We start from the raw sequence: 72,089 nt of genomic DNA on the forward strand, positions 1-72,089 counted from the left end.
TAGGACAACTCGGTAGTAGGTTGGGTTAGCACAGTAATGGGTATGATCGGTTATTTATGTATTTATGATGTGGCTAGTATCTACAGGTGTTTCGTGGCAATGCTCCTGGATTTGGCAACCTGTGTGGCTTGGTGAAGTTAGAGAAATTCGGTTCAGATAGATTGGTTAGGTGCAAATGGATTTCAAAGTGTTCATGATGGGTTCTACCATGGTTTGAACCAGATAATTTCTACCGATGTACGGAGGGTGTTGTGTGTTATGGTTTCCTCCTAGAAAGAAGCAAGGAAGAGGTTTCTGACTAATAAGGTATGTAAATCGCTAGTGACTCAGAGTTGATAATGGAATTCTTATGCTTGTCACATGATGGCATAATAGATGTGGTGTGTTGTGCGGGAATAGGATTTACATGTACCAGGTCACACTTCAGTTTTGAAAGGAAGGACATAAATTCTTAGGCAACATGAACGGTTTTCGATGACTAGGTAAATGATATTACTATCTGGTATTGCTTGATGAGAGTGTACATTTGAGAAGGGGCAGTGTGTTTTGATTTATGGGTACTTTGCTGGTATTGCGGCACTCTCCTGGTTGATCGACTGTTGATATTCAAATTTTTGCGAGGTGGCACTGAAGAATTTTTTTTAAGTATTTCTCGTAGGTTGATTGTGTATGAGAGATGTGTTAGGCATTCGGGCGGAGGAGGTGGAATCAAATATGGTGATTCATGTGTTCTATAGAATTGGAGATTGGGAGTTCTGAGGAGCAGATTGTTTCATGGTTGTGGACTGTGAAGTTGTGGCCGGAACTATACAGATGATAGAAAGTATTTTGATTCCGTCATTGTGGACTTTCGGAGGTTGTTTATCTATTGGTGGCTGACCATAGTTGATTTGGGGCCCATTGGTAGGCCCAATTAGGATGTGTATTCTACACCGAGCCGGATTGATCTGCTCCATACTACTATTGTTGAAGGATGTGCCATTCGGTTGATGTGAAGCTTATTCATATTCTGAAATGATCTGTGAGTTACTCTTCTATGCTACGAGGAGTTGTGATTCATTGGTTATATGTACATATGGTGCGGTTCTATTGTGGCCTTATAACGGAATTTGAGCGAGAATAGTATTGGATATTGCTTGGTTGATGATGTATTGGTTATGTTCTTTCGAGTTTTATATGGCATGGTGTCGTTTGCTTCTCCGTGGTTATGGTAATGCACTTTGGGTACTTGATGTCGAATTGCGCATGGTTATTGATGTTAGCAGGGTGGTTTGAGGTGTTTCATATGGACCAGTATTTGGATAGGGTCGCGTATTGCAGCAGAGTTATGTGGAAATATGATCCCCCGCGTAAGATTCATGTGTTATGGTTCTGCGGTGTGTGATGGGTTTTTAGCATTGCGTCAGGGGGGTACTCATCGAGCTTGCGAAAAGGTTCTCCTGTTTAGGTCATTGTTACAATTGGGTGCATTTGGAATGTTGCTATCTGGTGCACGGATTGCACGGGTTGTGGCTTTAGATTGTATTGATGTGTCATGTCACTAGAGTGGTTGTGTTGGATGAGACGAGGTCATTAGGACTAGAATAGATGCTATCAAATTTTATTGTGGTATAATTGGGAGGATAATATCAGAAGTCAGCTTTGAAATTTGCTATAGTTCTTGTAGAAGGAACGGGAGCTCCATGACCTGTTGGTCTAATGAATGGTTATGAAATTCGGTATGTTTCTTTCATCATCGGCAGTGTACGAAGGTTTTAGAATGAGATTTTGTCTGATATGAGGTTTATTACCAGCACTAGTTGATTTGAGTCGGTACTGTGGTTTGAAATCATTGCTTCGAGCATTCGAGCAATGCGATATTTGAATTTGAGCATTTGAGTTATGGTTACGGCTTTTTGTACAGCTTGTTCAGACTTATACGGTATGTAGATGCTAACTTCTAATCTTATAAGAAATTTCGGATGTCGGAAAAATTTGATTTGAAGGCTTGTGGGCTAGGTTGAATTGAGGAATTTCAGTTATGTTGTGCTATTGGCCGTGTATGGGATATGGTGACGTGGGATCACCCCCGGGTATGTGCATGGGAAAGTTACACAACCATTTCTTGGCTTTTGGAACAACTCTCAGCACGTTCGAGGATGAACGTATGTTTAAGTGGGGGAGGATGTAACGACCCTCCCGGTCGTTTCGAGAGTTATAGCCCCATTTTCCCCATTTTTACTTCTTTTTGTGTTATTCAACTATATTATGTTATATCGGGTTAGTTGGTTCGGGTCTGGAAGGAACTCAGAGCAAAATGAGACACTTAGTCTCATAATTGAAAATTTTAAGTTAGAAAAGTGGACCGGATATAAACCTATGTGTAAATGACCTCGGATTTGAATTTTGATGATTCCAATAGTTCCGTATGGTGATTTTGGGCTTAGGAGCGTGTCTGGAATATTATTTGGAAGTCCGTAGAGGAATTAGGCTTGAAATGCCGAAAGTTTTATTTTTGAGAAGTTTGACCGGGGGGTTGACTTTTTGATATCGGAGTCGGAATCCGATTCTGAAAATTAGAATACCTCTATTGTGTTATTTAGGACTTGTGTGTAAAATTTGAGGTCAATCGGATGTGATTTGATAGGTTCCAGAGTTGTTTGTCGAAATTAGAAATTTCAAAGTTCATTAGGCTTGAATTGGGGTATAATTCATGGTTTTAGCGTTGTTTGAGGTGATTTGAGGATTCGACTAAGTTCGTATGATGTTTTAGGATTTGTTGGTATATTTGGTTGAGGTCCCGAGGGCCTCGGGTGAGTTTCGGATGGTTAACGGATCAAAAATTGAACTACAACAGTTGCTGCAATTTCCTTCTGCTGGAAATTTCTTCTGCCAGCGATCGAGCCCGGAATCGAGGGGCACGATCGAAGACATGATTGAGCCCAGAATCGAGGGGCACGATCAAAGACATGATCGAGCCCAGAATCGAGGGGCACGATCGAAGACATGATCGAACCCAGAATCAAGGGGCACGATCGAAGACATGATCGAGCCCAGAATTGAGGGCCACGATCGAAGATATGATCGAGCCCAGGGTCGAGGGTCACGGTAGAAGGCATGATCTAAGGCCTAGGACTGAGAATCAGGATAGAGGCCCAGGATCGAGGGCCAGGATCGAGGACCTCGATCGAAGACCGAGGATGTCTGGGCAGAACTATAAAAATAGGGACTTCGTCCCATTCGCTATTTTTAACAAATTGGAGCTTGAGGAGAGCCGGTTTTTGGTATATTTTCAAGGAAAACTTGAGGTAAGTCCCTTGTTATCATTTCTACTCCATAATATTAAATTATTATCGAATAATCCGACTAGATTACATGTTTTTTGAGGTGTAAATCGGAGATTGGAACTTAGAAATTTGAAAATAAGATTTATACATTTGAGGGTCGAGCTGAGGTCGGATTTTGGTAAAATTGGTATGGGTGGACTCGTGGTTGAAAGAGATTTCAGATTTTGTAACTTTTGTCGGGTTCCGAGACGGGGTCCCACAGGCGATTTTGAGCCAATTTCGGGTTTTGGTCTAAATTTGAAGCTTTTCTTGTGAAATTCATTCCATTAGCGTATATTGATGGTATTATACTAATTGTGAATAGAGTTGGAGCATATAGAGGCCGAATCTAGAGGCAAGAGCATTGCGAGGTTGAGATTTGACCGGTTTGAGGTAAGTAACGATTGTAAATCTAGTCCTGAGGGTATGAAACCCCGGATTTTTGTATCATTCTACTATTTTGAAGTGATGCACATGCGAGGTGACGGGCGTGTGGGCGTGCACTGTTGGGGATTTGTGACTTGGTCCGTCTCGTAGCAACTGTAAAGTTGCATACTTGTTGAAACCATTTGATACTCATATGTTTTAGAAAGAATTCCTGTAAATTGGGCTGAATGCCATGTTTGGGCCTAGCGCCAATGTTGTTTGGACCCTTATGGGCTGTTTCTTACCATCCTCTCATTGTTTTCGATTGAAAAATCTATGCTCAGTCATGTTTATCCTTGTTTACCGTATAACTCAGTTTTATGACTCTATTTTATGCATATAAATATTTTGGGCCGAATGCCCTGTTTTACTGAAATGCCCGAGTGGCTTGAAATATTTATGACTGAGTGCGGTCGAGGGCCTGATTTGTGAGGATGAGTGTGGATCGGGGCTGCCCGCCTGCAACATACTTTATTATTATCGCACGTGAGTTGTCCGTGCAGATTATAGCGCTTGGGATGAAGGATTCCCTCCGGAGTTTGTACACACCCCCAGTGAGCGCAGGTACCTACTGAGTACGAGTGCCGAGTGACGAGTGCTGAGTGATTGTGAGGTATGCCCGAGTAGCAAGAGTGATTGTGAGGTATGCCCGAGTGGAAAGAGTGATTGTGAGGTATGCCCGAGTGGCAAGAGTGATTGTGAGGTATGCCCGAGTGGCAAGAGTGATTGTGAGGTTTGCCCGAGGGGCTGTTTATGATTTCATCATTTTTACTCACATTTGATGAGCCTTTGTTTGAAAAATTATTGGAAAAATATCTTTAAATAATTTTTACTGGAATCGGGTTTAAACGAGACGATTTGATTCAAACACTGATTTTTAAGCATGTTGTACTTTACTGAGATTTCATGATATGAACGTTATATTCTTTATTGCTCGTCACTACTGCTCAGTCTTTATTTATTGTTGTTACTTACTGAGTTGGCGTACTCACGTTACTCCCTGCACCTTGTGTGCAGATTCAGGTGTAGCTGGACACGGTAGCGGTTATTGAGTGTTCTGGTTGCAGGTTTTCTCGGAGATAGTAAGGTAGCTGTTTGGCGATCGCAGCCCCTGCTCTTCTCCCTCTTATCTTCCTCTAGTTGTATTTAGCTATTTTCCAGGCTAAGTTAGCCTTGATATTGTTAGACAGATTATAGTAGATGCTCATGACTAGTGACACCCCGATGTCGGGCTTTTCTTTTCCGCAAATTCTGTTTTTTTCTTGATTTGAACTCTTTTAAATGGAGGTTTTATTTTAAATAACCTTGGAATTATCTTTGAAATGAAATATCGGTTTGTTTTGGAAATGAGTCGGCTTGCCTAGTTCCACGATAGGCACCATCACGTTAGGGTTAGTTTTGGGTCGTGACATTATGTTTTTTATGTTTTATATTTTCTCTGAATATTTAGGGGGGATATTGAGATGCACGAAATTTTAGTCATATCGTGAATATCCACTCTCTCCGGTGATGATCTTGGACTAAACGCAATATTTAGTCTTGGTATGTTTATCTTGGCTAACATTGATAAAATCGTACTAATAACTGACTTTGTAATTATTGTAAAATATTAGTTGTTGAAACTCATTTTGCTCACAAACTGCAGATCTATTCATGCCATCATTCCTTGTGTGGGATACAATTATGTGAAATTTCACAATATAAGTATCACGGGAGGGAAAAACGTAAATTCTAATTGTTCCATCCTATTTCTCGTACCGATTGATATGGGATACACGTGCAACACACGTGATTAAAAACTAGTTTTAAAATTAACTTGAAAGCTAATTAACTTTTAACATTCTCCTTTTCCCGTTGACATGACCAGATCTGGGTGAGAAGAAATTGGGTCAATTTTGAGTTCCCTTCGCAAAAAATTTTATATGAAAATAAGGCAAAATAATTTGTTTAGTATATAAAATATGTTGAATCTGCTCAACAAACAAGATTCCAGGCAGTGGTAAAGGTGGTTCTAGTTACTCCAAATACAAACTATGATATTTTGTCAATGTTTTTGATCATTTTGCACAAATTTCTCGCTCCGCCACTAATCACATTAAATATTAGGTAATACTATTTGTTTTTTCTCTCTACATTTAGCTTATGTATTAAGAGTTTAATTTCTTTCTCATAAACTCAGAGCCGCAACTAGCTCACAAATTCTATACCTTTCATGTCCTCTCTTATTTTCTCTTCTACTTTTTAACAAGGCAAAATGCCCTCGTGGTCACTTAAATTTATACCCGTTTGTTAATCCGGTAGACAGACTTACACCTTTTCCATTTGAGCACTCCAACTTGACATGAGAACCAATAAATACATCCAACCGAGCGTGTATATCAATTGCGATGACATGTAAAACACATCATATGCTAGACTATTAATTACTTGACATGTGTTATTTGGAGTCCATTACTCAAATGGTCACTCAACTATCCCAAATTATCCACTAAAATCACTTTTCTTTTTTTTGTAACAACAAAGTCACTTAACTATGCATATAGCACTCAGAAGGTCACTCAACTAGATTTTCCAAATTTTGGATTGTCAAATACCTATTTTACCCTTTAAATTATAAACATTTATCTTCTTTTTATTTTTTTTTTTAAATTTTTAATATTATGATTTTTTTCTTTTTAATTTATATTATGGACTTACCTATATAATAAATAAATTTTATTTATAAATTTAAAAATAAAAAGTATTTAAGCATATATAATGCTGGAATAACAAATTTATGAGCATAGTAAAAAAACAATAATTAGAATAATTTGTTAGTAATAATTTTAGTATTAACAACAAAAAATTAAAAAATTAATTAGAATAATTTGTTCGTAATAATTTTAGTATTAACAAAAAAAATTAAAAAAATTATTTACACAATTGAGAATGAAAGAAAATAAAGGTTGTAAAATATATATTCCATGCACGTAATATAAAAATAATTATTTAAATAAAGGTATTTTTATAATATACATTATATATGGTTGAAAATTATGCTCAATTATATTATTATTCCGTCATTATATGAGTTGAAAACTAATTTTTTATTTTTTATTTTATAAATAAAATATATTTATTCTATAGGTAAGTCCACAATGTAGATTAAAAAGAGGAAAAAAATATAATATTTAAAAAGTTAAAAAAAGAAGAAGATAATTTAGAGGGTAAAATAGGTATTTGACAATCAAAAATTTGGAAAATCTAGTTGAGTGACCTTCTGAGTGCTATAGGCATAGTTAAATGACTTTGTTGTTACAAACGAAAGAAAAGTGACTTTAGCCGATAATTTGAGATAGTTGAGTGACCATTTGAGTAATGGACTCTAGATTAGTTTCACGTGTGGTAACTGAACTTTTCACATGTGGTAAAGTCACGTGATTAGTAAGTTTAGTCACTCCACCCCACCCCACCCCAAATCAGTAAAAGAAGCTATTGCCGGAAAAAGCCTCCGACCAAAGCCCAAAATCCGAGAAACTCACAGACCATCGAAAAACTTGAGTTGGCCGGAGAACTTACGGGTAAATGTCTCTAATCCGCGACGAATAGTTCACTCTTGGTGCCTACCTACTCATTTTGTTAATTTTCAGCCACCATTTTCGCCCGAAACCCCTAACGCATTTGATTTCAACCATATTAATCACCATATCCGTCAAACCTCCTTCCCACCAAGCCCACTGGCATAGTTCAAACCATAAATAACCTAATTAAATATCCCCTGCCACAAAAATTTAAAGAAAGAAAAAGAAAAAGAAAAGAGCAATGACTAGATTGGATCGAACAATATGGATGCCCTAATCCGTTTCAAGAAAAGATTGATAATTAAAAGAAATGGAAAGGGGATGGGAGATGACATGGAATTGGACATTTGGGAGGACTGGATATGGAACTAAAGAAATGGGGATGAGAGAGGGGGCGAAGTGGGTGGGAGGAAGTGCGTTTTTTATTTTGTTTTGTTATCTTTTCATTAATTATATATTTTTTAATACTTTTTCTATCAAAGTATTACATTCACGCGCTTTTTGAGCGTGGTTTGCACACAATTTGGCCATGTCAGCTATGTTGCCTCCACATAGGCATGGTCAACGATCAAAGTGGTTTATTAGTTAACAAATATCGGAGTTGAAGTGTTCAAATGGAAATTATACAAGTTTGTATATCGGGTTGACAAACAGATACAAGTTTAAGTGGCTACGAGGCCGTTTTGCCTTTCAAGAAATTATTTTCTCTTACCGTTGGTACTTTACTAAAACTCCAAGGGGTCGTTTGGTATAAGGGATAAGTAAAAATAGTGTTGGGATAAAATTTTAATGCCACCTTATACCTTGTTTAGTTACCAAACCTGGGATAAGTTATCTCTGGATTAAATTTAGTACCGGGATAACTTATACCTTGTAGGGGGCGGGATAATTAGTGCTGGGAGTATTATCCTAGGACAAAATAATGAAATTCACAAAAATAGCCCCGAGGTCTTCTTTCCAAATATTCGTTGGGTTCATTTGTTTCTCTTTATGTGCTTGAAAATTATAAACTTTTGCTCATAAATTCTATTTTCTAATTGAATTTTTTTGTATATTAATTCTATTCATTTTTATTATGGCAAAATTAAGTTTTCTTATGGATCATCAACTATTGTCTAATATCAGCAAGAAGATTTAGAAGAAGAAATCAGTAAATATATTTCAAAGAATTGAAAACTAGCGCCTTAAAAAATTAATTAATACTTGTTGATGTAAGAATTGAAAATTGACGAGTCAACTTGATAAAGGAGCAAGAAGATGAAGGCTAAATAAGATGGAGGGTATTTTTGTAAACAAACTTATTCTTCTTAGATATTATGTAATGCATGTTATTTTTAATATAACATACCAAACAATTGATAAAAAATAATATCAGGATAACTAATCGCAGCATAACTTATCACATCATAATCCGTATTCAAACCAAATGACCTGTAAAAGAGTTTAATCCATTTAAAATGGTTTTCACGTGAATATCTTTTTCCTCCAAACTTCCAGCTAGTACTGGTACTAGGCATAGGACAACCTAGTTCATGGCCGAGAAAATTCAGGCCATGTATTAACTTGATAATGTAAATTATTTTTATATTTATCTAAAAGGTAATTGTAATTAAATATTTTATAATAAATATTAATTGTTAACATAATAAAAATAGTAATTGATTTATTTTAGTAAGTTAAACTACATTAATGGTATACATATTTTATGTTGTTATAATAATTAATCTGTTATAGTAGATAAATAATAATAATTAATATGTTATAATAGGTTAAATTATATTGATAGCGTAAAGTTGAAGAAATATATTATCAGTCTCATAAGCTGACCTGCGCAACTACTTCATCACTTGTTGAAAATTTTGAAAGGAAAAAATATATTTCATGCGGTAATTCAAATACAGTATAGTGGAATTGCCAAATCCAATTAATTTTTTTTAGAAAACATTTTTCATTCAACAAACATGCCCTTGACGTCACAAAAGTTTAAGATGTTACTTCCTCCGTTCACTTTTATTTGACATATTTTGACTTTTAACGTCCCTTAAGAAATAATAAATTAAGTGTATAATTTATCATGATACCCATATTAATTGATGTATATTTTATTGGATTTGAGAAAATAATTTAAAATGAGTAATTAATACGGTGAGTATAACAGGGAAAAAAAAATTGTCTTCTCTTGATATGCGTAAAGTGACAAGTAAAAATAAAAATTTATTTTTAATATACATACCAAATAAAAGTGAACTGAGGGAGTAAATCTAAATCACTGTCTTAAAGGGATCAACTTGAGAGAAAGGAAGGAGTCGGTGGGGGAAGGGGTTTTATTTGTTCCCATTCAGCAAAAGAATTACACTGTTTATATACAGTTAAAATTATTTTTATAAATATATAATAAATATTGACTTCTCTTGATTTATTCATGTATTTACTTTTTTATATTTTAAATCCCCTTATAAAAATCACAACAACAATTGAGATTAGAGTTGAACTTAATTTAAAGACTGCAAACTTCATCGTACTTGGTTCCTACAGGCAAAATAGCTAGCCTTTAACTTTGAAAAAGGGGGCGCCTTCTCCTAAAAGGAAATAGCTGATTAATTAAGATTTACTAAGATTTAAGACGATTCCCTCTTCTTCTTTCTATCCTATTCACGAACCGCACAACCCCAAAATTTTCTTTCATTAAAATATGATGCAATAAAAACGGTATTTAAGTTACGAGTATACGTTTTATGCACTATTACCTATTACTTATTAGATAATTATGAAAATAATATTTTATTATAAACATTAATTTGTAACTTCCTAAAATAATTCATAACCGTAATTACTATAATAAGTTAAACTATACTGATAAAGTAAAAAAGTTTTACACAATTTCATCCGTGTACATAATTTAGTTCCTTCAGTAAAAGTCAAGTAACAACGTCAACGCATAATACATAATCCAAATTAATTGCGTACGAAGAAGTTGAGTGTAGCAAAAGGTGTAGCCTTGGTCAAGCTTCTATATAAACTAGCACATTTTCAGCTCTTTCGGTCACAACAAGCTGCTCTTTAAAGAGAAAAAAGAGAGAAAAAAGAAAGAATTAAAGAGCAAATTAAGATGGAAGTAATGCAGGTACTTCACATGAACAATGGAGAAGGAGAGTATAGCTATGCCAAAAACTCCAATATCCAGGTTATATATCGTCATCAAATGATTAAAACAGCTGAAATATATTTACTTTCCTGATATATATACTTCCCTTAATTTAGTTCGTATATCAATTATATTTTCTGGTAAAAAAGATTTTTCTTATATTATTGTTTTCCTTGGGCGACACAATAGTTGTTTGTCTCACTATATCTATCAAGGTGGCCACATGAAGATTTATCAAGGTATTTGTGGATCGAATCAATAGAACTAATAATCAAATAAAGAGGTATCAAAGAAAATATTTAAAAAAACTCAAGAAAGTAATTTAGGAAAGAAGACCATTTTCCCAAGAGTGAAAGAAAAAGCTATCAACTTGGCCTACTTTCTAAGCTATATAATATATTATCTTTATCTCTAAAGTTGGATTATCAAGGTCCTGATCCAGCTGAAAAACTATATTCTTCCGAAAATTCTTCTTTTAACCGGTTCTTAAAATCTAATCAAATTCTAGTTTTCATCCCATGAATTTTCATTTAAAAAAGAAATATTAGACCAGTGTTATTGAAATTTGGTTTGATGAATTTGTAGAGGAAGATAATATCAGCAACAAATTCAAGGCTTAAAGAAGCAGTGATAAGCATTTTGAGAAAGAACAAAAAAATGGCAGAAAGCATTGGCATTGCTGATTTAGGTTGCTCCTCGGGACCGAACGCTTTGATAGTCGTCACAGAAGTTATAAATATCATAGACGCAACGTGTCGAAAATCGGGCAGATCGTTGCCGGAGTTGAGAATTTATCTTAATGATCTTCCGGGGAATGATTTCAATGACATATTTAGGTCTTTGCCAGAATTCTTTCACAAAGTAAAAGAAGAGAAAGGTTCAGAAAATTGCTATGTTGCAGGGGTGCCTGGTTCATTTTATGGAAGGCTTTTTCCACTAAAAAGCATGCACTTTATTCACTCTTCCTCTAGTCTCCATTGGCTCTCGCAGGTCAGTATTAATTGTCAATTTGACACTATTACTATTCGAGTTGTTAAACAGATTTTTCTTTAACTATGACTATTATGACTTGGAATAATACTGTTTTAATGTAGTTTTCGAATATGTGAAAGTTTTATTTCAATTTGAAGTTGTTATGTTCGAATTTCGTTGAAAATTTATAGTAGTTTGAGTGATTACTCCCACTACTAGAAATACCGATTTCGACAGACTTTTATCGGTCAAAATTAGGTTGTCGGTAATAAATAGCGACCGAAGTCGGTCGCAATTTCCGAACGATGTCGATCGTTCAATTAAATTTCACAAACGACTGAAAAAGTAAAAATTTACCGAAAAAACCGACAGGATAGTATTCTACCACTAGACCATTGGTACATTTTGGTCTAAGACTTTTTTTTATTTTATTTATATTCTTTCGTTGCATTTTCGCACGAAAATATTATTAAAAGTATAAAATTACCGACCGAAGTTAGTCTGTTATATGAAAAATCAATCGATTTCGGTCGACTTCTTAAAAATTAAATTTCGCAAGATGCAAAAATAATTTTCCGTATTTTTATGCCAAAAAAACGATCAAGTTGGTCGATTTTATAAAAAAAAATTAAAAAATTAAAAAATTTTGAAAACTAGAACTATATCTTATCAGGACATAAGTTATTCTTAACACTATATATCTTCTTGTCAGTTTTCTATGTTTGTTTTTCTCTCACAATCAAAATGAAACAAGAAGTAGGGGCACTTCAATTAATTGCAATAGGTCGAGGACAAACTAAGGAATTGACTTCATAACTACTATATCTACCCTACCATTTTCATGCGAATCAGTTATTTTAGCTGGGGGGTCCATGGTTAAGCTCGGTCGGTTATTTTATAAAATTTATATCATATTAATTTTTTGGTTATTTTATTATGTATAATCAAAATTAGACTTTTAGAAATCGTATCGATCATGTCGGTTTTTCTTCGGTATCGGTACGGTTCGGTTAATTTTTGGTATTTTTTTAAATGTCACTTAAAAGTCACTAGTAGAAGTAGAATGCAACAACATACATACTTTTATAGAACTTAGCAAAACTCTCTAGATATTTTTACTATTTAAAGAGTGATGAATTAAGAAAACATGAAAGATAGCGAGAGTATAAATCCATCAACTATTCTACAACAGCGTAAAAGAAACTATGCAAAGACAAAGAAAATATAAATCACACGAGTGGAAAGATATTAAGTAAGTTGGGACTCAAAAATAAAGTCTATAGAAGATTAAATATTCGAAAATATAAATTTAAATCATACGAAAGAAAAAATATTTAATACATTGTAGTTTGCTACTCATAATTGCTAGAATACCTTGTGTCTTGCTAGTGAATATGTTGGAAATAATTTAGTTTCAATAGTAGTATAATAGGTTTGGGAATAAGGATTTTGAGTTTAATTACTTGTTGGCTTGTAATCGTTTTCATAATTTCAAGACCTAAGAAAAATGTTAATGCTTTATTATTTTCAAACTTAATATATAGATATATTTTTTTCATGTAAATATATTCCGGTACGGTTCGGTATTTTTTTCGGTTTATTTTCATAAAATAAAAAACCTACCCTAATTATCGGTACGATTATAGATTTATATAAAAATCTACGGTTTTATTAAAAAAAACCTAAAAATCGGTTCGGTTCGGTGCGGTGCGTTTCGATCGGTTTAGTTGGTTTTTAAATATTTATTGACACCCATAATTTTAGGCACCCTATTTTTATACTATGAATCTTTTTTCTTACCAAGGGTGTTTTGGTACGAAGAAAAAAAAATTACTTAAATAATTTGAAAAATATTTTTCGCTGAAGTCATTTTTCTCCGTTCAATATTCTTCCCCCCCCCCCTCCCCAAAAAGAAAACATTTTCCAAAAACACTTTCATGTGATTGAAACTTTTCGCTTGGATAAAAGAGGACACATTATGCATCTACCTGTCTTAGCTTTAGATAATTTGGATTGGAATAAATTATGCTTTCAACGTTAAAGTTTAAACAGAAGATTTCTTTTGAACAATAGAGTTATTGTTAACTAGTACGAAAAAGTTTATGCACATTGGTGCAAATGAACTGTTACTTTTGACTCGTACTGAATTTTACACTGTTCTTTATTATTACATAAATGCTTCATTCACGTCGGTTATCATATTACATTATTGTTACTATTGTTTGTTGTTTGGTTGTTTTAATTTTACTGTTTCTTGAATCGAGAGTCTATCATGGAACAATCTTTTTATCTTTATAAGATAGGGGTAAAAACTGCATACACACACTCCACTTATAAAATTACACTGAGTTTGTTGTTATTTTTGTAGTACTAAATTTTACACTATGAGTGTATTTGGTACGAAGGAAAACATTTTCTGAAAAATATTTTTTAATTTTTCTATGTTTGGCTGGCTTAAATGTTTTGAAAAACATTTTCATCATGAACTCATTTTACTCACACTGAAGTAAAATATTTTCCCTATCAAAAGAAGTGAAAATGTTTTTCAAAACTCTTTTTCAACTTTTCCCACCCTATTCCACATCCTCAGCCCCCACCATTGGGGTTTGGGGGTGAGGGGGCTGGGATATAGGAAACATGAGGATTTGGGGGAAGGGGGGAGTAAGGAAAGTAGCATAAAAAGTTATTTTTCTAAAAAATATTTTCTGCTCTTTAAACAAAACACTAGAAAATGTTTTCGGAAATTTTTTTTTTCGCTCACCAATCAAATAAGGAATAATTTGTGATAAAACCATTCACTTTCGGAAAAACATTTTCCTTGGAAAAATTGTTATTCCTACCAAACACACCCTATATGTCACCAAAAAGGCAAAAACAAAAGAGAGTAATAGAGATCTACTCTACCTACTGGCTACTAGTAGGTAGATGACCATTTTTGTCATGAAATGTTTAATCTTGTCCTTTTTCAATGACTTTACGGTACGAGTATTCCGCCATTTTTATGTACCTTTTTTTGGGTCAGTAGCATTTTCACTCGAATTCAATTACACATGTCAAACTCATTTATTCTAAATGTGAAAAACCATCAAACAGGTTCCACCTGGTTTGGGTACCAATGCAAGGACAACCCTAAACAAAGGGAAATTATACATATCAAGTACTAGTCCAAGTGAAGTAATCAATAAATACATGTCACAGTTTCAGAAAGACTTCTTTTTATTCCTTCAATCACGTTCGCCGGAGATGGTTGCCGGCGGGCGGATGTTGTTGTCTCTCATGGGGAGGAGCTCTATTGATCCCACGGCGGAAGATGGTTGTTACTACCAGTGGGAGCTCCTTGCACTAGCACTTTCTATTTTGGTATCTAAGGTTATTCTCCTAAAACCTATCTTATGATCTCTTTGTATTTGGTTACTCATTTCTGTTGAAAAAAGAAGAAGTCAAAATTCAATTTGATCAGATTTTTCGATTTTTCCTAAAGTTAAAGCCAGTGTCGCATATGTACTATTCATATTGTCCAGGATGCGACTACAACTTTTAACTAAGATTTTACGTTCTTTTTTAAATAAATAAATAAAAAAGTCAAGGTAGGGTAGAATAGTACAGTCGGTCCATTAGTTATTGGTATAATAACAATAACAATAAACCCAATGAATATTCGCATATGGGGTTGGGAGGGTAGGGTGTACGCAAATCTTACTCATATTTTGGAAGGGCAGAAATATTATTTCTGGTAGACCCTCGACTATCATAAGTTATTGATAAATTCTGATTTCAGGTCTTATGATATATGTTGAATTAAGCTCTATTAAAATGTGTTTTTGTTCCATCTATGTAAAAGAAGTTGTATTTAGACTTTTTTAGAAATGTATTAACCTCAAATATGGAGTTATTATAAAAACTTAACATAACAAATGGTGTAACTGTTATTACTTAATTAAAATTGTGAAAATTCAAAGACAGGGGTTTAAAAATATCATATTTTAACTAATTGAAGATTAAATGTGCTTACTTAGATATTATAAGGGCTAGAATAATATTTGTCTATATTTGAGGGATTAAAAGAGCAAATTTCCGGAAAATTACTCATAATAAGTCTTATATTCAATACTATGTGGCACACCTACTTAAAATTTTAGATTTGGTATATACTAGGAGTCTATACCAATACTATCACCAATTTGTTGTTGTTAGCTTTGGGACCATATTAATATTTATTCATGTTATTCCCGTCAATATTCCTGTATTTGTAAATATTAATTCTGCAAAATATAAGTTAACGTAATGAAACAATAATAATAAATTCGAGCCCACTGAATTCACAGTGTTTCCTTAAGGAATTTAATTCCCTCCTAGTACCCAAGGTAATGGATTATTTCCTCCCAGGATAGAACGAATAACACACTGGTGTAGCGGTACTTCAAACCCCAGTGTTTCGGCGAACACAAAGTTCGGTAGCAAATCACACTTACAGTTGCTTTGTTTGAAGTTAAAAACAATGCAGAACGAAGGAGTATATACTCAGAAAAACGTATGGAAGTTCTGAGAGGAAGGAGTGCAATGTATAGCCAATTTGTTGAGCGAATTGTATGTTGAGTTGAGTATATTTCTTCAACATTTGCTGCTCATATATATAGCAGCCAAGAAGGAGTGCAAGACCAAACGTCCACCCTTCATGGTGGAGCAAGCATTACATGTTTGTGGAGCAAGCACTTCATGTTTGTGGAGCAAGCACTTCATGGTGGGAAGACCATTATCCGGCTGCCAAATTATCAATACACGGATTGGAAAATATCCGTTTACAAATACGGATAATCTTACGTTAATATTTACTATTAACAAATAAATTTGGTCCAAAAAATTAATCAATCAATCGATCATCTGACCAAATCCAAATCCAAATCCAAATCCGAATCCGAAGCCGAAGCCGAAGCCGAAGCCGTAGCCGTAGCCGAAGCCGAGCCGAGCGAGCGACGACGACGACGGCGCGAGGCTTGCTTTCTTCTTAACTCTTTAAGAGCTACAAGAAGAGCAATTATATATATACCCACCAAAAAATGTCTTCCACTTCCAATATGGGACAATGTCTCATTGTTAAGAGGGGGAAACTTAAAATTTTACTCAAAATTTCATTTTCCCTCCATTTCCCATTCACCCTCATTTTAAGAATATTACATCTTAAAAAATAAAACCTCAACAATCCCCCACATGAATGGGGAATGGCTATATCACGGAAGTATGCATGAAAAAACTGTGTGATTTACAAGCAAGGATTAATTGCATCTGGATAAGTAGGTTTCCCTTTGAACTTTCCGTAGTAAACTTATGTCGGATATACTCAGTCAATCGGTAGATTTGATATCTTTGAACCGTCGATCTTTGGTGTATACCTAGACAACCATAAGTCACACAATCAACCCTTAACCGTCTTTGGTTCTCATTGTTGTGTTCGTTTCAGCCATGAACACCGCCTGGTTTCATAAGTGCGTAGAGAACTGGCCTTACAAAGTTCTCCTTGAAGCGGCTCACACTTCACACTTAAATAGGTGATTCCTAAACGTGTCATCCTGTAGATACACTATTTGATATACCCCGTATCAAATTTAGAAATCATTAAAAAGCCTTAATGCTTTATCCTTGGTACTGAACATTGTCTCATCACGAGAATGGACTAAAATTTTATTTGACAATGTTGAACCGTCATTAATGACTTTGTTTGATCTCTTTGAACCTAGATCTTGGGATCTCCAGTCTTCTAGGTAGAGTTACCGCCACAATGACTTGTTCTCGGCCATAGCCCCATTCCCCTTGATGATTTCTCAACTACCTCTCTAGTTAGGCCTTTTGTAAGTGGATCCGACACATTATCACTTGACTTTACATAGTCAATTGTGATAATTCCTCTAGAGAGTAATTGCCTAACGGTTTTATGTCTTCGTCGTATATGACGAGATTTACCGTTATACATGACGCTCCCAGCCCTTCCAATTGCCGCTTGACTATCACAATGTATGCATATTGGTGCCAACGGTTTGGGCCAAAATGGAATGTCTTCCAAGAAATTCCGGAGCCATTCAGCTTCTTCACCGGCTTTATCTAAGGCTATGAATTCAGCCTCCATTGTAGAGCGGGCAATACATGTTTGTTTGGACGACTTCCAAGATACCGCTCCTCCACCAATAGTGAATACATATCCACTCGTGGACTTAGAATCAGTTGAACCGGTGATCCAATTTGCATCACAGTATCCCTCAATCACCGCAGGGAAATTACTGTAGTGCAATTCAAAGTTCTGGGTATGTTCTAAATATCCCAAAACTCGTTTCATTGCCATCCAATGAGATTGGCCTGGATTGCTCGTATATCGACTCAGTTTACTTATAGCACAAGCTATGTCTGGTCGTGTACAATTCATGATATTCATTAAGCATCCCAATACACGAGCATAATCCAATTGTGATATGCTTTGGCCTTTGTTCTTTGCTAATGCAAGATTCACGTCAATTGGAGTCTTTGCAACTTTAAAGCCCAAGTGCTTGAATTTTTCAAGTACTGTCTTAATATAATGAGATTGTGACAATGCCAGACCTTGAGGAGTCTTATTGATCTTAATTCCCAGAATTAAATCAGCAACTCCCAAGTCTTTCATATCAAACTTGCTATTGAGCATACGCTTAGTAGCATTTATGTTGGCAATGTCATTACTCATTATCAACATATCATCCACATATAGGCAAACAATGACTATGTGATTTGGAACATTTTTAATGTACACGCATTTATCACATTCATTTATCTTAAAACCATTTGACAACATTGTTTGGTCAAAATTCGCATGCCATTGTTTGGGTGCTTGTTTTAGTCCGTAAAGAGACTTAACAAGTCTACATACCTTCTTTTCTTTACCTGAAACCACAAACCCTTCAGGTTGTTCCATGTAAATTTCTTCCTCCAACTCTCCATTTAAGAAGGCCGTCTTAACATCCATTTGATGAATTTCAAGACCATACACTGCAGCTAATGCTACTAACATCCGTATGGACGTAATTTTTGTAACTGGAGAGTATGTATCAAAGTAGTCTAGACCTTCTCGTTGTCTATACCCTTTGACTACGAGCCTTGCCTTGAATTTATCAATAGTGCCATCATCTTTGATTTTTCTCTTAAAAATCCATTTAGAACCCAAAGGTTTATTTCCAGGAGGAAGATCAACCAATTCCCATGTATGGTTGTTCAATATGGATTCTATTTCACTATTGACTGCCTCTTTCCAAAACAATGATTCCGAAGAAGTCATAGCTTCTTTAAATGTTTGAGACTCATTCTCCAATAAGAAAGTCACAAAATCTGGTCCAAATGAAGTAGACGTTCTTTGACGTTTACTACGTCTTGGATTCTCCTGATTACATGTACTTTCTTTTGTTTCTTCCCGAGGTCATTTAGATCCTTCACCAAACGACTCACATTCCTTTTTATACGGATATATATTTTCAAAAAACTCAGCATTATCTGATTCTATAACCGTATTATTATGAATGTCGGGATTTTCTGATTTATGAACCAGAAATCGATATGCTTTACTATTTGTCGCATATCCTATGAAAACACAATCAACGGTTTTCGGTCCTATCTTTACCCTTTTGGGTTTAGGAACTTGCACTTTTGCCAAACACCCCCACACTTTAAAATAATTCAAGTTGGGCTTCCTTCCTTTCCATTGTTCATAAGGAATGGATTGTGTTTTGCTATGGGGCACTCGATTTAATATTCGATTAGCCGTAAGAATGGCTTCCCCCACAAGTTCTGTGGCAAACCAGAACTTATCAACAACGCATTCATCATCTCCTTTAATGTGCGATTCTTTCTTTCCGCAATCCCATTAGATTGGGGCGTGTAAGGGGCTGTTGTTTGATGAATAATTTCATATTCTAAACATATTTCTTCAAAAGGAGATTCATATTCACCACCCCTATCACTTCTTATCATTTTTACTTTCTTGTTAAGTTGCGTTTCAACTTCATTTTTGTATTGCCTGAATGCGTCTATTGCTTCATCTTTACTATTCAGTAAGTAAACATAGCAATATCGAGTACCATCGTCAATAAAAGTTATGAAATACTTCTTTCCACCGCGAGATGGCATTGACTTCATGTCACAAATATCTGTGTGAATTAAGTCTAAAGGATTTGAATTCCTTTCAACTGACTTATAAGGATGTTTAACATACTTAGATTCCACACATATTTGACATTTTGATTTTTCGCATTCAAACTTGGGCAGTACTTCCAAGTTAATCATTTTCCGCAAGGTTTTATAATTGACATGACCCAAACGTACATGCCATAAATCATTTGACTCAAGTAAGTAAGAAGAAGCTGAAATATTATTATTATTTTCAACAACCATTACATTTAGGTTGAAAAGGCCCTCGGTGAGGTAACCTTTTCCCACAAATATTTCATTCTTACTAATTACAACCTTGTTGGATACAAAAACGCACTTAAAATCGTGCTTAACAAGAAGTCCAGTAGAGACTAAATTCTTTCTCATTTCGGGAACATGAAGGACATTGTTCAAAGTCATGACCTTGCCAGAAGTCATTTTTAGAAATACCTTCCCATATCCTTCAACTTTTGCTGTTGAAGCATTTCCCATATAAACTGTCTCTCCGGGTTCAGCAAGAGCATAGGTAGCAAAAGCCTCTCTAACTGCACAAACATGGCGAGTGGCTCCTGAATCAAACCACCACAGTTTAGGATTTCCCACCAAGTTACATTCAGAGAGCATGGCACACAAGTTATCAACATCATCATGGTTTACTACCATGTTTGCTTGACCCCTTTTCTTGTCTTTCTTCGGAGCACGACACTCCGTAGATTTGTGTCCGATTTTCCCACAGTTGTAGCAGTTTCCACTGAACCGCTTCTTGCTTGGGTTGTATTTCGGACCAGAAGCCTTCTTCCTCTTTTTGTTAGCTTCAACAATATTTGCTCCCATTATTGTTGAATTTCCACGGCCTCTCCTTTCAGCAGCTTTATTGTCCTCTTCGATTCTCAACCGAACAATGAGATCTTCAAGGGACATTTTCTTTCGTTTGTGTTTCAAATAATTTTTGAAGTCCTTCCACAACGGAGGCAACTTCTCAATCATTGCTGCTACTTGGAATGCTTCGTTGATTACAAGACCTTCAGCAAGTAGATCATGAATAATCACTTGCAATTCCTGGACTTGAGTAATAACAGACTTGCTATCTATCATTTTGTAGTCCAGAAATTTTGCGGCAACGAATTTCTTCATCCCGGCATCTTCAGTCTTATATTTCTTTTCAAGCGCATTCCACAATTCTTTGGATGTCTCCATGCTACTGTATACATTATACAGATTATCATCCAGTCCGCTAAGAATATAATTCTTGCATAAAAAATCAGAATGCTTCCACGCTTCAACCACGAGAAAGCGTTCATTATCTGGAGTTTTATCCGGCAGATCAGGAACATCTTCCTTGATGAACTTCTGTAGACATAACGTAGTTAAGTAGAAGAACATCTTCTGCTGCCAGCGTTTGAAATCAATCCCGGAAAATTTTCCGGGTTTTTCTGCCGGTGCCAACGCCGGTGTTCGGCTTGTCGTTGCGTTGGCAGTCGCCATCGGAACAGCTTGGTTTTCGTTTTCAGTCATCATCTTTTTCAGAAAAGAATGACACAAACAAACGTTTAATACACGTTTTCAAACTGGAGTAAAAAATCACGTAGATTTTAATATCCAACAAAACGCCACGAAGGCTTAACTCTCCAAAACGGGAGTACACAAACCACAAAGGTTTTAGTTTGCAGAATAATAAGAATAACACAAGTACAGAAATAAATATTAAATTCCTTAAGATTGTTATTCCCGTCAATATTCCTGTATTTGTAAATATTAATTCTGCAAAATATAAGTTAACGTAATGAAACAATAATAATAAATTCGAGCCCACTGAATTCACAGTGTTTCCTTAAGGAATTTAATCCCCTCCTAGTACCCAAGGTAATGGATTATTTCCTCCCAGGATAGAACGAATAACACACTGGTGTAGCGGTACTTCAAACCCCAGTGTTTCGGCGAACACAAAGTTCTGTAGCAAATCACACTTACAGTTGCTTTGTTTGAAGTTAAAAAACAATGCAGAACGAAGGAGTATATACTCAGAAAAACGTATGGAAGTTCTGAGAGGAAGGAGTGCAATGTATAGCCAATTTGTTGAGCGAATTGTATGTTTAGTTGAGTATCTTTCTTCAACATAAGTGGAAACATCCATTTATGCATTCTATAATTACTTGTCCACTAAATTTTAAAAGAATGAACATTCCAACCGTTCATTTGGCTTTACCATTCAAATTTTACAAGACTCACTTTTCGAACAACCTTTCATTTTTAGCTAAGGCCCAAGTTTAGGACTTAGAATTCTAGGAGAAAAAATGCAGCTACTACTCAATCACACGTCTCGTTTACGTTATTGGTTTTGGTACACAGTTCTCTACTTGGGATTGCTATATTTATTTGTGCAAACTTTAAAGATGTTATGGCATAATACTACTGCAAAAACTCCGGCGAAAGTTCCGCCCGGCAACCGGGGATTACCATTCACCGGAGAAACCATCCATTTCATGGCTGCCATTAATAGCAACAAACGCTTCTATGATTTTGTCAAAGTTCGACGACTCAAGCAAGAATAATTTATTATTAGATCATGACTAGCTAGAATAAGATACAGTAATGTGTTTTGATAGTTCTGATAGAATATATGTATCTTAAATATTTATAATTTTTTCTAGCAATAACGAAAATTCGTCGATAGTGTTGATTCTAATCAATTAAAGGTGTGTTTGCAAGAGAATGACTTATCTTCTGGAAAATACTTTCTAAAAAAGGTTTTCTAATATTTGATTAGAGAGTGGAAAATATTTATTGAAAGAACATGTAGTATTAAAGATTGAGAAATGTATCACCCTCACATGTGGAGTTACTATAAAAACTTAACATAACAAATGCTGTGACTGTTAGTAATAATTTATTAAATTTGTGAAAACTCAAAAACAGATGGTTCAAAATTGCATATTTTACCTAATTGAAGATTAAATGTGCTTAATTAGGTATATGAGGACTAGAATAAGAATATGTATATATTTGAGGGAGTTCTTACGGTTCTTAATATTAAACCTATTATATTTTTAAAGTTATGGATTCAAACCCACTATATATTACAATTTTAATAAAATTTTACACTAAATTTATACTCCTTGTTGAAAGTACCAGATTCTGAATCTGGTACTATAACACTACATACGCCTCTAGATGTTTCTCAGCCCTAAATATTGAATATCGTCCATACAGGGCCTAGTAGAAGGTAGACTCCTTTAATGCACCATACTATGCACCATGTCGTGAGCAAGAAGGTTGAGTGACTTTTGAGGTTGAGTGAGACGCTACCATTTCTTTGAATTCTACACTATGCGATTGCGAAGATAAAAATGGCCAATTGTGTATGAAATCAGCATCAAGAGGTCAACAAGTTGCTAAAACAGTTAGGGCTGTGGTTGAATCAATGGTGGAATCTCATTTTGGAAATGAAATTATAGATGACTTGTTTAAAGTGTATAGTGATCTTGTGGATGATTAGATTTACAAGAATAGAGCCGTTTACATCAATTTAGTTGTTTCTCTTACACGCAAGGATAATGTTCTAGACTTCTAGAGTAGCCTAAACAAAATGATCAATATGTAAACTCGACAGGTCAATAAGGGGTTGAATCATTTCTTATTCTTTTTTTTTTCTTTTTCACAAATTTCAATTGAAACAAAATGTATCAAGTAGTACATTATTGAAACATGATAAAAATTCATCCTTCTTTGATATTCACACAAAACTAATAAATATAAAATATATATTTTTCATACACATATTTATCACAGGTCTCAGACTGCCTTTTCCTTCTTTCCTTTTTTTTTTTGTGGGGGTCCAAACTTTAGCAATGTTTATGTTTCCCTCGAGGATTGAAATATCCCAAAAATAATTTAGGCACAAGCAAAAAATTAACAAAGACTATATAGAAGAAATTTATTAAACTAGAAAGAGAACGTGGTATGATACTTTTTCACAACTTATAAACTCTTAAATATCTCTACATCATAGTTACTTCTCCACAATAAAAAAATATATAGTAATACCCCTATTTATAATACTACAAACCCAAAAACCTATTCCAATATAAAATTGGTAAATAAAACCTAACTAGATATGAATTAAATAAACTACCAAATATCAAATCATAAACAACTTAGGAATAATAATTAATCTTGGTTTAATTTTCAACAGCCTCCCTTAAACCAAGATCTTCAGACTTGAGCATGCCATGAGTAACATCAAGCCTTGTAGAACGTACATACTTTAGGCTCTCTATTAATTTTCTAAAATATGTTGCATCAACAAAGTCGCGAATATCATGTTTAGTTAACTTCGATTTAAGGTGATATCATATAAGCTGGTATAGTACACCATGACCAAGAATCATTTTAAGGCCAATTAACCAGAAATTCTAAAAAAATCAACAAAGACTATATAGAAGAAATTTATTAAACTAGGGAGAGAACGTGGTAGGAGGCTTTTTCACAACTCATAAACTCTTGAATCTCTCTACATCATAGCTAACTCTCCGCAATAGAAAATATATAGTAGTACTCCTATTTATAATACTACAAAACCAAAAATATATTCTAATATAACATTGGTAAACAAAACCTAACTAGACATAAATTAAATAAACAACCAAATATCAAATCCTAGATAACTTAGGAATAATAATTAATCTTGGTTTAATTTTCAACAGCCTCCCTTAACCCAAGATCTTCCGACTTAACCATGCCGTGAGTAACATCAAGCCTTGTAGAAGTTACATACTTTAGGCTCTCTATTAATTTTCTAAAATATGTTGCATCAACAAAGTCGCGAGTATCATCTTTAGTTAACTTCAATTTCTCTTCAATATTATTCATGTATGATTTGTCTTTACTCATGGTAAATCCCTTCAAAATATCATCAATATAATTTTCCTTTACTTTGAAATCATCTACTTCTCTAGTTGCCTTGTGGTTGAACTTGTACACCCATTCAACTCCAATTGAATATTCTACAGGTTGTAGAGTAATGCCTCCAATAGACATTTCGTCATGCTCCTTAAAACATGCAATTTCGAACAATGATATAAAATTGATTACATCTTCAATATCTATAATCATGTATTGTAGTTCTGAATCCAAAATTATTTCTGCTTCAATCTTGGATAGATTATCATAAATTTTCTCTTGATGAATCATCTTGCTTTTTTCGTTACTAGGTTCATCTTCAATACCATCAAATAATTTTTCTTGTAAACACCAATCTCTTTTGGACGGGCATCTCTTTCAACCAAATCGTCCTTTTTTACAAACACAGAAATTCTTGGCAGATCAATTTAAATATTATTTGACTTCTCTTCGCTTTCAATGGAATCTCTATCACAACAAAATTACATGTACCTTTTCTTATTTTCTTCTCTATTTCTGAATTTTGTCTTCTTGATTTATTTCTGCCAGATCTGGTATGTCTTCTTTTTCTTTTGGTTGATCATCTTTTTCTTGCGATGCATCATCTAATGTCTCATCTTTCTGTTGATTCAATGATCTCTCGTATGTCACCAATTCCCCTTGTAAATCACCAAGTCTGAGAGTGCTAAGATCTTTGGTAGCTTCAAGAATAACTTTTTTATTGTTAAACTTTAAACTGAGATACTGCAATATTTTTTTAATAATTTTAACATCTTCCAATACTTCTCCATTGGTCCTTAAACCATTGACTATATTTTCAATTCTTGTAAAATATTCTTTGACAGACTTTGTTGGTCTCATATAAGGCTGCTCAAATTGAATCCTAAACTCTTGTAGTTTCTCCTTCTTTAAGTCATCAACTTTTCGATATGACTTCACCAAGATTGTCCAAGCCTTCTTTGATGACTTTGCATGCAAAAAGTTTTTAGATACATACAATTTGACCATAATGGCGAGATAGTAGCGTGCCTTATAATCTAAATGTATCTTCTTCTCCAATTGCATAGCTGCATCACCCGTCAATGTTGTGCTTTCTGCAGGTTCCGCAAATCCTTCATCATAATCCAATAACATTAAACAATTCTTCATATGTTGATATCAAGTTTTAAAATTATTTTTGCCATCAAACACAAAAGCGGGACAATCAAGTAAGAGAGTATCCATATTTGTTTTGGTTCTTTTACCGACTCTGACATGATCTCACATAGGCTATGATACCAATTTGAAGTATTGAAATACCCCAAGAATAATTTAGGCACAAGCAAAAAACCAACAAAGATTATATAGAAGAAATTTATTAAACTAGGGAGAGAATGTGGTAGGAGGCTTTTTCACAACTCATAAACTCTTGAATCTCTCTACATTATAGCTACCTCTCCACAATAGAAAATATGTAGTAGTACTCCTATTTATAATATTACAAAATCAAAAACCTATTCCAATATAAAATTGGTAAACAAAACCTAACGAAATATGAATTAAATAAACTACCAAATATCAAATCCTAGACAACTTAAGAATAATAATTAATCTTGGATTAATTTCCAACATTCCCTTATGTTATTTATGCTACTTATATTTTGCGCAAACATAATAGGCAATGCCAGCCTTCAGGTTTCGTTTAAACCCCACTCCAAGCTGGATGACATAAATATTTTTGATATCCTTATGTACATAAGAAACCGAATTAACTTAGTACTTCCTTTTTCATATTAAGATTAAATGTAACACTATCTAATTACTAATAGCACCATTATAATATCACTTTCACAAGTTTCTAAATTTAAACCTAATTAACTAATAAAATCTTTTATTATTATTTTAATATCTTGCTTCATTATCTACTTATAATAAACAGAAAAGGGTCAAAAATGCCCATAACGTATTGAAGATAGTCTAAATTGCCCTCTTTGTACCTATTGGGCCACAATTGCCCTTAACGTTAACTTTCGGATTAAAAATACCCCTCCCTTAACAGAATTATGAGATTGGCATATGTGGCCATGTGGTCCTTTAATTAAATAGGTGGCGCTAATTTATTGGTCCACGTGGCTATTGTACCCAACCCATAAATTACCCAACTGATAAATAACCCGACCATGTGGATTTATTTGTTCACACATATGAGTTTGGCGATTGTTGGGGCTGGATTTCAAAGGTTCCACCATTTTATAGGATGAAGAAGCTTAGTTGAACCTAGATATGGAACCGACTGGAGCTTGTTTGCACTAGTTTTTAACAAAATATCGCAGCTTCACGAAGAAGACGTCTTCTGAATCCAGACATCGAAGAAACGAAGTACGAACAAATTTTAAGTTTGTGGATTTTTTTTAAAGTTAGTTCATTCTTGAGGGAAGCCATTATCAAACTGATTTCTTCCAACACTTGTTGTTCGAATTGAACTTTAAGCTTCCATTGTCGTAATCGAAGCATACAGTGCTGAAAATCTTTGAACAGTTAAAAATTAGTTGGGTGCTAAATAAGATTGTTAGAAAGCGGTACTATATATCTACTGTTCAAAGTGTAGTGGTAAAATTATTGAACTCGAATTATTTTTAGCTTGGTAAAATCAACTCCACCATTACTGAACTCAAATGTAGCTTGTAGTTGTTTTGGGTTAACCCGGATTGACCGGATCATTTATGGGTTGGTCTAATAGCCACGTAGACCAATAAATCAACGCCACCTTTTTCATTAAAGGACCCACATATGTCACTTCAGAATTCGATTAAAAGAGGAGTATTTTTAATCCAAGAGTTAACGCCAATGGCAATTGTGACCCAATAGGTAGAAAAAGGATAAATTTAAATTATTTTACATGACAGACATTTTTGACCATTTTTCGTATACTAAATTAACTCTATATTTTGCGCGGACATGGCTCTCAATCGGGACCGCCACCACTTATTAATGTCTAAGGAAGACAATTTAGTTTGTCGTCCACTTCACCTTGTAGAAATGAAATCGAAAAGAATAAAAGAAAAAGGGAAATAATTCAGTCATTTATTTATTAAACTCTAAACCACAGTGCCCATAGTCGTCTTCTAGGAATATTGCATTTGTACTTCCTACCAAAATTTAATTTTGGATTTAATCAATTAGATCTAATAAAATAGAGTCAATTTTAGTCAATATTAATTTTTAAAAAAATATGTTAACTGGTTTTATAATAAGATAACATGTATATTATCCGAATGACAATGAATGTTGACAACATTAATAATATTTAATGACCAAAAAAGAAGGGGATATCATTAAATAATAATAAATAGAATAAAATGAATGATATTTAAGTAAATAAATATGTGTGAGTTACCCGAAAAGATTTATATATATTCTTTCAGACAATAAAGAATGATTGATGAGCTTCTCAATGTTCAGATTTTTGGTGAACCAAAATTTGTGTAAAATGACTTATTTTTCCTACTTAAAGAGCTCATTTCTTTCACTCCATGACTGAGAAGACACAATCTTCTACACACTAATCTCACACCATATACAATGGCGTTAATTAATTTCTAATCCTCTTGCCATGATCGTGGTTTCGTTTGCGTAGCGCGGTAGTAACTTTTAATAAATTTCAAAATTAATTTCTCCAAGCATAAATGTAGTAATATCTAAAAAATAAATACTACAAATAATTGATTGTCATGATTTTGGATTCGCTTACGAGGCGCGATTATGATAAGTTAATTAATTTTATTTCGATCACGCATTCGCTTGCATAGCGTGGCAAAGACAACGTAATATTGTCCAAATCATCCTTCAATAATTCTAATAATCAAGAAATAAAAACGGATAGATAAAACATGAAAATCCTATAAATCACAGTTTACACAAAATTAATTCACTTTTAGTCAAAAAAGTGACCGTGCTAGAACCACAGGATTCGGGGAATGTCTTACACCTTCTCTCCGGTCAGCAAAATTTCTTATCCGGACTTTGTTTTCGCAGACCAATAATAAAATAGAGTCAACCTTCCTTTGATTAGAAATTCAAATAAAATATGACTTGGAACACCCAAAAATCAATTTCAAGTGGCGACTCTTAACAGTAAAAATAATCTTGTTGAACCCTCTCTGCTCAACCCGTTCTAAAAGGCTGTGACGGTCATCCCTTAGGATATATTTGGTAAGGTCATTCTTACCCTGTTGAATTGGGCGAGGAAGTCCCTTACTCCTTCTTCCCGGGATTGCTCGATGGCAAAGATGTCGTTAAGCCCAATATAGCCTTTGTATTCCTGCCAAACGTGAAAATAATATATTAATACATGGAGCTAAGGCTGATTTTTTTTTCCCGTTAGTCTTCGTTTGGGTTGGGAAATAATAATCACTATGGGGCAAGATCAAATTAAATCTGCACGAATGTCGAATGATGTAATTAACTAGTGCCCTCTCAAATATGGACCCAACAAAATTAAAAGGAAAAAAAAAGAAGAAAAAAAGAAAAAGAAGAAGCAACAGATCAATAACTAATTATCTTACAACTTGGCTAAACAAGAGTCAAGAATTAAGCAATAGTGGACTTGAGGTAGTTGGCTAAATAGGGATAGTTTGAAGACCCAAAATGTGTCTTGTCAAAGGGCACTTAATCCCTTAAGTGGAAACATCCATTTACACATTCCATAATTACTTGTCCACTAAATTTTAAAAAAATGAACATTCCAACCGTTCATTTGGCTTTACATCAAATTTTCAACTCACTTTTCAAACTTTTTAAGAACTTTCTCTTAGATCATGCACTACGTACTTAACAAAGGGATAAACCATCTCTCATTTTTAGGTGAGGCAGAAGTTTAGGACTTAGAATTCTAGGTGAAAAAATGGAGCTACTTCTCCATCACACGTCTCGTTTACTTTGTTGGTTTTGTTACATAGTTCTCTACTTGGGATTGCTATACTTATTAGTGCAAACTTTAAAGATGTTATGCCATAATACTACTGCAAAAACTCCGGCGAAAGTTCCGCCGGGCAACCGAGGATTACCGTTCATCGGAGAAACCATCAATTTCATGGCTGCCATTAAAAGCAATAAAGGTTTCTATGATTTTGTCAAAGTTCGACGACTCAAGTAAGAATAATTTATTATTAGATCATGACTAGCTAGAATAAGATACAGTAATGTGTTTTGATAGCTCTGATATATATATATATATATATATATATATATATATATATATATATATATATATATATGGGATATGTGTTACAAATGGTCATAAAACTATGACTTTTTTTCACTAAAGTCATGTAACTTTATTTTTTATCACACAAAAATCATATAACTATGACTTTTTTTCACTAAAGTCATATCATTTTGTTTTCTCATACAAAAATTATAAAACTTTCACTAACTCACAAAAATCATAGTGGTCAAAAAAAAAATCGGTAGTATTTTCTTGTTTTAAGTTTTTTTTTTTATTTTTTATTTTCAGTCTAATAAATAATTATCCAATTAAAATAGAAAAAATATGAGTATATTTTTAGCCTCTCCCAAAAATAATATATATATATATATATATATATATATATATATATATATATATATATATATATATATATATATATATATATATGTGTGTGTGTGTGTGTGTGTGTGTGTGTGTGTGTGTGTGTGTGTGTGTGTGTGTGTGTGTGTGTGTGTGTGTGTGTGTGTGTGATTAGTTTCGGCCGACCGATTAATATTATATTTTTCTTTAATATAGGAATGATCCAACCCAGCCTGACCCAATACCCCTATACGTAAGTTAAAATAATACTAAAAATGAATTCTTCCCCCGTAAAAAATTTAGTTCGGAATGCATGAGATTTTGACAAAAAATAAAGAAATAAAAGGTATAATTAGAGAGCACTTGAAATAAAAATGATATCAATTTGAATAAAAATCTTAAAAAAGAAGAAGATAGAAGTATCATGTTTTGAAGGATTTATTATTCACTTTTAGTATTATTTTAATTTTTATATATATATATATATATATATATATATATAGGGTTCGGGTGGGCCAGGTCGAGTTGGGTCATCCCTATTTTAAGCGAATTATTATTTATCAAACTGAAAATAAAAAATAATAATACAAAAAAAAAAATACTACTGAAAATTTATACCGATTACAATGTTTTTTGTGTGAATTAATAAAAGTTATTTGATTTTTGTGTGAGAAAATATAGTTACATGACTTTGGTGAAAAAAAGTCATAGTTATATGATTTTTGTGAGAAAATAAAGTTATATGACTTTGTTGGAAAAAAAAGTCGGTATTTATATGACCATTTGTAGCAAGCCAAATTCAATGTTTACTTTTCCTAACCAGTATACATAAATCATACATTAACTATACATAGTTGTATATATAATACATCCGCCTACAATATTTAGTTTAAGAAATTAAGTTAACAACTATTTGGGTTAATTCTTCTCATTTTTCGTAGCAATAACGAAAATACATCTTTAATCAATTAAAGATGTATTTGTCATGATGGAAGTCATTTTTTCGGGAATTGTTTCTAAGAGAATGACTTATTTTCTGGAAAACACTTTCTGAAAAGGTTTTTTAGAAAGTGAAAAATATTTTCTGAAAGAACATGTAGTAAAGATTGATAATACTTTATCAAACTGGATAATATTTTGTTGAAATTTTTGAGTATCAAACATTGATAATAATGTCCAATTGTTGGTTAAAGCAATGATATAAGGTAAAAAAAAATTGAGATAATTTTGAAGAAAAAGACTTCTGCCTAAAACTGAGGAATGTTATTTTATCTTTTTGTTTGAATATTTATATATTTCCTGGCAATTGAACATCAAAAAATGATTTATTTTCTGGAAAAGGCTTCCGGTTAACAATTTAATACTCCCTCCGTTTCAAATTAGATGAGGTACTTTCTTTTTTAGTCTGTTCCAAAATAAATGACACATTTCTGAATTTAGAAATAATTCAACTTTAAACTCTTTATTTTACCTATTTTACCCTTAATGAGAAGCTTTTATAACCACACAAATGTCATGGCCTCACAAAGTTTTTACCCCTTAAGTTTTTAAGACCACAAGTTTCAAAAATCTTTTTTTCTATTCTTAAACACCGTGCCGAGTTAAACTACCTCATCTAAATTGAAACGGAGGGAGTAGCTTGTTTGGCCAAGCTTCTCAGCAGGCCAAAAGCGTTTTTTTTCTTTCAAAAAAGTGCCTTTTTCATCAATTTGATGTGTTTGGCCAAGCTTTTTGTTGGAAAAAAAGTGCTTTTGGCTAGAAGCAGAAGCAATTTTGAAAAAGCAGAAAAAAGTAGCTTCTCTCCAGAATCAGAAGCAGTTTTGACTTTACTTCCTACCAAAAATACCCTTTGCAAAATATTATATACACCAAAATAACCTTACTTAATTTAAACTATTAAGTAATATAAAATAACTTTTGGGATGAATTTTCATTTTTGTTGGATGATTTTTGATATATTTATATTATCTTGAAAGAATAAAGTATTTTTCAATTTTATTTTTATATTTTACTTAAATAAAATAAAAAACTTAATTATTAATTTTAATAATAAAAATTTGTAATTATTTATCTACTTATATAATATTAACTATTAAGCAAATCTCTTCATGTCCTTGTTTGTAATTTGACACATAAAAGTACTTTTTGAAAAATTTGGCCAAACACAAATTATTGTTCAAAAATATTTTTCAAATTGATTAGCCAAACACAAACTGTTTTTCTTCGAAAGTACTTTTTTAAAAAAGCACTTTAAAAAAAAAAACATTCTCAAAATAAGCTGATTTTTTCCAGTTTGACCAAACTGGCTATAAGAATAGTTGGAGTAGGCCGAACTCTGTGTATAGTTAGTGTATCTGTCTAGATTTATTAGAGTGTGACAAAGTTTAACATTTCAGAGCATCGGTGTACAATCAAAGCTCTCTATAACAGTCTTATTTATTCTAATATTTTTTTGTTACTATAGTAAAAGTGACGTTATAGAAAACATATATTATAACATAATATGTGAAATTGGTCTTTTTGAAACTTGACACTTATAGTGAAGTGTTGTTACAGATAGATTTGACCGTACTTTATTTGTAGTTATGGGAATTGCTTCAAAACAAATATATTTGGGCAGACGCATGTATTTATCTCAAGCACAAAGGCAGCAAAGAAAATTCTAAGTAAGGAGACTGCGAATTTCACAAAGAGATACATAAAGTCAATTGCAAAACTTGTGGGAGACCAAAGCCTTCTTTGTGCTTCACATGAGCAGCACAAACTTATTCGAAGCCATCTTAGTACTTTGTTTACAACTGCATCTCTTTCGTCAATGGTTAGACAATTTGATGAATTGACTGTTAATAATCTTAGCACTTGGCAACACAGATCCGACGTTATTATACTCCATGAAGCTCTAAAGGTTGGTTTCCCTATTAGTCTATTCCAACTTCTTTTAGTATTTTTTTTATGGGATCTTTGAACAAATAGTTCGCCGGATTTTGTTTATTTTTTTAGACTATAGTACTAATTATACATGATTATACAAGTATTATATATATTACACATCCACCGCCTATTCCTAAATTAAGCTGTTGGGTGAACTATTTAGGTTACATCTTCTAAATATAACTCTTTCAACCCATCCAAATTCAGGTGGATTAGATTGCACATATATTCATTGTTGTAGAAAAGACACCAGTAAGCCACTCTAAAGAGCTATTATTTAGGAATTAGCCAATGTGTCTTGTGTTTTTTCAGTTCAATATTTTGGGATATAAATGTCCTAAATTATCCTGAAATTAAGATTTTAGTTCAATTATTCGTAACAAAATAAGTATCGGTTAATCCCTATATACTAACCCTTAAAACGGCGGTTTGTGCACTTCCCCTTTCATTGCTAAGTACATTTGAACATAACCCCATTTAGCCTGTCTAAGGGTTTGGCTAATTTGAGCAATCAATACAGCCCAATGACCCATAAGAAAATTTATCAAAAAAAAAGATATCGATTTTGATTAGTTAATTAATGTCATGATATATTAAAAAAAAAAAAAGAAGAAGAAGAAGAAGAAGAAGAAGAAGAAGAAGAAGAAGAAGAAGAAGAAGAAGACTTCTTTGGCAATTTTATTTGGTAATTAAATAAATTATAAAAGATAAATGAACATATGAAAAATGATATTGAGTTGGGAAGGTCAAGTTATGGCCCTTTATTAAGTTCAACTGACCTACCCACCTTGAACCAAGCAAATTCAGGGAGGGATTATGATTCAACTCGTTTATTAATTTAACCATTTAACCCGCGTAAGTTTTGCCCAACCCATCCATTTGACACTCCTACATTAGATTAAGGATAGCTGATTGGTTCATAGAGCTCGCTTAATTAAAGGGTAACCCGATACACAAAACACCTCGCATTCATGTAGGGTTCGGGGAAGGGCCACACCATAAAAGATGTGATATAGATAGTCGATCCTAATGCAAACATTAATGGTGTCTTCCACGACTCAAACCCGTAATCTATAGTTCACAGAGCTTCCTTGTTTTACATAATTGCATTTTCTTCTTGTGTTATAGATAACCCTTGAAGCAATCTGCAAAATGTTAATGAATTTGGAAGGAGAAGAGGAATTAGAGACGTTGCACAAGGATGTTGGGCTGATTTATGAAGCAATGCTAGCATTTCCAATAAAACTACCATGGACCAGATTCTACAAAGGCCTACAGGTAATTGACCGGCCCAATATGGAAAGCCCATTAAAGTTCGGACTCAACAATTAAAGCCCATAGACATTTAATTGCAGGCCAGAAAAAGAATTATGAGGTTGCTGGACAAGATAATAGAGAAAAGACGAAACTCCAAAGAAAAGTTTGATGATTTTCTAGCTCATCTTTTGAGTAAGGATGGTGAGGAGAGTGAACAAGAAAATGCCACACAGTTAACAAATCAGGAGATTAAAGATAATATACTAACCATGATTATTGCAGGTTTGTTTTAATTTAATATACCTGGATTATACATAAGTTATTTATCATGTTATTAGTTAAACTCTCAAATATTTTTCTTTTTGGGCAGGTCAAGATACCACGGCTAGCGCGATTACATGGATGATCAAGTATTTGGATGAAAATCCCGATGCTCTTAACCAACTTCAGGTAAAACAAATAACATTTTAAGTAATTAGAGATAGAATTATAAGGTTCGATTCTCATCATATCCTTTTCTTTGATCGCTTTCTTAATTAGCATGTGAGACCTACTATCTAGGACAACTTAAATGAAGTAATATCTTGATTGTTTTGAAAGTAATTCACAGCCAAAATTCTAATATTAGAAAGTTGATTGGAATAGGCTGAACAACAAGCCCTTCAGCAAAAGGTTTCCAGCAAAGCACACCTCACGCTAGAAGACCTGAATTGTATGCCATATGCATCTAAGGTATTATTTATTTCACTTTTTTATTTATGCTTATTTTCGATTTAGCCCCTTTTTTTATTTAATCTTACAGTGCACTGAATACATTTCGAAATAGTAATAATTAAACCTTTGTGCCAACAGGTTATTAAGGAATCACTTCGAATGGCTTCAATTGTGCCTTGGTTTCCAAGAATGGCACTCCATGATTGTGAAATTGAAGGTTTACTTTTATACACAAAATTATGAAAAATATTTTAACTGCAAATTATATTAACATCCCTCTAATTTCTATGTGAATTTAGGATTTACGATCAAAAAAGGATGGAACATTAACGTGGATGCTAAATCAATACATTTTGATGCAATGATATTCCATGATCCGAATAAATTCATTCCTTCAAGATTTGATGTAAGTAATTCTCTACAATCAAACATAAGTTTACCAAAGGAACACAATGGAATTGGGGGAAAAGTTGAACACAATGACCTCATTTTTATCATTAATTATGGTCTAATATAGTATGGTGTAAACACTGAATAAAGAATTATTCAGGTTGATTCAAAACCATATAGCTTTTTAGCATTTGGAATGGGAGGAAGAACATGCCTTGGACTGCATTTGGCTCGAGCAATGATGCTTGTTTTTGTCCATCGTTTGACCACATCCTACAGGTTTGGCCTATCTTTATCAATTTTGAAACCATAAACTAATCATCTTTATCTTATGTTAGATTCAATTACAATTAACAAGTGTGTTTAATGTTTATGTATTTTTTGGGTATCAGGTGGATGGTAATAGATTCTGATGAAAGCATTGAGAAATGGACACTTTTCTCAAGACTAAAAAGTGGTTGTCCCATACGTGTTACGTGTTTAGAGGAGGAGAGGGAGTTCCCTAATGCATCAATAGCATAAAGCCAAAATGTTACTTATTTATTTAGAGTAGTTATGATATATTTGCAACAACAAAGAGAGAACACTAGGGGTCCAACAAGATGTAGATAAAAGTAATTGTTTGATCATATTTTATGTAAATAATCTTTAAATATTTTAAATTGTTAACTGTTGATTTATTACAATTTTTATGTAGTTTCTAGATATGTAAATTTTATTTCAAACATTTAAAGTTTATGTTAAAAATCCGAATTTACTTCAAATATTTGTTAGTTTGATCCTCGTATTCCGAAAAGATTCAAACAAATTATAAAGGAAGAAATATTAAATAGTTCCTAAAGATTGAGCTTGAACAAGATACTACTAGTGGGCTAGGCTAGTGCACTTATTTATCAACTGTTTCCCAAATCAAATATGAGTTCTTCTACTACCATTTATTTTTTAATAAAAGTCTGTGACATCAGAGAAAACTAGCTAGGAAAAGCTGGCATCCATGAATTTTTTTGGCTTCCGCTAATATTAACATCATATATGGTATCATCTTACAGGATGTAATATCAAAAGTAGCGTGGTATAATACAAAAGATGTAATGTAAGTGATGCAAGCTAAACCCATCATTGATTCAACGAATTCTATCCATGCATGCAATTTTGTAGGGTTTTCTGGCTTGTGTGCCCTATGGAATCACTTAAATCTATTTGTAAACTGTGTTGTACGGACTCTCTAAAATACTGCAGTACTCGTGTTGAAATCTTCAAAATTGCATAAATTTTGGAGGATTAAATATGTATCCACTGACATTTTCGAAGAGTTTGAGCGACATACTTGTGAAGCATCCCCATAATGGTACCGGTGGAAGTCACCCATACAATAAGAGTGAGTTCAATTTTTCTCGTACCCCTTCTTCCTTTATCCCCTAATCTAATTGCAATTCAGGGGGAAAAAAACTAATGAAGGTTGAGCAATATTATAAAACTAAGAGGCGTTTGATAAATGGAGAATGATGTAGCCATTATGTACGGAGATAATGCTCATGACAGATCAATAATTAATTGAGCATTTTAACTTGTTTACACAGATAATTAGGATTGAAGCTTTGTCTTTAATTACAATTTACGTCAAGTAAATATCCTTTTAGAATATAACCAATCAACATAACGTCCAAATTCGAACGAAAAATGCATTTTCATGGACAATAAAATAACAAGCATAATGCATAATGCATGGTTGACAGAAGAAATCCAACAACAGCTATTCATTTAATTTGATAAAACAATATATGTTTACTCAAACAAGAGTGCAATTTGCAAAAGCCTAGGTCACAAGAGAAACTATCTGGAACAAACATGACCAGAAATTAAGGTAGCAATTTGCCAATGAGCTTTATATATATATATATATATATATATATATATATATATATATATATATATATATATATATATATATATATATATATATATATATATATATATATATATGAAGATTAGAAATGATGTTCAAATCATGGAAATTCATTTTTATGATATGTCCTAAAAGATATAAAATAAATTTTGTAACTTATGACGGAACAAATCCAATAAAATAAGGATATATACTGCATGCATATGCATAGATATGAAGAGAAAAGCTCCAATCCCAACAACTTCTGCACAGCTAGCTTCCCATTTATGGACTGGATAAGCCCCTGTTCTAAGGGCAATTGGACAAGCGAACACCACAATTTATTGACTTTTATTTACAATACAATGCACTCTCTTTTAGGGAATCTTTGTAGCTCATTTCGTTGGCTACTTACCCGAACTTTTATCTGATTGGTGACGGTTTGAATTTCCACCTTGTAATCCCATTCCTAACTTTGTTTGGCACTTATATACAGGTCGTTCCGAAATATTAAACTGTATTTTTTCTGACTTTAGTAAATTATATCTAAACCAAGTGCATGATTTGAGTTTTACTCAAGTGAAACAACTTATTTGCACGGAGGAAGAAGTTCAAAAGTTCTTTATGTTTTTTTAATTTGGGACCAAGTGACCAACTCACCTATTGACAGAGTCTACGTACCCCCAAAACCACCAACATACCAGAATGGATTTAAACCATAATGGGTTTAATCATTATATGCTATAATTGAGCAATCCAGCAATTAGGGACGTCCGTATTAGAAGTATATAGTCCATGCGGTTGGGATTTTAAGCTTGTGTAGCTTAAAGAGGGTGAATGTAAAATGGAGGGAAAAATAAAATATTTGAGTTTCCCTCCTTGGCAAAGGGACATTGTCCCATATTGGAGGAAGAAAAGGCTTTTAATGGGTATATATATAAATGCTCTTCTTCTAGCTCTTAAAAAGTTAAGAAGAAGGCAAGCCTCGCGCCGTCGCCGTCGCCGTCGTCGCTCGGCTTCGGCTTCGGTCAAAGATTGATTGAAAAATTCAATCCGGAATAACCCATAACCCGTGACCCGGTCCGATCAGGCCCGTTTTCTTTTCCGGATTATTTTAAATCCATTTTTCCGCAATATTTCAAACAACCCTGTTCCAACAGTCATGGTTGTTTCTGAAAGGTTGCAAACCTTTTCAGAAACAATGCCAGCAACTCTATAAATAGAGTTTGAATCCCAGAATCTTTCCTTACGAAATTTTTTGAGCTTCTTCTTCTTCTTCTTCTGCACAAAAAATTCAGTGTGTTTTACAGCCTTCGAGTGGCTTGCTGTTCACCGGCGTTTAGTACCAACACTCCGGTGAGTTAAATCGTTCTATCCTGGGAGGATATATTCCAGTACCTCGTGTACTTGAGGGGAATAATTTCCTTAAGGATACACTGTATATTCAGTGGGCTCGATTTATTCCTATACTGTTTTTCCAAAATTTATTTCGTTAAACAAGTATTACTAACTTTCTATTTTGTTTATATATTTCAGAAAGTTTAATTGTTTATTACAGCAATACAGATTTATAATAATCTTAAGAAAATTATTTTATTATATTCTGTATGTTGTTTGTGGAGATTAAAACCTGTGTGGTTTTCTACTCCTTCTGAATTTTACTATTCTGATTTGAAGATATAAAAAACTTTATCAGAGTATTGAAATTCATAAAACGATTTGAAGAACATAAAAATTTTATCGTTTTCTGTGAAACAGTATATAAAAAAACTTCGGTTTTATTTATTATATATACTATTTTTTTTTGTTAATAACAGTATTGTTTACTGTTCTGGTTTTGCCATTAATTGAATTCTTCTGTTGTTTACAGTGAGAAATGGCAATTGATAACGAAAATTCTTCTGCGACTGTTGCGGCAACGACGATAGCTTCTTCAAGCCGGACTGTTGTTCCATCGGCAGAAAAATTGGAGAAATTTTTCGGAGCCAACTTCAAAGGATGGCAGCAAAGGGTGTTCTTCTGGCTTGCCACACTTGGTATGCAGAAATTCACTAGTAAAGAACCTCCAGTTCCTGTTGCGGACATGTCGGATAACGAAAAATTCATGATTGTTGAGGCGTGGAAGCAGGCAGATTTTCTTTGCAAAAGCTATATCTTAAGCGCTTTAGAGGATGACTTGTACAATGTGTACAGTGCGATGACTACTTCGAAAGAATTATGGAACGCACTTGAGAAGAAATACAAGACTGAAGATGCATGCTTGAAAAAGTTCGTGGTTGCCAAGTTTCTAGACTATAAAATGATAGACAGCAAAACTGTTGGAACCCAAGTTCAGTAGCTTCAACTTATTTTTCATGACCTTATTGCTGAAGGTATGGTCGTAAATGAAGCATTTCAAGTAGCTGCAATGATTGAAAAATTGCCTTCTTCGTGGAGAGATTTCAAAAACTATCTTAAGCACAAGCACAAAGAAATGAAGTTGGAAGATCTTGTGATTCGTCTCAAGATTGAGGAAGACAACAAAACCGCCGAGAAGAAGTCTCGTGGAAATTCAACGATCATGGGAGCTAATATCGTTGAGGAGACTGCTCCAAAAAATAAGAAGAGAAAGAGGCCTTCTGGACAGACTAAGGAGCAGAACAAAAAGAAATTCAAGGGCAGCTGCTACAATTGTGGAAAAACCGGTCACAAAACCCCTGATTGTCGTCTCCCAAAAAAGTATAAGAAGAAGGGACATGCCAACATAGTGGAGAAGAATGATAACATTGATGATCTGTGTGCAATGCTTTCGGAATGTAACCTAGTTGAAAATCCGAAAGAGTGGTGGATTGACTCTGGAGCCACTCGACATGTTTGTGCTGTCAAGGAAGCATTTGCGACTTACTCTACTGCTGATCCCGAAGAAGAGCTTTCCATGGGAAATACTGCAACAGCCAAGATTGAAGGTTATGGGAAGATATTCCTGAAGATGACTTCCGGCAAGGTGTTAACGCTCAACAACGTTCTTCATGTTCCTACTATTAGGAAGAATTTAGTTTCTACTTCTTTGCTTGTTAAGAATGGATTCAAATGTGTATTTGTTTATAATAAAGTTGTTGTAAGCAAGAATGAAATGTATGTTGGAAAGGGCTACCTCACAGAGGGCCTCTTCAAACTAAATATAATGGTTGTTGACAGTATGAATAAAATTTCAGCTTCTTCTTATTTATTGGAGTCAAATGATTTATGGCATATTCGTTTAGGACATGTCAATTACAAAACCTTGCGGAAGTTAATTAATTTAGAAGTATTGCCTAAATTCGAGGGTAATAAATTAAAATGTCAAATATGTGTTGAGTCTAAGTTTGTAAAACATCCTTATAAGTCTATTGAAAGGAATTCAAATCCTTTAGACTTAATTCATACTGACGTTTGTGATATGAAGTCAACACCATCACGAGGTGGGAAAAAGTATTTTATTACTTTTTATTGACGATTGCACTCAATATTGTTATGTTTATTTGCTTAATAGTAAGGATGAAGTGATTGAAGCATTTAAGCAATACAAGAATAAAGTGGAGAATCAATTGAATAAAAAGATCAAAATGGTTAGAAGTGATAGGGGTGGAGAGTATGAATCTCCGTTTGCAGAAATATGTTCGGAATATGGAATTATCCATCAAACTACTGCACCTTACACACCTCAATCCAATGGAATTGCGGAAAGGAAAAATCGGACATTAAAGGAAATGATGAATTCTTTATTAATAAGTTCCGGATTACCGCAGAGTTTGTGGGGCGAAGCTATCCTTACAGCTAACCGAATACTCAACAGAGTACCCCACAGCAAAACGCAATCTATTCCATATGAAAAATGGAAAGGAAGAAAACCCAACTTGAAATATTTTAAAGTGTGGGTGTGTCTAGCAAGGTACAAGTTCCTTTACCTAAAAGGGTTAAAATCGGACCAAAAATTATTGATTGCGTTTTTATTAGATATGCTGCAAACAGTAAAGCATGTCGGTTTTTGGTTCATAAATCCGATAATCCCGAAATTCACATTAATACGGTAATGGAATTAGATAATGCTAAATTCTTTGAAAGCATCTATCCGTATAAAACTGAATGTGAGTCGTTAAGTGAAAGACCTAAACGACCTCGGGAAGAACCAAAGGAAAATACTCCAAGTATAGAAGATCCAAGGCATAGCAAACGTAAAAGAACATCTACTTCCTTTGGACCAGATTTTGTGACATTCTTGCTTGAAAATGAGCCTCAAACTTTTAAAGCAGTTATGTCATCTTCTGATTCAGCGTTTTGGAAAGAGGCAGTCAATAGTGAGATTCAATCAATTTTGGATAACCATACATGGGAACTGGTAGATCTTTCTCTGGGAAATAAGCCTTTAGGTTCGAAATGGATCTTTAAACGAAAAGTGAAAGCTGGTGGCACTATTGGCAAATATAAGGCAAGACTTGTTGTCAAAGGTTATAGACAAAAGGAAGGCCTTGATTACTTTGACACTTATTCGCCAGTAATGAGGATAACATCTATTAGGGTGTTAGTGGCACTAGCGGCCGTGTATGGTCTTGAAATCCATCAAATGGATGTTAAAACAGCTTTCAAAAATGGAGAATTAGAAGAAGAGATTTACATGGAACAACCTGAGAGTTTTGTGATAACTGGTAAAGAAAAGAAAGTGTGCAAACTTGTTAAGTCGCTTTATGGACTTAAACAATCACCCAAATAATGGCATGCCAAATTTGACCAAACAATGTTGGCAAGTGGGTTTAAAATCAACGAGTGCGAAAATGTGTTTACATTAAAAACACTTCAGGACATGAAGTCATTGTTATTTTATATGTTGATGACGTGTTGATAATGAGCAAAAACATGGCAGATATAAATGCTACTAAGCGCATGTTGGCTAGCAAAATTCGATATGAAAGACTTAGGAGTTGCTGATGTGATCTTAGGAATCAGAATTCACAAGACTCCACAAGGTCTAGCATTATCACAGTCTCACTATATTGAAAAGGTACTTGACAAGTTCAAGTATTTGGATTTCAAAATTGCCAAGACTCCAATTGACGTGAGTTATGCACTTCAAAAGAATGAAGGTGAAAGTGACTCACAACTGGATTATGCAAGAGTATTGGGAAGTTTGATGTATATCATGAATTGTACACGACCAGATATAGCATGTGCTATTAGTAAACTGAGTCGGTTTACAAGTAATCCCAATCACATACATTGGATGGCAATGAAACGAGTTTTGGGGTATCTCAAACATACCCAAAATTACGCTTTGCATTATAACAAATATCCCTCCGTGATCGAGGGATATAGTGATACAAATTGGATCACTGGATCATCTGAAGTTAAATCCACGAGTAGATATGTTTTCACAATTGGGGGTGGAGCAGTGTCTTGAAAATCATCCAAACAAACATGCATCGCCCGTTCTACAATGGAATCTGAATTCATAACTTTAGATAAGGCCGGTGAAGAAGCTGAATGGCTCCGAAATTTCTTGGAAGATATTATATTTTGGCCCAAACCTTTGGCACCTATTTGTATACATTGTGATAGTCAAGCGGCAATAGGCAGGGCGGGGAAGGTTATGTATAACGGAAAATCTCGTTATATATGACGGAGACACAATACTGTTAAACAACTACTCTCTAGTGGTGTTATCACAATTGACTACGTAAAGTCAAGAGATAACATGTGGGATCCACTTACAAAAATCTTATCTAGAGAGGCAGTTGAAAGATCATCAAAGGGAATGGGGTTAAGGTCTAGGACAAGTCATCATGGCGGTAACTCTACCTAGCATACTGGAGATCCCACGAGCTAGGTTCAAAGAGATCAAACAAAGTTATGAATGACGGTTCAACATTGTCAAATAACTCAACCCATTTCTCGTGATGAAGACAATGTTCAGAAATAGAGGTAAAGCATTAAGGCTTTTTGATGAGTCGACAAAGCTTAAAGGTTTTTTAATGATTTGCTAAGTCTAGTAGGAAATGACCAGATAGTGTGTCTATAGGATTACACGTTTAGAAATCACCTATGTGAGTGTGAAGTGTAAGACGCTTCAAGGGGAATGGAAGTAAAGGCCTATTCTCTAAGCACTCATGAAATCAGGCGGTGTTCATGGATGAAACGAACACAACTGTGAGAACCATAGATGGTTAAGGATTGATTGTGTGACTTATGTTGTCTAGGTATACAGCAAAGCTCGAGGGTTCAAAGATATCAAATCTACCGATTAACCGAGTATATCCGATATAAGTTCATTACGAAAAAGTTTAAAGGGAAACATACTTATCCAGATGTAATTAATTCTTGCATGTAAAATACACACGCGTTCGTGTATTCCTTTATTTTTTAACCATTCCCCATTCATGTGGGGGATTATTGGGATTTTAAGCTTGTGTAGCTTAAAGAGGGTGAATGTGAAATGGAGGGAGAAATGAAATATTTGAGTTTTCCTCCTTGGCAAAGGGACATTGTCCCATATTGGAGGAAGAAAAGGCCTGTGTGTGTATATATATATATATATATATATATATATATATATATATATATATATATATATATATATATATATATATATATATATATATATATATAAAATTGCTCTTCTTCTAGCTCTTAAAGAGTTAAGAAGAAGGCAAGCCTCGCGCCGTTGTCGTCGCTCGCTCGCTCGGCTTCGGCTTCGGTCAAAGATCGATTGAAAAATTCAATCCGCAATAACTCATAACCCGCGACCCGATCCGGTCAGGCCCGTTTTCTTTCCTGAATTATTTTAAATCTATTTTCCCGCAATATTTCAAACAACCCTGTTCCAACAGCCATGACTGTTTCCGAAAGGTTGCAAACCTTTTCAGAAACAATACCAGCAACTCTATAAATAGAGTTTGAATCTCAGAATCTTTCCTTACGAAATTTTCTGAGCTTCTTCTTCTTCTTCTTCTGCACAAAAAATCCAGTGTGTTTTACAGCCTTCGAGTGGCTCGCTGTTCACCGGCGTTTGGTACCAACACTCCGGTGAGTTAAATCGTTCTATCCTGGGAGGATATATTCCAGCTCCTCGGGTACTTGAGGGGAATAATTTCCTTAAGGACATATTATGTATTCAGTGGGCTCGATTTATTCCTATACTGTTTTTCCAGAATTTATTTCGTTAAACAAGTATTACTAACTTTCTGTTTTGTTTATATATTTCAAAAAATTTAATTGTTTATTACAGCAATACAGATTTATAACACATCCATCTGGATAAAATTGATAGTTTTATTTATTGGTCTAAGAAAATTTTATCCACTAATGAATTATTTATTAGCAGACACACGTACGAGCTGCTAACCTCAGTATAACAATTTTCTTTTAAACATAATTTTCTTATAAGATCAGACGTCAAACAAAGTTTGATTTATTGAAATGTAGAGAGTATATGGCTAGGTATATACCTTCTTTCACATTATTAATTAAGAACATCACATATAGGTTGAAATATTGCATTTATACTAATGAGTTAGGTTTTCAGATGAAAACAAAAAAGATAAGTTTTTATGTTTATAATTTGACGTGTATTTTCGGAATCATTTTTAACTTTCCCTTTGCAAACACTATCATCTTTTTCCTTTGATCAAAGGTGCGGTTCGATGCACAAAACATTTCGTATTCATGCAGGGTTCGGAAAATTATCGTATTCCTAGGGTTGTGATGTAAAACACTTACCCTAATACAAGTATTCGTGACTACTTCTACATACTTCTAGAACTCGTGACATATAAGTTATACGGATATAACTTTACTGTTAATCTGAGACTCCCTTTCACCTTCCTTTGATGCTAAGTTATAATGCCCTAGTTAGTTTTTGTCCCTTTCATGTTATCGTATGTATTTGTGGAAGAATTTCAACCAAGGACTTTGCACAATTTGGTACATGTGGTGCATCTAAGTTAAAAAGGAATATATTCCACTTAAATTTATTATATATAGATTCTTTCTTTTCATTTTCTTTGTCCTATTTCCTTTTCTCCCCTCATATTCAGCCTCGTTTTTTCTTTTTTCTTTTTCTCTTTTTTTGGTCATACCTTTTCCTCTTTCCGTTTTTTCAATAATGGGGATGGTAAAAATAAGAGTATTAAATAGGCAGGTTAAGTTGTATTTGGACCGGACAAAATGAATTGATTTAATAAATAAATAGATCAGTAATTCGTCGAAAGATTATTTGAGCCGAGACTAAACAGTGGGTCCATTTCTTTATTAGAAATCTAGTTCTTCCTCCAATACTCTTGATAATTTATGAATTTAGCACATAAACATATAAATACTGATTAATTAATGGGATCTTCACACAAATAGCCGGTTATATTTATTATTTATTTTTTCTAGTCATATACATAGATTATACATTCATTATAATACATAAATTATGCATACATTATACCTCCACTGTTTATTTTTAGTTTAAGCGATTGGGTAAGCGGTTATTTGGATTAATTCTTCTTAATTAATCTCTCATGATTTCGTCCCTAGAATCTCCCCTACCTAATGGCCCTTCTAGTTAAGATTAGAATATATAATACTTGTCATCAAAGTCTTCCGATCTTTTCAATTTTCTTTCTTTTTTCTTGTTTTTATTCTTAATTATTTCAAAGACGTGTAACATCAAAGAATGAAAATGAACAAAAAACTAAAGCGTTACCATCTAACACACGCATTAAATTATACGTTCAAGACTTCAAGCTAATTAAAAAAAGCTAAATCTATTATTTAAAATTAAAAAGTACCAATACTCGGGCAGTCGGCAGGTGGAAACGAAAGTGGGGATGGTTTTTTCATTTCTAATTATGAACTTTTGTTGCAATTTAGGTAACAACATGGATTAATAATCTCATTTTATTATGGTCATGATGTTGACTAAGCTCCTAAACCTTGCCCTTTTTCCATTATATAAACTGCCTTTTTCAAAAATTGTCACTTAAGATTAGATACAGCATAATCTAATGGCTTCTAATAATTATTTATGAAATGAGTATTTTATTTTCAAGACTATAGGATATTGACTAGCCCCTGCTTATCTGAAACAACAAAAACAAAAGAGAGAGAAAATCTAAATTAAGGTTTGTATTAGATTTCTTTTATGAGACAAACATTAAACGACGATTATAGCCAGCTAGCAGCTGAGTGAAATGAAATAACAAACCAAAAGGGGATTATTTATGTTCATAGATAGTGACATTTGTTAAATTGTGTTCGTTGATTCATTTTCATAGTGTAGATTATTGTACTGATTAGTGCAAACTTTCTTTCTTGTGTTTTTCAAGTGTTGGCTGCTTTCTTTTTTAAATCTTCGTTTTCCAATTTTTTTTTTTGGTTTTATTTCTTTTCTGTTATCTAAAGGAATTTCTTCAGGTCTTGACCACATCAATTGACGAAATTCTCAATAACAACTATTAACATATGTATTTTTTTCTCTCTAACATATTGATCAGTTTCAGGGGCGGAGGGAGAGGATTAACTATGAGTTCGAACAAATCCGGTAGCTTTGATTAAATCTAATATTTGTATTAGAAAAATTATAAAATTTATATAAATATTTAACTGTAAACCTAGTAACCAAGATGAGTTATGAGTTCTATGAAGAATTCAGAATCCATAAAATTCAAATCCTAATTCTATCTCTAATTAGTTTGATTTCACCGAATACGTTTTAGGTTATGTAAAGCATATAAATTTGAGTGAGGCGTAAAAAAATAAAGCTTTGGACCTTTTTTTTTTTTTCGGTCTTAGAAACTTAATCATTTTTTTCCTGAATTGTTTTCGAGAGTAGAAGAGATTATCCCTTAAACTTCTCCTCAGTCTTCCCTGCCAAAAATGAAAAAAATAGAGAGATTTTTTGAATGAATTATTAGCAAAGAAAGCTGTTGAAACTCAATGGATAACCAAAAAAAATTATTGTAGCATATGACAGACAAACATCTTTATATTTAATTGGAACATAAGAATGATGAGTGTTAGCTAGCCACAATTATTTGACTGGAAAACAAAATTAGGAGCACGCACTTTAAGATTGCAACCAAAAATACCACCAGAAAAAAGAAGAAAAATAAAGAAGAGGAAAGAATTAGGAAAAATAGTGGATAAAGTCAACAACTTTGATTATCAAAATGATTATTAGATTAAAGTATGAGACATTATGGATTAGTGGCGAATAATTTGGACCCTTAGATTGAAACAATGTGTGAGGAAGTGTATGGACAAAAGTTGCTTTCTCATATCTCTGTGTCCACTAGGTTCACATAAATTGAAATTGATGGAATATTTAATAGTAAAAGAAACAAGAAGAAATTCGATAGGAAGTAGGTATATTATTAATAAAAAATATATATTAAAGCTAATTACAGTCTAATAGTTGTAATTTTATAACTTTAAATACAATTGAAATAGTTCAAATCTGACTTAAGAATTCCTCTCTTTTGCTTTTACTTCTGCCTAATCTCAAGTCCAACGAGTCTCACCCCTTGAAATTGACTTTATTAGGACTTATATAGCTGTCTTTTCTTCCTAAAAAGAAGAGGAAAATAAAATATGAGTCAAGATTGATGCCTTTTTTTAAAAAATTTAATTAATGTTGCAAAGCTTCCAACAAGAGCGGATAAGAGGAAGCCGCTGTACTGTGGTTAGGCCCCAATACTTGCAATAATACAAATTAAATAAACTTCACCACAATCTCACAACCTCTAAGCCAAAATAAAGGAACTTATTTTTGTTGCCACTACCAAACTATAATTCTGTATTTACTTATTCTAATTGTTCAGTGCACCAAAAAAGAAGAATAATAAACCAAAACAGAAGTATGGTTTATTTTTTTCAGAAAAGGAGAAAGTACAAAGCACGAGTTTCTTCATCTTTATTTTCGTTTTATATCTCCTTTCCTTTTCAGAAAATAAATATAAAATACCGAATGAACGACACACAAAGAATTAAAAACATATTTAGGAATTATACATACGTTTGATAAATCTTCATGACATGAATCATTGACAAAGGCGGACCCGGGATTTGAGTATGACGGGGACACCATTATCATTAGAGTGAATTACCCAAAACTTTATTAGCCAGTAAAATAATACATATAAACTCTAGGATAGACCAGTAAATAAGTAGCATAATCCACTATATAATATAAACTTGCTAAGCAAAAAACTACTATAAAGTAAAAAGAGCTTACGCTTTGATTTCATCAAACTCACCAATTGACCCGCTAACACAAGCTCCAACTTTTGGGTTTAGTCTTTAGGGAATTGATATTTGGAGCTTTTGATTGGGGTATTGACTATTATTTATAACTATTAAAAATTTAAAATATAAATGAATTGAGAAAAGGTGAAATAAAAAATTATAAATTAGTGAACTGTTGACTAGTGACTAATAAATAGTACTATTGTACTAGTATATAATTCCAGTTATAAGAAGTAAAAGAAACTTAAAAAAGAAAAGTAAAAGGCGGGTTTCGAACCCGCGTCGTATGACAAGAAGCAGAGCTTATGCTCAGAGGCGGACCATTGCTCCAGGCGTAATTTCGTTAATGAGGGGGCCAATAAAAATATTTAAGGGGTCCCCAAAGTATATACAGCTATACATAGAATATATATACAGAATTTTTGCCGAAGTTAACGGGTTTACGTGACCCCTCAAGGACTGGTGTAGGTCCGCCTCTGACCATTGATCGTGACCATTATATGTATATGACTATATGTATACCTCCTAGATTTCCAGCTTAATTATACATTTGTGTTTAGCCGAAAAATGGATAGAGTTGAATTCATACGTAATTCTAAAGATACGCGGTACAACGTGGCACAAATCGGAAAGCAAGTAGAAATATATCGAATATTTACTTGTAAAGAATGAAATACGAACCAATATTGAATTAGAAAGCGATTTTATGAACTAGCAAGATGAATCAATGTATAAAGCTCACAAGAGGATAATCTCTACTGTATTTCCCTGTCAATAGTAATATCTGAATATAAGAGTGTATGTATGCCTTATCCCTCTTATAGTGGAGTGATCCTACTTTAGATATAATTAAAAATACATAGTGGGGATCCCATGATAGATTAGTTTTTTCCTAATTTCCGCCGAGATTCACTCCCTTAGTGCGGCTGTAATGGCTCTTGGCTCGATCTTGATCGGACTTGGTATTGGTCGATTTTCAGGTTTAGAGCTCGATATTGGCTTGGGGCCCGGTATTGACTTTGGCTCGGTATTGGTTGGTCTCTGGCTTTTAAGCTCGATAACACCGCCTCACATCAAAGTTTGATTTGAAATCGAGCTCGGTATTGACTTCGAGTTCGGTACTTAATTGGTCCCCGAAACTTGAGCTTGGTAACCTGGTTTCAGATATCATATCCGATATTATGAAGATGACATTTGATTCATTATGTTCCAATCTTGACTAATCATACGAAGGTCGAAATCGGTTTTGACCGTATACAGATAGTCCCCTCGTTTCTCGGTAAGAATGTGGCGAGAAACGACATGATTTTCAAGTGGTATGACTCGATATACACTGAAGACATAAACAATCCCGCTAAGAAGGTCTGACGACACTGTGTTCATGATCCAAGATAAGACAATCGCATTGCAAGTTTCCCAATCTTCATGCAATTCTGCCTTAAATTGATCCTTCGTGCAAGTGCCGGTCACAAACTCTAATTTTCTCTTAGCTTGAAGGGCAATTCGCATCGTTCTGCGCCAAAGACCGTAATTTTCAGATTCTTTGAGCTTCACCGGAATCAAAATCGAGCCAGGAGTGTCTGAAAGATGTATGAAGAGTGGATGAGTGTGATCAATTTTTTCTTCTTTCTCTTCTCCCATTGTTGAACGGCAAAAAAAAAAAAGAGAATCAGCCTTAAAAGAGGAGAGAATAAATCTGAGATATGTGGAATTACACAGCGAGCGTATCATCCAGTCGTTACAGCTCTGATACCATGTTATTTTCCTGAATCTGAGCTTGATGTCCAGACTTTGAGCTCAGCTATGGAGGAAGCTTTGTGAAGAATGAAGAAGGAGAAAGTCGGTTGTATATTTTCTATATTGAAAAAATGTGTACACTTGTCCTATATATACAACAATTCCCCTCTTAATTAAGCCATCTGGCATAACTAACTAACAACTCCACTAACTCCACCTAACTGTGGTTACTTCACTAACCCACCTATGGTTACATTCAAGCTAACTAACATACGGACTCCAATAGATCTTCAGCAAATTAATGACGTAAATTTAATTTAATTTTCAACAATTTAGAGTGGATCTTACATTTAAAGTCATGTTCATTAATTTTCTTTTTCATTACTTTCCCCCCTGCCAAAACAAAGGGTTAATACATCTATTTTTTTTGTGAATCTGGATATAGAATTCTTCTTACTGTTTTGAAATATGTTTTGCATCTCTGGGAACTAAATAAGATGTATTCGTAACTAATGATTTTCTAAAGTTAAAAGTATTTAGAAATTAATTGAAAAAATGTAGTTATAGAAAGAACTCCGACTCCCTAAATTGTGATAGTGCTATTTTCTTTTTTAAGATAGATGAAATTAAGGTAAAACTTTCCGGTATTCGATATTTATATCAAATCATACTAATTTATTATAATTAAATTATAAATTAACATAATAATATATATCAATTAACTACAATTTAGTAATAAAAATAATATGTGAAAACATGTATCATATATTCACTAAATTAGGGTAAAAAGAAGTAAATAACGGTGCCAATATACCACGAAGTACTATTGTTACTTTGTTAGTTCTATTTTAAGGAAAGGTTTTTGTAAGATCAAATAATTTAGTTAAAAGTTGCAGTATCCTTAAGAGATTGATAGGGTGAAGACACGTTAGACTGCTTGAGCTAAAATGTCAAAAAAGAGGATGAATTTTCCACAAAATGCCCACTAATAATGCTTCCCCCTATAGATAGGTAATTATGATGGCCGTGAGTTTATTTATAGCAGAGATAATGTCACTAATTGTTCAAATTATTAGTAACTAATTATTAGCCTAAAGTAGAGAAAAAGATGACTTTTCCAATAGAAAATTACCTGCTTTTTGAAGGTAATTATTACTTCTTACTTTGGAGGTTAGAGTAATGCTTTGGTGGGTTGTTGAAAGCCACTGATTTCGGATATTGTGATTGTTTTTCAGTCATTTTGCATTCAATTAAAACCCTAACTTGATATATTCATCAATACAAAATATTGCTATGATAGCGTAATAAGTGAAGAAATATCTATGGATTTCTATCTCCTTTTTCCTTGGAATAACAAACTTTCTATCAGACAAGATTCATATGCATATTTGATTGACGAAACGACTTAGCAAAAAGAAGATATTTAATGTATATATCATTTTAGCCACGGAGGTGTTTCAATATTTTTTTTTTTTTTTTTAAGAAGAGCCTTGGACCATCAATAAAGTTGCTTCCGTCTTATTTATACGTCACGAGTTCGAGCTTTAAGAAATGTTGTCTACATCACACCCCTAAGGGTCCGGTCATTCCCTGGACCCTGCATAAATGCGGAATACTTTGTTCACCGGATTGCGGTAGGTGTTTCAATTTTTTAGATTGTTAAGCATCTTAATTCATAGAAGAAATGTTATATCTAATGATAAATGTTTAGACGTGTGATCTGTGAAATAAGTTGCATTATTCCAATAGATAGTTGATATTGAAAATATAAACTTGAATGTGATATGATTACATTAATACATTCAAACATCAAGGGGTCATAAATTTAGTTTCTTTGGCAAACATTAAAGCAAGTAGTTCTATTCGTCTAATAAAAAAATAGTATAGTATTTCTTCAATTTTTTTCTTTAATAACTTGAATCCAAATTTAATGGTTAGTGGCGAGATATCTAAGTATTTGGACGTCAAAATTTAGTTAATTAAAATTCTTTGAATCTAGTCTCATACCTACAGATTCAAGACACACATAATGCACCGGCGAAGGAAATAGAAGAACAATTTCCTTAACTTAGCACAATGTATACCAAAATAATTAATCAGAAAATATAAACATAGTTTACTACAGGGGTGTTCGTCGGTCGGTACGGTACGGTATTTAGACATTTCTGTTCGGTATATTCGGTATTCGATTTCGTAAAATGTTATACCAATACCGTACCAAATTAAATTCGGCATGGTTCGATTTTTCTCCTTTCGGTTTCGATTTATTCGGTTCGGTAAGTTCGGTTTATGCGGTTTGAATACTAACTAGTGCATAGAGTCATAGACGGTAATATTCTTAATTAAATACTCAAAAGTACAAAACTAAAAACGTTTGTTGACAAAAATTTTGTCAAAAACCAACATATACCAACATAGAGAGAGAAAACTTAGAGAACTGTCTTGTTACTTGCTTAAAGTTAATTGATGGACTTAGAGAATAAAGGAATGTAAAATTTTAGATTTCTTATACTTATGTTATAATTAATAAAATGTGTATTGTGTAATATAATATATAATTCGGTACAGTATCGGTATTTTATTTTAAAATATCAAATTCCATACCTAATACAAATTTCTTTTTAAAACATAAACCAAATATCATATCGAATACCAAAATTTTCGATTTCGGTACGATAATTCGATATTTACCAAATTATGCAAAGCCCTAATTTACTACTAATATGCAACGACTAGGCATTCTCTAGGCAAGCAGGAAGAAAATGAAAAGAAAAAGAAAAAGACACTAGTTACACTATAAATATGTTGTTTGTACCTTAAGTCAAAGTTTCTACTTTCAGTGATCACTCGAACAAAAGTATTTTCCACTAGGAAAATAAAAGGACAGATTGGTTCAAATCTTTCCTTTCTTCTCTCCAAGACATTCTCCTCCTTCCAATTGAGGAAAAAATAAACTAAAATAAAACTAGCACACACCCTTTTCAAGACCTCAAGAATAAATTCGAAGAAATTCCGACCCTCGGGCCGAAATGGTTTATGAGTTCCGAACAACTAAGTAATTACAATCTAAGAAGTAATAAGTACTTGGCCATGTTTTCTTAATGCTTTTCGGGATTGAAGTTTTCACCAAAAATGTATGTAAAAAAGAACGTTATAGCGAGATCACGTAGCTCCAACACAATCCACCCCTACTTGTCGTCAAAAATTAAATCGCAAGCTTCCAATAAAAAAACAAACGGTTCTAGTAAAATTTGTAATATGAATATCGTTATATTCAGGCTTCGCTAACCTATCGCATGATAAAAAGAAAGAAAGTACAAAAAAATAGTTAACAAAAAGCATTAATGAAATAAATTAAAAGAGAATGATTTATCTAGCACTCATTGCTGTTGAGTTGTCTTAGTTGTGCTACTAATATTACAATGAGAAACTATAAATCTTGTAATCATAAATGCTCTTACAACAATTTAAGCTTAATAACAAAAGGTTACTATTATTCATAAGAACAATTGCATATAAAATGAACATCATATACCGTACTACATTTAAGTAAACTTGGCTTCCTAATTCCAAATAAAACAGGGAATAGGCAGAGTAGCACTGTACATTAATACATCTCAGTAATAGGTACGCCGTAATTAACAGTAAAACCCATTCACCTTTGCGATATGGTAAAATTAAGTAGTAGTAATCCAGTAACTATTACTCCTTAAACTCCGATTTCTTACGATTCAGTTAAATGCAAGACAATTCAAAAGGCCTTGATACCGATTCGTTCATACTTTTCTGGCTCTGCTTCAGCTAACCTCTGTTTTTCAAAGAAGGTTTGATTCTTCTTAATAAAAGCTTCAATTGTAAGCCGAAATTCTTCGTTACTCAGTGTGTCGACGGCTTCCACTGGTACCGTTGATTTCCTATCGCCGGTACGGACGACTAACCGCCGCATATCTGTTTCCGAACGCCGGAGCTCTCGCTGTGAACTCGCCGTCGCTATTTCTCGCTTCAATTTCTCCGATTGACTCCTTTTAAACTTCTGTATCTGCTTTGTTGCTGAGTCAATTGCTGTAGCCACGTCGTTACATTGCATCACTGGAACCTTCTCGGAGGACACGATCTGTTCATCTTCCGTCGTTGCAACACTAGGCTCCGACGTCACCGGCCGCGAATCAGAGGATAAAATCGGCACATCGCCGCCGTATGTAGCAGTGACGATCGGGTGTTGAACTTCGTTATGGACAATTTCTTCGCTGTTGATATCATCCGTAACAGACTCGTTGCTTCCGGCGTCAGTTTGACGGCAGAGCACGACGATTGCAACGATAATACCGTTGCCGATGAGAAAAACGACGTGAGGCTTAAACAGATAAGCCGAGACTTGTACCAAAAACTCGCCGGAGAGTTTAACGGCCGCCGGAACACGAGTCCAGGACCATGAAATCAACATAACCGCCACAACCACTTCGAAAATTTGCAGCATCTTCATCATATCCTGAAACCGATTGTACCTAGCAATTGCTTTCGCTTTCTCAAATTTCACGTTATCAAACATTAATTCGTTGTCCATTTTAATACTCCGGAACTCTTTTAACTAAAACCGTTTTTAAAATTCACGTGAAATGCAAGAGAAAAACGAACAGTCTGAATAATTTTTCTGGGAAAACGAAAAATCCACTAGGCTTCCAGTGAACAGTTACAGAATTGGGAGGGAAAATGGAAAATAATAAGGAAGGGAATTTGAAAAGAAAATGTAAATGGAAGAAGATTGTATACGTATGCAAAAATATGCATAAGGAAGTAGATTCAGAATTCATGTACATAGAAACACGTACTGATACACTACTGGGAACACACACTCCGCCGGAGATAATAATTGACAGTTTCTTTAGAATTTCTGAATTGAAGTTTGAATTGGTATAGTGAAATGAGGACTCAATGAATGGAATGGATGTACGAAAGGAGCCTCATTTTATAGGCGTAGCCCCCCGTAGGGTCGATCTTTTTTTTTTTTTTTTTTTTCTTTTTTTTTTTTGTTTTTTTGAAGTGAGTGTTGAAAATTTGTTATTGCAATAATGAGTAAATTATTTAAATTTTGTAAATATGGATAAAGGTGGTAGGAATTGTAATAGTGTTGTTGGGAGATTAAGACGAAAAAAAGGATTAATTTTGAGGTGCATGGTCCCCCAAAAGGTTCTATTTTTTGCTTAGTTTCTCCTTCCCATTGCTTCGTGCTGCTTTCCGTTTAAGTTAAGATTCCATTTATTCATGAGGAAAAAAACGATTGAACCCAAAAATATTCAAATATCCAAAAAATTATTTTCTAGCGAGGCACATATACTAGTTAGAACAATTATAATTTTTTTGGTTAATTAGCAAAGGTGCAGAATATAATCATTCCAACTTATTAGTAAAGCAACTGATGCTTTATGTTGATTACTAGGAATTCATTTTGCTTAATTACAATTACTGATAAATCTCACACATGTATTATTACATGTAAAATAACATGTCGTATGTGATAATGTTAGTTGTATAGTAGTAAATTTGGCTTTTTCAAAAGGGGCGGCTCTATACGTATCTTTATTGTAGAAATTGTTGCCTTATGATCCACTTTCCTTCTTTTCGAATTGGAATTATAAGGAACCTTGGATAGCAAAATCATGTTAATATTTTTGCAAGGAAATTTTCATACTAGAAGGGTGAGACTAAGAACTTGTGATTCTGATTTTACGTCTATACTCTCAGGTGCAAAATACTTTTCCTACTTTTGTTCGGTTGCCCAAAAATATTTTTCAATCTTTTAAATACAAAGCTTAAATATGAGTTTAAGTTCTACTGAATATTATTATTATTATTATTATTATTATTATTATTATTATTATTATTATTATTATTATTAATTAACAATAAAATTGGCCATATCATATGTTTTCCAATGAAAGACTACTTCTCATAAAATATGAAAAGAATAATGTACTACTAATTAATGTGGAAGAAAACATTGGGATCTTTTGGTTTAGGAATAAATGGTTTTTTCAGATCATCCCGTTCTATATTTTTCCTTCTCCGATGTGCCTTCTTTTTCAATCGTATAAGAAGTTCATACATCAAGCATATATAGTATACCCTTTTCACAGCAAAAAAACAAAATGAAAAAAACAAAACAAAAGAGAGACTCAATTGAGTTAGAATAGTCGGCATATGCTATTCAAATTCGTGACATTGTAATTTGAACAAGGTATATTGACCAAGTCAAAAGTAAATATATAGTACGAACATTTCGAAATCTATTAGTGAATCTTTTAGTGATCATAAACTGAAATGGTGAGTTAAATTGCCAATTGGTAATAATGATTAAGGATAAGAATTTTTTTCAATTCTAATCTAAATTCAAGGTTAAATTCTTTTCAATTCTAGTCTAAATTTATATAAACCTTGAAGTGATAGCAAAGTTATGTCTTGTGTGACCTATATATCACATATTTTAACAGTGTTAGTAATCATTGATACTTATATTAGGATAGACTATTTATATTATGCTTCTAGAGTCCTTGGAATGTGAAATTATTTATACACTGAGCCGTTCTTTTCCCCTAATCTATTAATATAAGGAGTGCTAAAAATTGCATGGTAAAACGAAACTTGGAAATGTGACGATCTAAAAGTACGAAGTATTAATTGAGATTTGATGTGTGAGAAGAAACTTTAACGTGAACGTGGTGCATGGGTAACTCATGATTTTTTGTTGAAAAGAAGAAGAAAAAATCTTCATTTTTGAAACAAAAAGGACAGAGACAAGACTGCAAACTCGTGTGGCTTTCTTTCTGCCTAAATTTCATAACTACTCTAATCACGTGCGCTTCACGCTCAAGATTCTGTACTCTTTTATGTGTAATTTCTGCAACCATTATAGATTTTTGCTATCGCGTGACTGCCCCGATTTCACCGTACAAAACTACCTGACACCACCACTATTCAGTTCTTCCATGTGCTTTGACTGAGTTAAATATTTAATGTCAAACTCAGTAATTAAAACTAGTCATAAATTCGATGAAAAATTTTAGAAAGCATAAATTTCAAATTGCAACTCGGCCTCTTCATTAAATAGGATACGACATACAATAGTTAAATCTCAGTTGTGAAAAAAGCCAACAACAATACAACAAAATCATAGATGGAATAAAGATTTTAAATTAATGAACACGAATATCTGCATTCACTGCTAGTCTATGATGATAAACCTATCACAAAATAATGTCCTTCCCGCGATCAAACGAAAATTTGAGACTCATTTCTCACCTCTAAGTCCACCTGTAAGTATAAAAAAGTATAATCTTAGTCGTAAAAATCAACTATTGGTTAATTCTTGTGTAAGCTTATGCTATTTTTGAATTACGCATCTCCCACCCACCCCACCCCAGCCACACTTTTTTTTTTAAAGAAAAATTATGTGTTGTAATATAACAGTTTGACAATAAGAATAGTAAACTTGAACTACTTCCTTTTTTGATCTTATTTAAGTGTAGTACTTTTATAATAAATAACATACACATTTCAAAGTAACGTTTTCTTTTATTACCTGAAACTATTGAGCTATACCGTGACACAAGGCTAATTTTGTATAGAAACGCAGTTGAATGAACGCAAGGGAAGAGTAGTAGTTGTAGTAATAATAATAGTCCCACTATATCCAACTTTAGGAAAAGCAGAAAGGGGTGGGGTTGCACACGATTCTTGTTGCCTTTCCAATTGAATTTTCAAAGAATAGTTTGTCACCATCTAGTTTTTGCTTTTCCTCATTATCTTTTGTCTTTCTAGTGAGACTATTCATATTTCTACACAACTTTCTTGTTCTTGGTCTAAAAATATTGAAAAAGGGATCTATATATGTTTCTGCCATGGATAAGAGTAAAGTTCTCATGGATATTGTGGAGCTCTAACATATATAAGAAAGTGTTAGTTATTACTCATATCATATGTAAAACTGCTGGAAAGTACGTAACCCAGAATTAATGAGATTCTTCTTTTAGGTACCAAAATAATAACTCGGCCAAGCTTAATGTGATTCGTACAACTTTTTGCCTTTTATCTTGTACATTTACCACCGTGCTTTTTCTCTATTTGCTTTAGATTTTATAATGATCAAGAGCAAAATGTGATTGCAGTTAGATGTTCTACCTCTTACGAGTAGATTTTCATGTTATTTATATTATCCTCTTTCTAAATTGGTGAAGAGTTTGAAGGGACAGTACTTGGCGGATTAAGATTTAAGGGATTGCAAAATTGTAGAGATATTCACTGTCTTCAGCTAGAATTATATTATTATTGAATGTTCTTATGAGATATTTATTGACGATAAGTTCACCTGCATTAGTACAATCTAATAGTAGGTGCAAAAAATTTAAAACCCTAAATTAAGAAATTCTTATTTAATTAAGAGTCTTGGCATAACTGGTAAAGTTGTTGTCAGGTGACCAGGAGGTCACGGGTTCAAGCCTTGGAAACAGTCTCTTGCAGAAAATGTAGGGTAGGACTGCGTATAATAAACTCTTGTGATCTGGTCTTTTTCCGGATCTCGCGTATAGCGGGAGTTTAAATGCATCAGGCTTCTGCCTTTTTTTATTTAATACTTCTATGCATGTGTTAATAACTTACATGAAACATAGTATATAACTATCTGACACTAACATAGAGAAGAAACAAACGACTTGAAGCAATTTCAAGAAAAATTAGAAACAAATAGTACTAGTAAGTATAGGTCTAGGCGGTTTGGAAAGTAGCCTATGGAACTTGTAAGATGGATCTCTTGGGATTGCTATCCTCTTTCAAAAATATTGAAAATAATGTAAGTGTATTTGCTAAGACTGAAATTATTTTTTAATAAAAAGTAATTTTTGGTAATTATTTTTAATTGAATCTATTGCCCAAAAAATGACTTATGTCCACTAGTGAGAGAAGTCACTTAATATTTTGTTTTGATGAAAAATATTTTTCGAAAAATATTTATACAGTAACCAAACACCGGAAATCAACTTCTTTCATATAAAATATTTCTTAAAATATGACTTATTCATCCAACACATAACGAAAAGAATACTTGAAAAGCAAAAGGTTGGGATCATAATTACCCTGAATTTAAGCTAACCGTATCTCATAATGCTAGGAAATGAGCAGCACTTTGAGCACTTTGGTCAAGCCTTTCGGCTGCAATGATAAGAGACTGATTGCGAATTAGGTAAAGTTGTAAAAAAATGTCTACACAGTTTAATCTAGTTAGAAGAAATAAAATACTATTTTCGTTATAATTTATGTGGACCTATTTTATTTTTAGTCCGTACAAAAAAGATTGACCATTTTCCTTATTTGGAAAGAATTTATCTTTATGCAATGATTTATAATCATACAAAATATATGTGTCTCATTTTACACCATAAATTTAAAAATCTTCTCTATTTTCTTAAATTTCGTGCCAAGTCAGATTCAAATAAATAATAGTTGTTTTCCTCGAAAGCATTACCTTCACTAATTATTGAAAAGACAAGGGTCCTACGAGATTAAAAAGTTGATAACATATCTCTAGGGATTAATTTTGGCCAAAATTTAACTGATTGCTATTATTAACCCTTTTTTGTGTTTTTATTAATCAATCATGCTTCTTGTAATCATTTCGTTTCCCACTTCAATTTTTCCTTTATTTTTTTTTCTTCTCCTTGACAACTCCAGCGGATTCAATCCCACTCCTTAATCTATGCTTAAATCTTTTATATTTTGGTTGCCCGTTAACCCAATCTTTTTGCAACATTGAAAGGATAATAATTTTAAAATGACCATTTGCTCCTGGTTTTCCAAATCCATAGATCTCATAAAGCTGTCCTTGGCAAGGATATTTTCAAGGAAAATAATCTTTTATGAAGAAAAAATAAGAAAAATCTAGGTACAAAGTATTTTGCATTCACGCAGGGTTCGGGAAAAGACCGTCCCCGTAAGATGTAACGTAAATAGTCTACTCTAATGCAAGCATTAGTGGCCGTTTCCATGGCTCGAACCTTTGACCTATAATTTTTTAATTGTAAACTCTAAGCTTTCCTTCTTCTTTTTTTTGTATTTCATAAATGACCATGCATGCGGCCGTGGAGTTAAACAATACTGTTTGAAGTATGGCCACTTTCATAACTTGCACTAGCTAAAAAATAGGACTTTGGCATCACAAGTTAAATGGTTCATCACTGATAAGAAACTCTTATCTCTAATTGGTTTCAAATTACCTAATCTTTGATTTATCCATGGGATGATGACCGCAAAAAAGCACTTAAAGTGTATTAAGAAGTAAGTTTGTGGGTCAATGACAAGTATATGTTAAAGCTAGGGAATTGAATAGACAATAAAAATGTTTAACCATGAGAGCCGGAATCATGATTTGAAGCTTATGGGTTTGGGGTTGTAATCTTTTTAAGTTACTGGGTTCTAAATTAATAATTTATACATATTCTATTAAATTTTTTAAACAAATATATGGATTGGACCAAAGCGTCTGGGTTCGACCGAACCCGTACTCAATGGGCTAGCTCATTAGTGAGTAGCTGAAGCAATAAGCGATGAAGACATGAAGTAATGTGGTAATTGGTTTACTAACACTTAATCGTGAAATGGAAATACAATTATTGATGTAAACTATGGGAGAAGTGAATTCAAGATTTAAATTTAGTGGGATTCACTCTTTAGGGTTTTACTAAGAAATCTTAGTAATTTTCTTACACGTATTTTTATTTTACTTGTAGAAAATATCGAGTTTAGCTAAATCCGGTAATTATATACCCCATCTACCTATGTATTGATGAGTTTGTGATAGGATAATTAAACTCTATGATTCTGAATTAAAGGTTTCGAATTTGAACTTCAAAAAAAAAAAAAAAAAAAAAAAAGGGGAACCAAAAACCTCAGTAGATCTACTAGACTCATTGAACCTATCTGACGCAAATCTGAATGTAAATTTTAGAAAAGAGAAAAAAGAGGATACAAATAGTGCATTTAGTTAATCCATGTAGTGCATCACAAATATGACTAATTTTTAAATTTCGATGGATTTTGTTATGCGGCAATGAGGCATTTGGGGAAATAATTATTTTGCTTTACTGTTGTTTATTTACATACTTAACAAATAGCAGGAAGTTGGCAATTTACACTACGGAGAAAAAGAAAACAATATCATCAATAACTCTGCAACAAATTTACAGTACGAGCCGATTTGTTTATATTAGGAGTAATGTCTATTACCTATTATTCAATCAAGACTTCCATAAAATAGCAGTCCATTTCTACTTTTAAAAAAAAAATCAGAACTTCCAAATAATCTTTTCTGATGAGTAGAATTGAACAATTTTAGGCGAAGAAATGTTTATCTGAACCATTAACCAAGAATTATTTCATTTAAATCAATTAATCTGTTAATTAATCATCATTTATGTATAAGTATTGTTTTGAATTCTTGCAGGCTAAGGAACGGTAGTATGTTAGAAGATTTTCCTTTCCGTTTGAGAAAAAGTTATTCCAATATTCGGCGTGTGCTTCTTGATAAATGATGGTGAAAAGACTTGTTGATATTCCAAACGAATAATGCAGGTAAAGATTTTCTTTAGCAAGTGCCACGTTATTAATCATTGGACTTCTCTGACAATACGTTTTGTTCACTGATTTGATATTTTTGATTCCCCCAAATTTTATTAGTAATCCCATCCTATTTGACCTTTACAAAGCAATGACAAAAATTTGAAGCAATGGATGTTGAGAGTCCAAAGAGGACCCCTACCTCGCCGACTCAAATAATTCCAACCAAAAGAGAAATTGGAAAAGTAACCAATTGAATATGATATTGAAGACTTATAATCTACCCGTACAAGGTAGGAGTAAAACAAATGGCTATGAATTATCCTTCGCAGATTCATTCGTGAAATTACACTAAATTTGTTATTGTTGTTATAATTATAACAAACACTTATAGAGTAGTGGTAATTATAGTTGTTTTCTACGGAATAGGAGTGAGTTCGATTCGTGCTGTATTTCTTTTAGGTGTGACAGAATAGATGTGAGTTTGATTCTTACTGTATTCGTGTTAGGTGTGCGGATAAAGTTTGTATTGGTATCTTAAAACATTGGAAAGATACATACTAGGTGTAGGCAATGACTTTTATGGAGAAAATACACATTTTGATTACACTATGTTAAGAAATATTTGTTGGCTGACTTAGCCAAACACTCCCCTTTTCTTACTTTCTCCTCTCATTTAATAGACTCAAGGATATTTTTTATTTTAAAAAAAAGACAATCAAATTGCTCCCTATCTTTGCAATTATCAACAATGTTAACTTGATACGGGATGTTACGCAACACTTATTTTTTCCAGATTATTAAAGCAATAAGGTGCTATTAAACACTTGTTTAGAGTATTAGGGCAGTCTGTTATAGTCAGATCATTCTCATGTTAGTGAGACTTCTCCAGTACAAGAAATTGTAGATGGATATCTAATTGAAATAATAATTAACCATTATCCAGTAGGCAATATACTCTAGTATATTTTTATTGAAAGATAACAAAATGAAAAAACTAAAAAGTTAAAATACAACACAACCAATTGAATAGTTCTACTTTGGCAATATGTAGTTCAGAAACTCAAGAAAAGGAATCAGGACATGATAAATTAAAAGTCGAAAATTGGCGTCCCTATCAAGTATTCGGTAATGAAAATGGTCTCATCACATAAAAGACATGCTTTGAAGTATATCCTGTTTCATCAACTTAATAGTCATTTGCTTAATTACTAATATATTTTCGTCATAATTATGCTACAGATAAAATAAGATTAAAAACAAACAGTGAAATGAATCAATCAGTATAAAGTACATTGCCTGGAATACTTAAAATCTGAACGTAAAGTTTGAATATGACTTTATAAGACTAAAGATTTATGTACTTTCTAGGAATACAATAACGAATTTTCAGCTGGATGCCTGAACGTTTATCATCAATGTGGAAGCAGTTATACTTTGTGAATAAGTTTTGACCTTTGTATAGTACTTGAAAACTTGTATTTCACTTCCTTAAAGTACCAGTCGAAGAAAAAGAATAAGAAAAAAGTACTATAGCATAAAAGAAAACAAAATGTTTTTTGCTAATTCACGTACGGAATGTTCAGAATGTGTATGGAATTTGCCAATTCACGTCAAGAAAGTGGTAGGATTCTTTCATACCAAAAGCTTAATATCCTTCAAAAAGATTGACTAAAACCATTGTCGGCCCTGATTGTTTATTACTTTCCACATATAGTAGAAGACATAACTTATAATGTGAACCCCACCCCCACCCCCAAAAAATGAGGGGGGGGGGAGGGGGAGCTTAACTTTCAGAAATCATTTGGTTCGCAAATAAGTTTTACCGGGATGATAATATGAGAATCATAAAATAATGGCAAAATTATTTTGTAAATATACTTACTGGTAGATGTTTGATTCATTAAACCAAAAATAAAATATGCAGGGAGTAACATTTTTATGTGTCAACTTGGATAAACTTTTATTTTCAATGTTGACCTTGGTTTTCTTAAAAAGACATTGGGAGATATGTCATTTAGTTGTTTTATTCCGGGATTGTTATCCTGCATTGCATGTGGTATAAAAATACCATAATTGTAAGTGGTATAACTAATCGCGGGATTATTTAAATCAGAACCAACCAACACAATGTTAAATAATCCCACATTCTATCCCCAGACCAACCAGCGTGTAACACAATATGGAAGAAACCAATACCATGTTTTGCATTCACTTCTGGAATGCTACACATATTTCTACGGATTCATAGTGCACCATGTCAAAACTAGGAGAAGACATTGAAATCAAACTCTGCTCAAGCGATAGGCATGGAACAGAGGAGAGAGGACTCTAGAAGAATGTTGAAAAATGCATTATTTTCAACTCATTACCCAGTAATATCTATACACTGTACATTTTATAAGAAAAGAAGAAAAAAGAAACTTTTCCAGCTGGCAATGAGCTGCACACTAACCACTAACTACCATAATTAAATATACATCTCAATATCCCCCCCCTCTCCCCCTCAAGTTGGAGGTGAGGAGTTCACACCAACTTGTCAAGTAAGGTGGAGTGCTTGATGCCTGTGAGAGTCTTAGTGAATATGTCAGCTAACTGATCAGATGTGGAGATATGATGCAAGGAAATCAGACCCTTCTGAAGTTTGTCTCGTATAAAATGGCAGTTAACTTCTATATGTTTGGTGCGCTCATGAAAAACTGGGTTCTTGGCTATGTGTAAGGCTGTCTGGCTATCACAGAAAACTGGAATTGGGAGAGATAATGGAACTGTTAATTCTTCAAACAGCCTGGCCAGCCAAACGAGCTCACCAACTACTACTCTAGTCGACCTGTACTCTACCTCAATTGAGGACAGGGATATGGTGGACTGTTCTTTTGATTTCCAACTAACTGGGCAACCACCAAGCAGTATCAAGTACCCACTAATAGACTTCCTGGACTCTGGGCAGGCAGCCCAGTGTGAATCATAGAAGGCACTGATCATATAACATGTTCTGCTGGATAGGAATATCCCCAAATTGGGATCACCTTTCAAATACCTCAACACATGATACGCAACCTTTAAGTGAGTATCTCTAGGATTCTGCATGTATTGGCTAAGATGTTGTACACTAAATGCTATGTCAAGTCTGGTATTGGTAAGAAAATTCAGCTTCCCAACCAGCTTTCTATAATGAGTGGGATCTTCTAATGGAAGACCTTCTTCAACTTTCAACTTGAGTGAAGGATCAAGAGGAGAAGACAATGAAGATTGTTGCAAACAGTCATACTCCTCCAATAAATCCATAGTAAACTTCCTCTGAGAGATCAGTACCCCATCTTCCTTATACAACACTTCCATTCCCAAGAAATAATGCATAATGCCTAAGTCTTTGATCTTGAAGGTCTGGTCTAAGAACTTCTTCAAGGAGTTGATCTCATCAATATCATTTCCTGTGAGTATAACATTATCTACATACACTGCCACAAAAACCATTGTGTTGCCTTTCTTCTTATGAAATAAGGAATAATCCAGCAAGGAGTGAGTATATCCCTTTGAACACAATGCTTCTGCAAGCTTTTCATACTATTGTCTGCTTACCTGCTTCAAGCCATACAAAGATTTATTCAGTTTGCACACTAAACCTGGTCTCTCTATAACTAAACCAGGTGGTACTTCCATGTAGACTTCCCCATGTATGAAGGCTCATGAGGCATATCAGGTTCAGAGGCAAAAACTGATATATTAGGGTGAATCTGTTGTGCAGAGGGAAACTGGCCAGGACAGGACACATTGTTGAAATTGAAAGACAAGTAGAAGGGAAATACATTTTCATGAAAAATTACATCTCTTGACACATGTATCTTCCTTGTGACCATACTTAAGACTTTGTAACCCTTTGAACCAAATGTATAGCCTACAAAGACATGAGGAGTGGCTCTTGGCTCGAACTTATCTTTATGGTTTTTCAGTGTAGTAGTGAAACATAAGCAGCTAAAACTTCTGAGATGACAATAGTTAGGCTTTTTCTTGTAGAGCAGTTCATAGCGGCATTTATTATTTATGGAGGATGAAGGCAATCTATTTATCAGGTATGTAGAGGTAAGTATACACTCTCCCCAGTACTTTAGGGGTAACTTGGGCTGGAAAAGCAATGCTCTAGCTGTTTCAAGGAGGTATTTATATTTTCTCTCTACCACCCCATTTTGTTGGGGTGTGTAGGGGCAGGTCTTTTGGTGGACAACTCCTTTAGACTAGAAAAATGAAACAGCCTTAGAACTGGTGAACTCTAGTCCATTATCAGTCCTTATGGACTTGATTGGAGTCCCAAACTGGTTTTCTACCATGGTGAAAAATGCTTTAATCACATATAAAGCATTACTCTTTCTATCCAAAAGATGTGTCCAGGTAGACCTACTATAATCATCTATGAGGGTTATAAAGTCTTTGTGGCCATCATAAGTATTTACATGATAAGGTCCCCACAAATCAATGTGTAGTAGTTCAAAAATTTTGGTTGAGGATGAACTTTTCAATGAAAAGGACAATCTTGTTTGTCTGGCCATAGGGCATATAGGGCACATGAATGGTTGTTTTGAGGCAAATTTAACTGGTATGGTTGAGATACCTCTCATATTTACAAAGGGTATATGTCCTAATCGATTGTGCCACAAGGAATCAACAGTATCAACACCATTAACAAAGACATTAAGCACATAATGACAATTTCCTTTATTCAAATTTGAACTATGTACAGAAATCTGTGAATCAGAAAGTGCTTTATTTACATGTGTGTAATGTGAAGTGGAAGGGCAAGACACAGAATCAAAAACAGTGCTAGAAGTAGACTTTGAGAACTGAAAGTACAAATCATCTATTGCTTTACCAATCTCCATAGGGCTCTTCACTGAATGGGGCCTGCGGAAGGAAGCAAGCAAATTTGGTAAATGCAACTATACAATCAAGCTGAACTGTCAAAGAATGAACAAAAATCAGGTTATACTTGAAATTAGGCACAAAAAGAACTTTTCTTATGGTGAATTTTGGGCTAAGGACTACATCTCCAATGAGTGTCACCTTTACCTTATATCCATTTGGCAATGACACCAGGAAAGGATAAACTAGGTTTTTAGTGTTGGTTAACCAAAATTTCTTAAAGGTCATATGGTTTGTGGCACCGGAGTCTAGGATCCATGAGTCAACATTTGGCTTAAAACAATCATATGAGTAATTACTATGCTCAACCGAATTACAGCAAGTCATAGTACCTGCAAAATTGACAGCACCACCAGCCATGTTAGTGTTTCCGAATTTTTCCCTGCATTTCCTGATTGGAAGTTCTCGAGCAGGCTCAGCAACTGTCCATACTGTTCCTTGGTTAGATTGTGCAAATTCCGTCCCTGTTCTTGCAAAATTCCATCCTTTTCTCCAGCATTCATTCCATCACCTGGTCCTCCAAACACATTTGCAGCATTTATTTTCCCTTTGTTGAACTTGTTGAAGGTTTGTGAGTTGTTGTTGAACCTATTCATGCCCTGTGGATACCCATGAAGCTTGTAACATTTGTCTTTGGTGTGCCCCGGTCTTTTGCAATGCTAAAAAAAAATCCTAGTTCTGTTAGGATTATAATTTCCTCTGAAATCACCAGTTCCAACAGAAATCTGATTGTAGTTTGTCCTAAAGTTGTTGCCTCCTGAAGTATTAGCATTTAGAGCAGCAAAGTCGATCATGACTTGACTCTGGGACTTGACTTCCCTCTGCTTTTCCTCCTGAATAAGAATGGAGAAAGCTTGCGCTATGCTAGGTAAGTGGTTCATCATCAATATACTTCCCCTCACTACTGTATATACTTCGTTTAGTCCCATGAGAAACTGAATTAGCCTCCTATTTTGTTCAGCCTTTTGCATATTAGCTTTGGCTCCACAGACACAGTGACAGCTGCACTGAGCATGTATGCTCAAGGTATTTAGCTCTTCCCATAACTTTTTCATTTTAAGCATGTATGCTCAAAGTGTAATATCCAGTGATATCGAGGGTCCCTTGGCTTAGGTCGTTGATCTCCTTTTGTAATTGATATTAGTTTTGCTCCATTCGTCCGATCATACCTATCTTCTAGCTCTTGCCCGAGCTCCTTTGCATCGTTGACATACTGCAGGCTATCTGCTATATCCTTAGAAAGTGAATTTAGTATCCACGAGATTACCATGTCATCACATCGTTCTCACTGATCGAAGAGAGCATCGTTTGCATCCGGCCTTTTACATTTTCCATTAATGAATCCTACTTTATTCTTCACAGACAAAGCTCTTAGTACATCTCTTCTCCACGATCTGTACCCAGATCCATCAAAAGGGACCGGCACTAGAGTAGTTCCTGCATTCTTCGATGGATGCATGTAGAGAGGACTAGTCGGGCTCAGTGAGGTATTAGTTGATTCCGCCACTTCTTCTTCTGTGGCCATGATTCAAGCAGTTGAGGATACTAAAAAACAAGTTTCAGTTGAAAATTCAGCGGTCAAAAACTCAATTTCAGAGAAATTCTCAAAAAATGCGCGATCTGAGAACCCTAAATCGAACAAAAAAAGGAGATGAAATTCAAAGAGAAATAGATCGAAGAGAGTCGAACTAAGTAAAATTGACGAGGAGTTGGATCGAGAATCGGATCCTAAGCTCTGATACCATGTCAAAACTAGGAGAAGACATTGAAATCAAACTCTGCTCAAGCGAGAGCCATGGAACGGAGGAGAGAAGCCTCTAGAAGAATGTTGAAAAATGCATTATTTTTTCAACTCATTACCCAGTAATATATTTGTACACAGAAAAGAAGAAAAAGGAAACTTTGCCAGCTGGCAATGAGCTACACACTAACCACTAACTACCATAATTAAATATACATGTCAATAATGTGCAGAATGTTCCTACCAAAAGGTTACTGCTAAACATATTGCATCAGTTTCAGGGCAAAAGAAAGGTGGCAACAATAATTATCTGCCTATTGGTAACTCCAGAAACACAAAACAGACAATGATGTGGAAGCTACGTTAGCAAATGCTAAAATTTCTGTTTGGTTAATATTCCAATGAAAAACATCATAGTGAACTCAGAAAGTAAGGAATATGGTTCACAGTGTGCCATGAGAAAAGATTTGAGCAAAGGGAAGAAATATAAATGCATTCATGAGATCGTTTTGACTCATAATCAAGTGGTTTTAAGCGTATAAAAAGAAAAAGAATCAAAGGTATAGGTGGTTTGGGTATTAATGTCTTACTGTAAAGTAGAAACTATATCCAAGTTGCCATGTCTAATTCAGTTATTGACAGTGTGAAGAAGAACTTCAATAAAGGAAATAAGCCAAAACCAGAACTAGAAAACACCAATAGATGCTCTAGAATCAGAAGACACCAAATAGTGAAAAGAAATGAGGATGCCAAAGATTCATGTGGAAGCTATGACCTTTGGTCATTGGCATAGGAATTAGGAAATGCTAGTTTGAAGCTTAGAATTCCCAGTTTCAGCAACTAGACCCTACTGTTGAATTCAGATGTTGCTATGAATTCTTATCAACCAAATGTTAAATCCCTTTTGAACAGGCTTTGTGAGTCTTTGAAATAAGTCTTAAAGAAACCAAACAATCAGTATAGTATGAATAGTTTTATACTATTACCATGCTAATCAATCTAGATAAATCTTCTAATGGTTCTTTGTGAAAATTAGGTCTTTCCGAAACGAGGATATGAGGATGCCAAGATACTTTAATCTAAGCTCAAGTATGGAGTGGAAAACTGGCTCAAACATATAAGCTTAAGTATGAAGTGGAAAACTGGCTCAAACATCTATAATCGGCCCAAAAATCATACGTCTACACTATAATCATTCCAAACTCCTCGAAAGATAATAGTGCACCTATGAGTGTATTCACAAAGACATACTGATACCGATAGCACCAGAGGAGTCAAATAGATGTGAGGGCTTCATAGAATGTTCTATGAGATGCAAATGACAAAATAAATGCAACTGATAATCTATAGCAGGGGAAAGGAACAAAGACATGAACTTATAAGATTCTTATTTCAAATTCTCTTTTAGAGTAGACCAACAAGAAAGCAGTGTTTATATGCAATCTATAGCAGGGGAAATGAAGATGGACATAAACTTATCAGTCGAAAACACAGTTTAACATGCAATCCTCCAAATAGCACTTTTTATGGTAAACTTCTAAAACAGAAGTGCACCAACATAACAGCTTATAATTTAGAGCACCTGGCTAATCCAACCAAACAAAAGAACATATGCCAACAACTTTCGACACTTATAACACCCTTAGGTTCATCTTTAGCTTATCAAGTGATGGCTGAAAGGATCGGCCTATCCCATCAAACCGTAGAAGGCAGCTCATTTGATAAAATTGTCAGTGAAAAGTATGATCAATGAACTACGTGTAAATCCAAACTGATAAGCCACATAAATTCTCGGTATTCATTCTGTTCTATTTATGCTCATTTCATTCCAATAGTTGGAAGCAATGATGCCAATTAAAAAATACAGATATTCTTTGCATTTAAATGAAATACTGTAACAACTTGAATCATATAGTAACAGCAATTAGCCAGTTACTACTAAAACACAACAATAACAATATGAGAACAAAGATTCAATTTTCCAATCATAGAATGAGTTTAGAAGTTAAACTATCAAAATACAAATTAATTTTTCTGTGTTCATTCTGCTCTATTTAGGCACATTTCACTCCAATAACTGAAACGCTGATGCCAACCAACAGATTACACTTTGCATTCAAATAAAATGCTGTAACAAACCTAACAATTTGATCAATCATACAACAACAGCAATTACTACCAAAACCCAACAATAACAAGAAGAACAAAGACTCAATTTTTATACTTCTTTTCAAACCATAGATTGAGTTCAGACGTTAAACCATCAAAATACAAACAAATACACAGAAACCCCTCTAATTCTTTCAACAACTTCATACAAACAGAGGGAAAATTATATAAGCCGAATATTGTCTACTTCTTCTTAGTAGCTTTCTTCTTCTTAGGAGGAAGAACAATCTCTCCTTTGAGGGTAGGAATTTGCATAATCTGTGATAACCCACTAAACTTCTTCCGGAATTTCTCAACCTGGTCAGCATCCACAAGTAGCGCCGAACGACTACCTAAGTAAAAAGGATGATTACCTGACCAAACATCAACTGTGTACTCATTCTTAGTCCCACCTGTTGTCATCACCTGCTCTCCGTTACAGTAAACCTTAGCATTGTCGTAGAACTGCGGGTGTATGTCCTTCTTCCTACAGCTCCACCTCATCTGATTGCTCCCAATTTCCACCTGCAAAATTCAAATTTTCAAATATCACAATCTCAATTATAAACTAGTATAATTTGATTATTAGTTGCTAATATAAAATTTTAATAGGAGAGTACCTTTTTTAGGGAGAGTGGAGGAGGAGAGGCATTTTTTTGGAGAAAGGTGTTGGAGAGAGTGAGCGCCATTGTTGGGTATTCCAGAAAAAATGAATGAGAGGTGGAGAAAGGAGCAATGGATTAGAATGCCTATCTGAGATTACTGGGCTGGATAATGTAATGGGTTCACATATTTACATATTTGGGCCATCACTGGATCACTTACAGGTCTGGCCAATAATAAATTGCAGAAATATAACACTTTCGGGTCGATCTTTAATTTTTGACCCCCTGCTTGTCTTATGGACAAAACTTGAAGGTTTAAACGTTTAAATACGCCATGCTACATATTTAGTCCTAATCAACTTTTAAGAAGATTTAATGAAAAATGACATTGTATAGCCGCTCTCAAAATAATAGCCGAAAATATATATTTTTATATATTTTTTGTATATATATACACATTATGTATGTTATATACAGAAATTATACAAATTTTATACACTTTTTCGGCTAACGAATGTAAATATTATCTGGCATGGGCTAAAAGTGAAAAAAGTCCAAGATTTAACTTACGAGATTTTTACCTAGCTATACTATATTAGAAACTTATTTACCACTATTCTTTAGGGGCGCCCTATTTGGTCGTCCCTATTTAACTTGTACCCACTTTTTAAATTTTTTTAACTTGTACCTACTGTTTGAACAACTTCATGCCTTTTTCTTCTTCTTCTTCTTCTTCTTCTTCTTTGGATAACCGTGATTTTATATGGTGTTTGTGAACATATTTTAAAGTAGTTTATGATATTTTACAGTGATGAGCTGTTGTGGCATTTTATCTTTACTATTGTTTAGGGTTTCTTATTTTTTTTTTCTTAATTGCAAAATGGTTTCGTTAGATTTAATGTTG

At 33.8% G+C, this 72,089-nt stretch overlaps 4 protein-coding genes and 1 long non-coding RNA gene across 5 annotated transcripts; 2 read left to right on the forward strand and 3 right to left on the reverse strand.

Annotated features, from left to right (window-relative positions):
- Positions 1-10,343: 10,343 nt before the first annotated feature.
- Positions 10,344-23,149, forward strand: LOC107820643 (putative jasmonic acid carboxyl methyltransferase 2). The gene is made up of 4 exons (XM_075227155.1): positions 10,344-10,475; positions 11,022-11,426; positions 14,502-14,790; positions 22,871-23,149. Exons 1-4 carry the CDS (start codon positions 10,401-10,403, stop codon positions 23,065-23,067), a joined length of 966 nt encoding a protein of 321 aa, XP_075083256.1. The 5' UTR covers positions 10,344-10,400; the 3' UTR covers positions 23,068-23,149.
- Positions 23,150-29,251: 6,102 nt separating this feature from the next.
- Positions 29,252-35,993, forward strand: LOC107764881 (abscisic acid 8'-hydroxylase 2). Its single transcript, XM_075226131.1, has 10 exons — positions 29,252-29,600; positions 32,602-32,923; positions 34,078-34,227; positions 34,305-34,488; positions 34,577-34,656; positions 34,852-34,938; positions 35,059-35,137; positions 35,220-35,326; positions 35,471-35,589; positions 35,703-35,993. The coding sequence occupies exons 1-10, from the start codon at positions 29,353-29,355 to the stop codon at positions 35,830-35,832; spliced, it is 1,506 nt and encodes a 501-aa protein (XP_075082232.1). The 5' UTR covers positions 29,252-29,352; the 3' UTR covers positions 35,833-35,993.
- Positions 29,276-33,623, reverse strand: LOC142166793 (uncharacterized). The gene is made up of 2 exons (XR_012697186.1): positions 30,704-33,623; positions 29,276-29,628 (listed from the first exon to the last, which is right to left on the reverse strand). It is a non-coding gene; the product is annotated as an uncharacterized LOC142166793 (long non-coding RNA).
- Positions 35,994-53,593: 17,600 nt separating the features above from the next.
- LOC107799883 (uncharacterized) lies at positions 53,594-55,117 on the reverse strand. Its single transcript, XM_016623016.2, has one exon. The coding sequence runs from the start codon at positions 54,735-54,737 to the stop codon at positions 53,925-53,927; it is 813 nt and encodes a 270-aa protein (XP_016478502.1). The 5' UTR covers positions 54,738-55,117; the 3' UTR covers positions 53,594-53,924.
- A 15,507-nt stretch (positions 55,118-70,624) lies between these two features.
- On the reverse strand, positions 70,625-71,347 carry LOC107799884 (large ribosomal subunit protein bL31c-like). Its single transcript, XM_016623017.2, has 2 exons — positions 71,201-71,347; positions 70,625-71,105 (listed from the first exon to the last, which is right to left on the reverse strand). Exons 1-2 carry the CDS (start codon positions 71,267-71,269, stop codon positions 70,785-70,787), a joined length of 390 nt encoding a protein of 129 aa, XP_016478503.1. The 5' UTR covers positions 71,270-71,347; the 3' UTR covers positions 70,625-70,784.
- Positions 71,348-72,089: the final 742 nt, after the last annotated feature.

The sequence above is a fragment of the Nicotiana tabacum genome, chromosome 12 (assembly GCF_000715075.1).
Source record: "Nicotiana tabacum cultivar K326 chromosome 12, ASM71507v2, whole genome shotgun sequence".
NCBI lineage: Eukaryota > Viridiplantae > Streptophyta > Magnoliopsida > Solanales > Solanaceae > Nicotiana > Nicotiana tabacum.

Coding starts and splice junctions, on each gene's coding strand:
- LOC107799883 (XM_016623016.2), bottom strand. CDS start 54,737: ATGGACAACGAATTAATGTTTGATAACGTGAAATTTGAGAAAGCGAAA.
- LOC107764881 (XM_075226131.1), top strand. CDS start 29,353: ATGGAGCTACTTCTCCATCACACGTCTCGTTTACTTTGTTGGTTTTGT. Junction 34,489..34,576: donor ACTAACCATGATTATTGCAG/GTTTGTTTTAAT, acceptor CTTTTTGGGCAG/GTCAAGATACCACGGCTAGC. Junction 35,590..35,702: donor CGTTTGACCACATCCTACAG/GTTTGGCCTATC, acceptor TTTGGGTATCAG/GTGGATGGTAATAGATTCTG.
- LOC107799884 (XM_016623017.2), bottom strand. CDS start 71,269: ATGGCGCTCACTCTCTCCAACACCTTTCTCCAAAAAAATGCCTCTCCT. Junction 71,106..71,200: donor CTCCACTCTCCCTAAAAAAG/GTACTCTCCTAT, acceptor TGAATTTTGCAG/GTGGAAATTGGGAGCAATCA.
- LOC107820643 (XM_075227155.1), top strand. CDS start 10,401: ATGGAAGTAATGCAGGTACTTCACATGAACAATGGAGAAGGAGAGTAT. Junction 10,476..11,021: donor CCAAAAACTCCAATATCCAG/GTTATATATCGT, acceptor ATGAATTTGTAG/AGGAAGATAATATCAGCAAC. Junction 14,791..22,870: donor ATCTAAGGTTATTCTCCTAA/AACCTATCTTAT, acceptor AGGTTGAGTGAG/ACGCTACCATTTCTTTGAAT.